Genomic DNA, 72,089 nt, shown 5'->3' on the forward strand with positions numbered 1-72,089 from the left:
AAAGTGAAGAACGTCACAGTCCCTTGTGCAATGTGAAGAATGTGAACACAGAAGGCGTGTGCTTAGTACAGGAAAGAGACATGAAGACAGTGATCTGCTCTTGGTCTTTTGCCGTTCCCCAGAATGGATGTAACTAAGCCGGTGACGGGGGCTGGTGGTGCAATTCAATTGCCAGCCACTTGTCTAGGCTGCAGGAAGACCTGGACTCAGCACTGTAGAGACCCTAGTGGTATATTACTGCAATTATGGCACTAAGATGAAGTGTCGGGGAGGCAGTAGAATCAGGAGCTCAAGGTCTTCTTTGACTATGTAACAAGTTCAAGGACAGGCTAGGTTTCAGGAGACTTTTCCTTGAGGAAAAAACACAACATTTCAAAACCCAAACAGTTAACAGATTAACTCATGCCTTAACATGAACAATTGCAGACAGAAGTGCCTAAAACTGTGAAGGGAAAGAAGTGTCTGCTTTAGAAGTGTCTGTTTTCTCTATTTTCTCCCTACAGTTGGTAGTTGGGCATTTTCCTTAGGCATGCATTGCAAGGCTAAAGTCTACCTTAAAGAATGTGGCCTTCTTCTGTAGACAAGCACTCTTGTAGTTCCTCAGTCCCAGACTGCAGTGGGCTGGCCCACCCAGAAAAGCCTGCCCCTGGGTAGACTGACAGGAGAGAGGAAGACGCTGAGTCGACAGCTCCTTTGACTTCCCTGAGGAACTTTCAGTGACTTGCCCAGCAGTCAGGTGGGTGCTCACTCAGTCCTTCCTTGTCTTCTGTCTGTTGCCAGGATGACTTTCCTGCAGGCTCGTTCTCTTTAAGCACCAGGGCCCCAGTCCAACGTTACTAAAAGTGAGGGGCCTCTTTTCTCATTCCAAACAGGCACAACTCTGGCAATCCCCAGGGTCTTACAACTTCTGTTTATCTATAGTAGCTAAGTGGGATTTTTTGAGGGGAATATCAACTCAATTCTTTACTCATTCTCAATTTGAAGGTAGATTGTGTGTGGGGTGTCCATCGTGTAACTCTTTTGTGTGAATAAAGCTCTGGAATAATTTTCCCTCATATAATGAGGATGCTGGGATTTTCTTTCTTTTCCTCTCACAGGGGCCTGGTCTTTTTAGGGCAGGCAGTGTGTGTGTATATGTATTTATATGTATGTGTGTATATGGTGTATATTTATGTTTGTGTATGTGTTTATATGAGTGCATGTGTATATATGTATTTATGTATATGTATATGTGTATTTATGTGTGTGTGTGTTTATGTATGTGTATATGTGTATATGTAGGTTTATGTGTATGTGTATATGTGTGTAGGTTTATATGTGTATATGTATGTGTAGATGCATGTATAAATGTGTGAATTTATGCTTGTATATATACATGTGTATTTGTGTGCATGTGTGCTTATGTGTGTAGGTGTATGTATGTATGTGTGTGTGTGCACATGAGAAAGGGTGTCTTGCCTAAAGTTGTAGAGCTAATAAGCATTAGAGGCAGGACATGGATCTAGGAGACTCCAGGGCGTGTATGTGTAAATACTATTTTCTTCTCTCATCTTTCAGCCTTATAATTTAATTTAGCCAACATTTATCTAGACCATTCTAGGTGTTACATGTGGCAGCTAGTGATGACAGCAAGGTGGTGAATACATGCTGCTCTAGTTGAATTAACCAGCAGTGATGACCAGCCGGTTCCCTTTTGATACTGGGAAAGCAGTCACAGAGATGCCATCTATGGCAGATGTATCACCAGTTATCAAGTTATCTACCTGGATAACCACCACTCAAGCATCTTAGTCATCAGGTCTCTGGCTTTCTTACTATGGGTTGTCTGTTGAACCCATAATTAAATCTTCCCCATCAGAGGAGGTGACCCTCCTCTGTGAATTGTGAATCTGCCAAAGAAACAGTCTTAGGAGGCTGAGCGGGTCCATCGTTGGAGCTGGCTGGCAGCATTACTGCCTGTCACTACACTGTTACCTCCCTATGTGAGGCTGCCATGACTTTGCAGAGAATATAGAAGTAGAGTCTCCAGGTACATAGTCTTTCCAATATTCTCCATCAAGAGGTGTGGCGTCTATGATAACTTATGCAAGTTTGACCCCTGAGTAAGCTTTCTCTAAGAATTAACACTGTGGAAACATGGGAGTTCACAGAGAACGAGGAAACGGGCTTAATCCTGGTGTGGTTATAGGGATTTTAGTTTTTACTTTTTGGCATGGGCATCCCCACGAAAAACAGAGCTCTTATTGTTCACATGTCATGGTTCTGTGCAGGACATGCTGGTGAGGTACTCAGTGCTCTGAGCAGGGGTGTGGTTGGGCAGTCCTCATGAGGAAGGAGGGTGCTGCCTTCCAGAAGGGGAAAGGGCCGTGTTGTGTGGGGGCATGCCCGAAGCTTAAAATGAGCAAAATTATGAAATTGAGCCAGAGACCCAAGTGTCCCAGTACCCTCAGAACTTCACATTGATTTTTTTCTTTTTAGTTAAATGTCATTTGTGGTTATGTGTGTATGCATGTATTTGCAAGGAGGTTTGAACACATTAGTACAGGTGCTTGTGGAGGCCAGAAGCGTGTGTCAGATCCCCTGGAGCTGTGAGTTGTGAGCCACTTGATGTGGATGCTGGGAACTGAACTGAGCCGTCTGAAAGAACCCTATGCTCCTACCGCTGTGCTCCAGCCCCTGATGTTGTTGATAGTACTGTGACGAGACAGGATGGAGCTGCCTACAGAACAGATCCACTCATCTTGCCACCGCCGGCATTCACCTTCTTTAGACTGTTTTGTATGAACAACTGAAGGAAGTTAGATCGTAAAACAGTGTGCATCCAAATAGGCATTTTCTCAAGTGCAGTTGTTTTTTTTGTTGTTGTTGTTTCTAAATAAGTGAGTATCTAGTAGATTGTTTTTACATAGGACCTGAGTTCGTTTTTCTGTGCCCGTATCAGGAAGTCCACAAACAGCCTGTAACTCTGGCTCTCAGGGATCTGGCATCCTCTTATGGGCTCTGTCAGGCACCTGCACTCAAACGTGAAACCCACCCCCTCCCCACAAATGCAGAGATGCTACACATATTTTTAAAGTAACTAATATGTTGAAGCACATTATTAGACTAAAGAGAGGACTGTCTGCTGAGTGTTGGGCCTAACAACGGGAGTGCTTTGTAAGCCTTACAGCACTCATCTCTGACCCTCATCCCAGTTCACACAAGTGGGTGGGGATCAGCCATTTTACAGAGAATTATGATGAGGCTCAGAATATCGGCTCACACTTCCTTCCTGTGTTGCTGAGAGCTGCCTGGAGGACACTCTGGCTGATATGCTTGCACTGGAGGACACTCTGGCTGATATGTTTGCATTAGAGGACACTCTGGCTAATATACTTGCATTGGAAGACACTCTGGCTGATATACTTGCATTAGAGGACACTCTGGCTGATAGATACTCTTGCATTGGAGGACAATCTGGTTGATACTCTTGCATTGGAGGGTACTCTGGCTGATATGTTTGCATTAGAGGATACCCTGGCTGATATACTTGCATTGGAGAATATTCTGGCTGATATGCTTGCATTGGAGGACACTCTGGTTGATATATTTGCATTGGAGGGCACTCTGGCTCATATGCTTGCATTGGAGGACAATCTGGCTGATACTCTTGCATTGGAGGGTACTCTGGCTGATATGCTTGCATTGGAGGACACTCTGGCTGATATGCTCTTGCATTGGAGGATACTCTTGCTGATATGCTTGCATTGAAGGATATTCTGGCTGATATGCTTGGATTCAGATGGGTGGACTTTACAATTAAGGCTGGAAACTTCTTGAGACCATGCCCATGTGTATGTGAATGTGTATGTGAAGTATGTATGTATGTATATATGTTTGAATGTTTGTGTATAAAAAGACAAAGAAGGAGTATTGAGCATTTGAGCATAGTCCTAAATCTTAAAAAAATTTAATCCCCAGATTGATATACAGAAACTTTCACATGGATAACAGGCAGGGCTGAGGTCTGTCATCTCTGCGTTCATCCCTCTGTCCATCTGTGAATGCATCTTTTTAGTTCTCCCTCTCCCTCTTCCTCTCTCCCTCCCCCTCCCTCCCTCTCTTCTTGTCCCTTTGCCCCTCACTCCCCCTCTCCCCTCTGAGTATGTGAATGTGTGTTGAGGGTTGAACTGGGAGCATTATGCAGGGTAGGCAGAACTCTACCATTGATGCATACCCCCAGCCCAAGACCATCTTTTTGGGGATACTTTGAAAGTAGGTTGAAAACACCATATTCTTGCCCTCAAACTATTTTGTAGTGTTTAGTTCTAAATAAACTTCTTCTTCTTCTTCTTCTTCTTCTTCTTCTTCTTCTTCTTCTTCTTCTTCTTCTTCTTCTTCTTTTTTTTTTTTTTTTTTTTGAGACAGGGCTTCTCTGTGTAGCCCTGGCTGTCCTGGAACTCACTCTGTAGACCATGCTGGCCTCGAACTCAGAAATCCACCTGCCTCTGCCTCCCAAGTGCTGGGATTAAAGGCATGTGCCACCACTGCCCGAAACTTCAGCATTTCTTTTTTGAACATTTCATCTGGTGCATGATTTACATGCAATGCATTGTGTAGTTCTGGAGGCACCTGAGTTTTTGATACATCTAGGGACCTGGGTAACTTGGTCCTAAGATAAAAAGTATTATGTTACACACAACATTTATTATAATATAACAAGGTCAGAATGGTGATTGATACTTGTAAGTTAAGCACCAGGTAACGGAAGTAGGAGGAACCAGAGTTTAAAGATGTATGAGGCACTATCACGCACACACACACACACACACACACACACACACACACACACACACAGATATGTATGCACACACACAGAGACTTCTCCCGCAATGAGCTATGATCATTGCTTTAATAGCCAGCATTTGTTTTCGTTTGATTGTTTGGGGAACATAGTTTGTAGCCCGGGCTGCCCAGAAACTCTCTACAGACTCATGGTTGGCCTCAAACTGTTGGCCCTAGAACTTCTGGTAATCCTCCTGCAACTGGTAGAGTTATAGGTGTAAGCCCCCACTTCAGTCACTCAGCCCCACTGATAATACCTGTTACATATTGTCTGTTTAAATTCAGCCCTTCCGGTAAGTTGTGGAAGTTTTGAGGGTGGGATAGACATCTCGCTAGCACAGATGACAACCCGTAGTTCTTAGGTCTCACTGGGAAATGTGTTGTGTTGGCTATGGGTCAGGCCTCTGCTGTCTGAGTACTGCTCTGACGTTCCCTCCCTGACAGATGGAGGTGCTTGGGGCAGTGCTGATGCTCAGGCAAACGCTCCTACAGCAGAGTGAGCGCACAGGTCCTCCTGTGCCTGGATCCTTGGTCCAAGTCTCCTCACGCGGCTCAACTTTACGTCTGTGTCAGAAGAACGTCAAGACCAATTGCCACTTCTTTTTTTTCTCAGAGTCCTCACCCAACATAAGGTCAGTACCTCAAATGTCCAAAGAGGCAAATTTCAAGGACAATGCAGGATAAACAAGCTTGAGGACAAAGACCTTTCTTTTCTACCAGCACTGCTTGTGTGGCTCCTTCTGATCCCCGCAGAACTGCATGAGAATGGGAGCCAGGGATGCAAGGGCTGTGTGCAGGCTGGCGGAGAGTCACCTCTGTCTCTTTGACTATTGGCCTTGGGTATGAGAGGCTCGGTTTCCTCACTTGGAGAATAAGGTATTGAGTGTATGAATACATGCATTGCTATAGATTTTTGAAATTTCACACGTGACTGTCTATATTTTTAGGATTTAAGAAATATTTCTGAAATTTAAAGGTAGAGATTCTTAATTCATTTTCCTTTAAAGATGTGATATTTTAATACGTCTTGAATCCCTGCTTGTAGTTTCATGCTATTCTGATGTGTTCATGGAAACAGCTCTTTCCCTTCCCCTCCCTCCCTCCCTTCCTTCCTCCCTCTCTCCCCCTCCCTCTTGTCTTCCTTACCTTCCTCTCTCTCCTCTTCTTTCTTGCGTTGCTGAGATAGAGCTTCATGAAGCCCATGCTGGCCCCACACTTGCTGTCTAGCTGCTGAAGATGACCTCAAACTTGTGGTAGTCTTTACCCCTGCCTCCCCAGTGTAAGATTACAGACATACAGCCCCCTGTCCCAGGATGTATAATGTGAAGGATCTCTATGCATGCTAGCCAAGCACTCTGCCAACTGAGTCATGCCCCAGCCCCAGATCTTTCATATTTTCAGTTATGCCCTTGACTGTATCAGATGTTCTAGCAGCTCATGGGTAAGCCTCAGCTAACCTTGCATTTGCTTTTGGGTCCTTTTGGCCGGGCTGCCTGCACTGCAGCTGACAGTGCTAGGCTTTCACTGTCCTTCTATGCTGGTCGCTTGTGTTTTATAATTGACAGGCTGCAGTAGAGAAAGGAGTGAGAGAAAGAATGTTTAAGTCATGTGCTTTGCCTGCAGGCCATAATTTTGGAACAGGAAGGAAGGGACCGGGATGGCTGAGAAGACTTGCTTTAGGGCAAATAGCCCAAATCTCAGTTCAAACAAGATAAGGGCTGCAGAGATAGAATCCGAAGATAAAGGTGTTTTCCCCTGGACTGCTGTTAATGCCTTAAATGTGTGGGAGATTTCCCTGGGCTTTTATTCCCCCAAGGTCCTTGCAAGACAAAGTCTCTTAGTTACAGGGAAAACCTTCGACTATAGACAGCCCTTGGTCCCCAAATTCTCAGGAGTCAAACGTTTTCAAGCACAGAATTCTTGGGCAAACACATCCTGTGCCTCCCGAGTGGAAGTGATGCTCAGTGCTAAGCAGAAAGCTTTACAGATGCTGCTGAAGGTCAAATGAAGGTAGAGAAACCTCAACACAGCACGAGGCATCACCCAACTGCAAACTAATTGGGAAGGAAATGGTTTCAAACTGACAGACTGTGGCCTGTAACTGAAACCTCACAGGGACAAAAGGTTCCTGCCATTTAAAGGGGTAGCGGTGCCTATTTCAACTGTGCAAACAAAAGAAATGAAACCCCCTCGCGAGCTGGGAGGTTCTATTAGCAGATATTACATCCTTGCTTTTATGCCCTCCTGTGTCACAAACCCTGAACATGTGCCATGTGTCCTGAGGCACTCATTGGTTAATTTACTTATTCCGAGTACAGCAACAGCAACAGCAAAGGCAACAGCAAAGGCAACAGAGAAGCCCCCAAACGACATGAACGTGGTGGCCCAGGCAGCATTAAGATGCGGCACACAGTTTGGATAGGTGGGGTTTGATCTGAAACTGTACACATGTTAAACTCCAGAGAAAGTGAGATGCTTATAATGGTCCTTCAGGGAATTAAAAAATAAAAACATTGTTGGAAATTTCACCATATTGAGAAGCAAAGACGAGTTGTGCAAAGTCATGTACTTTTCTGGGCCAAGGGCAGCCATTTGGGGCTGGCTTTAATCAATGTTCTAAGGAAGGCCACTGGAAGAGGCCAATTTTTCTATCATACAGATGTGGTGAGAATTATGGACTTAATTATATCCTCCGAAGTTCCTCTGACGGTCTACAAAAGCAGTTGTGTATGTGACCCTATATTTTAGAACTGAACTGTAGTGAGTAGAGTAAGATTCAAGCTGAATAAAATTGAAATATAATGAGTGAATTAATTCTTTAAACTTTGTATTTAGTTGGGTTTTCAATAAAATAAAAATAAAATAAAATAAAATAAAGAGACCCTTCAACAAGCTTTGCTGACACCACGTACTGGTTGCTAAGACAACAAATACAGTTCACAAACAAGAATGTTATGATCTGGAAAGCTTAGAAAATTTGTTGATATCACAGATGAACTTGGCTTCCTTAAACAGTCTGTGTGTGTGTGTGTGTGTGTGTGTGTGTGTGTGTGTGCATGGGTGTATGTGGGTGTGTGTGGGTGTGTGTGTGGTTCACGTGTGTGTGCCTGTATGAGTGGAAAGCACAGAAGGAGGCTTGGGTATCCTGCTCTATCGTTCTACCTTAATGTCTTGAGACAGGGCCTCCAATATGAACTGAAAACTGGCAGCATTCTAGGACCCTCCTGGGACTCCAGGAACAGGTTGGAATTGCTGAGACATCCAGCCTCATAAAATGAACAAGTCAGGGTTCCTTGACAACAGACATTGTTAGACTACTCTGACAATAGCCTAGAAGCCACTCTAATAAATTATGTGGTGTGTGTGTTTATTCTATTAGTTCTGTTCCTTTAGAGAGAACCCTGACTGATACACACCCCTTTACTGGAGTTAGAGGAATGTGTAGCCTTTGATACATTGGATTTACACATTACACATGGATGCTGGGGATTTGAACTCTAGCCCTCATTCTTGCACAGCAGACACTTTTACCCACTAAGTCACCTTTGTAGGCCTTACCTTGGACTTCTGATCCTCATGTCTCTATCCCGTAAGTGCTGGGCTTACAGGAATCTGCCTATCTGATGAATTGTGATGATCCAGACAAGGGCTTTGTGCATGCTATCCAAATACTCCATCAACAGACTTACATCCCCAGCTCTTGGGGTAGTTTCAAACTAACCCTTCTGTCTTCTTAAAAATGTATATTTAGGGATTGTTCTGCTTTAGATTCTGATAATGCTATGGGAGACCCTCACCCCCAGCTTCATCTGTAACACGAACAATATTCTAACTTTTATGAACCTTGATAGTCGTCTCAGGGTTTTACTGCTGTGAACAGACACCATGACCAAGGCAACTCTGATAAGAATAACATTTACAGGTTCTGAAGTTCAGTACATTATCATCAAGGTGGGAGCATGGCAGTGTCCAGGTAAGCATAGTACAAGAGGAGCTGAGAGTTCTACATCTTGTTCCGATGGTAAACAGGAGAGGACTATCTCATGGCAGCTAGGAGAGGGGTCTCAAAGCCTTCCTCCAACAATGCCACATCTACTCAACCAAGGCCACACCTCTTAATTCCCTGGGCCAAGCATATTCAAACAACCACAATCATTTTATTACAAAATTGATTTTTTTTGAGACAGGGTTTTATATGGTAGCCCAGGCTAGCCTGGAATTCACTATGGCATCCAGCCTCGCTTGTTAACAGTCTTCCCACCTAAGCTTCTTCAGTGTTGCAGTCTTCCTTCCCTTATGCTCTTACTATTATTATTGGTCCATATTTTTGCTATTCATCAACTTCATTTTTGCTCTGTCTTCCAGGTGTAGCAAATGGTGGCAGTGTAAGACAGTATGCTTGGAATGTTACAGGAATCATGTGTGCTTGTGCTATGGACTGTACCAGTTACTTACTATCATGGCATTAGAGAAGGTTATAATTTTATCAGCAGTACAGTGTGATTAGTCTTTCCAAGTATTCATTGTAGGGGTTCAGAAGACACTGCTGGTGGCCCAGCCTGGATTCTGGAGCTTTGTACAGAAACTAGAGTCAACAGGAAGTTCTCAGAAAGCCAGTAACTAGACCCTTCATTACCCCAGAGATCTCCCTACTTTTCTTCCTGGTTTTCTAACCACTATAGACAATTTCTCACCTGCCTGTGCCATGAACATGCCTCACCATACATGATCATTAAAGTGTTTTTTCTTGAAGGCTAACTTTACCAACAACAACAGAGACTGTTCTCAAACATGCAGCTTAGCTTGCCTGCCAGCCTCTTCTATCATACCACAGAAATCTTTGGGGCTAGAGAAAGTACCCTCGACATTCCAGACATTAATTGTCAGGAATCTCCATTTGGTTCCAAACATAGGTGAGGAAGGACACAGGGCCGATGCCAGAGGCTGGGGTGAGGTACGGTGTAATAACTGGGAAGTGGGGCAGAGATGAGAACAGTGGTTACCTAGGAAGATGGTGCTGACTAGCCTAGGAGAGGGGCTGGGGGAAACAAATTCCCAGCTGCTGGGAAGGTAGGACCTCTTGAAAACTGTGTGCCTCTTCCAAGATTTGGTGCTATTTTTCACACTGGGTCAGCCACTGAGGTCTATTGGGACCCAGGGAAGCTAAAGTGCCTAGGCTGCCTTGGCCAGGATTGGAATTATGTGGAATGGATGGGTTGGCTGTGCAGACTGGACCAATTGCCTCACACACCTAATGTAGAATCTGGGAGAACTTCCATGATGTAGACAGTGCAAAGTGATGGATATTAGCGCTTGTTTCTCAGTGGTCCCAAGCATGCATTCTAGAGCTGTCTTAGAAATCAGCTGGATTCTAGGAACACACTGTTCAGAGCCCCTGCAAGCCCCATCCATGGCCACCATATCTGAGTATGAGAAGTCAGCGTTTCCAGCCAATCTCCACAGCACACAAGCTGGAGAGCAAAGAGAAAAGAAAAAAGGGAACTCAGTAAGCAAGACAAACATCTCAAATCTCTTAGGGATGGTTGGTGGAGGATAACAAAAGACACAAGAGGAAGAGTAAAGAAAAAAGGCTTTCTCCATTATCAGAGCCAAAGACTCAAGCCCTGCAAAAAGAAACAGGAGAAGCCAGGAAGGAACTTTTGAGGATGTGTGGAACAAAGAGAGAATGCAGGCCTGCAGGCCTCTGAAGCAAGCTGCTGACCTTCCAGAATACCTCTTGTAGGCCTTAAATATCTAGCTCAACTTGAAGCAATGATTGCTGCAGGTCATGAGACCCAATCCTAAACTAAAGCTGAGACCTGATGTGAAACTACCAATGTTACAGGAGAAATACAAGCTGAGACAACACTCAGAAACCAGGATGCGCACTTTGCTTCACAAAGCAGAGGGCATCTCTAGAGAAAAGTCTAGATGAGCCAGACCTGATACAGGTGAGAGAGGTTCAAGCAAGGCTGCTTAAAAAACGTCCAGAATGTCATGGGTCAATGAGGGAGGCAATTCTCAATTCTGTTATTGTCTTGGTAGGGAGATCAAGTGGCCATGGAGAAAATTACAGGGTTTTGTGTATGCTAGGCAAACATTCTACCAGTGAAGCTACATCCCCAGCTATCAACACATATGTAACCTCAAGGGTACCTCTTGTAACTATAACTGTATTACAGCTCTGAGGCTGGATGTGACTAAAGGGAAATTTAATAGGACCTGAAATCATCTATTAGGGTCTTCTTTTGGGACAGTTGTGTGCTGTCCAGTTATGACAGACAAGTCACTTACATGACTGGGAACTTCTCTAGGAGTTCATGTTTTCACAGGGCTCCCCCATGGGAAAATGAAAGTGAATCCCAGTAGAATTGTATTACAAGAAGTTGGTCTACGTCTCTTCAACCCGACACCCTGTGGTGCCCATCACCAGGGTCCTCCGAATCAGGACTGTTTGCCCCTCCGAATTGCAGTCACCACTGTTAGCACCCCCAGTGCACCCCTGCTTTCACTGTGCTGTAGCAGCCTGGTTGCTGAGGTTCCTTTACGTGTTCAGAAGAAAATGGAGACCAGACTGGCTATTCCGAATGCAAAGCCTGCTTTGAAAATGGAGAGTGAATAAAAATTTGTCTTGGAACATTGATAAATCTTTTTTCTTTTTAGGCTTCCAAGATGACAGAGAACAGGAGGTTGCGATGACTACTGTTGAGACCATTGTCAAGGGAAAGTCCTTTTCTTTTGAAGACCACTTGGATGCTGACATTTGCTGGAAGTGCCTAGATTACTGCGAAGGCTTGGCTGGGTTTATGGTTGACAAAACATCTTTTGGTGACATCAGAAGGGACCTACTGGTGTCCGCGTGGGCAGAAGAGAGTAGTACTACTGCTTTGAGATAGCCAGTTGAAAGCCAGCACCTGCTTCGGTCCACAGGAAGGCAAACTAGCTCCCATCACACAGGCTAATGCTTTGTTCTTAGTTGAAATCTATACCAAGACTGCTGAGCATCCTGGATTCTCCAACTGGGCTGCCACAGGCAGATTCTGGCTCAGCATCTCAATATGGCAGAGATCTTCTTCACTGCACATGTACCCACTGGGAGGACTCAAACCTGGTATTTCAGAACTCAGGAGAAAAATTCACACTTTGCATTTCTCACTGTCACATGGAGGAGACTGTGACAAGGCCAGCTCTAGTGGCACAGGATCATATGTACAAATGGATATTCTTGATAAACTTATAGAAGTGATGGCACAGACCCAAAGTTCCAAGCACTCCTCACTCTACCCTCAGAAGATGCAAAGATGAGTCCATGCTCCAACTGATCGCATCTGGATTCTAGAGTGTTCTTGAGTGTGTGAAGCTTCAAAGGAAGGATGTTAATGTGCTTCGAGGCAGAGGTCAGGATGTACCTGAAGAAAGGCCTCATACCAAAAGGTGGATGTGATAAGAGACCCATTAACCAGTAGCAGAGGTCACGTGGCTTGTGTAAAGAGGAGACATCTGGACCACGCATGCCCATTTTATCACTGGACACCTTTGCAGAGATTATGGGGATGATCCAGTAACACTGCTTTTGGGTGAGTAGCCGATGTCTTCACTGGGATCAGGCAGTCTCCTCACAAAACACTCCAAGAGCTGACAGTATCTCATTAGTGGGTACAGTGTCATTGCAGTGGAGTGTCCCATTTGTGGACAGTGGAAGTCAAAGTGATTTATAGAGAGCAGTTGTCAAGTCATGGCTGAGTGAGGAACCTGCATAGGAAAACCCCTTGAGAAGCCTCTCCACAAAGCCAGCCGGTGGGTGACAGTGGCTGGCTCCTTGATTAGAGGCCATACAGAGTTGTTTCTGAATCTAGACTTTGGGTCATTGGGGGCAGGAGGTAGTTCCTTATTCATCGTTCTGTTTTGTTCGAGTTGAGAAACGTGTGTAAGTACACTTTAGACTCAACGAGGAACGTGGGCTTCTTTCACTTCCAGTGCCTGTAGAACCTTCGTCAGCAGCACGCTTGTGGGGAACAGGAAGAGTAGGGCTTTCTTTCTTTCATACTTTAGCCAATAATGTTAGATTTCTAGTTATTTTAAAGAACGTCTTTTGTATGCTTGTGATAGAATCAATAAAGTTTTAAAATTTAAATTTACTTTTTAAAATTAAGTGTGTGTGTGTGTGTACACTCACTCACATATTTGGGCTGAGCATGGGCATGTCACTACATGTGTGAGGGCCAGAAGACAACCTCTGGGGACTGATGTAGCATACCCTGGCCTTGAGAGAACTGTAATGTAGTTGAGGCGTGGCCTCCAACTTCAGATCTTCCTTCTGCCTTCTGAGTGCTAGGATCATATGTGTACGGCCACACTTGCTTATGTTCTTTTTTCTGAAGTTAACCTGCTTCGTAAGCACTTGGACTCCTGGCCTACCATAAGGGGACCTTAGCCCAGCCCTGGAATGTCAAGTGAGCCTCCTGGGACAGAAAAGAAGCTGGTTTTCCCCCCTCAGACCTTTTCTTCTTTCTTTTTTCTTCCTTTCTTCTTCCCCCTTTCCTTCCCTCCCTCCCTCCCTCCTTTCTTTTTTATTGGATTTTTAAATTTACATTTCAAATGTTTTCCCCTTTCCAGGTCTTCCCTTCTGAACCCCCTATCCCATCCACCCTCCTCCTGCCTCTTTGAGGGTGCTCCCCCACCCACTCCTGCTTCCCTGCCCTGGCATTCCCTACACTGGGGCATAAAACACCCTCAGGCCCAAGGGCCACTTCTCCCACTGATGTCCAACAAGGCCACCCTCTGCCAGTCTCTGGGAGCTTTGGGGGTCTGACCTGTTGACATTGTTGCTTCACCTATGGGGCTGCAACCCACCCCCCCTCAGGAAAAGGAGCCTTTTAAATACATGAATGATTTGCTTGTGAAATTAAAACGAATCACATGGATAATCTTTTATGAAATCTACTACATGCCTTTCACTTATAGCTTTAATATTTTTGTGTGAAATACGTACTTTGTTAAACAATGTGGTTGATATAAAAGAAGTGGGGGAGGGGAGCAACCCTATCTCCAGGGAATGTTGGTGTGCTTTCTAACATTTCTGAGACTTCTGCATCTGCCCAGCAGGAAGGGCAGGTCCGCATACTGTGGGATCACTCTATTTCACAAGGCCCACAGTGTGCTCAGACCCTGGCTCTGGCTTTTCCACATTCACATACTGAGAGGCCAGTATGTGAATGTGCTCCACAGCCTCTCTAGGAAAACTGTGTTTTATTAAACCCTGAACTGTGAATGAGGGCCAGCTCTGCATGTGGCAGAGAGAGAGATTTAACCACTCTATAATTTCTCCCCTCCTGATTTATCACCCTACTGAGAATGACCAGTTTTCTTACTAGGGTTAACCTGGCATTCACCACCATTTCTCTGGTTTAAGGCATGTCCAGAAGGACCCTATTAAAATGCAAATATGTTAGTCAGAAGGAGCTATTCATCAATCCATTCGCACCTCAGCAAGGATTAGTTTATCAGATCAGGGGAAAGAGAATAAGGCCTCAAGAAATGGGAGATAGGAGGTGTATTTTGATTGGAAAGGAGGCCCAGAGAAGTCTTTTCAATAGGCCCCTGGCAGGGGTGCCTGCCGGGGTGAGAGCCTGCTTGCCTCTGCTGTTGCTTTAAATGCTTTAAGCCTTTGAAATTCAACTCTACTTCAGCTGCACACTTTACCTCTTATCTTTTCCTGGCTGTGTTTTCTCACTTTCCTAGAGAGCCAACTCCTCCCGAGGGATTCCTTTCATTAGCTACCTTCCACTCATTAGTGAAATCTTATCTGTGTTCTTGATAGTCTTCTTTGCATTTTTATTTTTATTAATTTTTAAATTAAAATATAACTACAGCACTTTCCCCTTCCTGCCTCCATCCAACCCTTCCCACGTGCCATGGCTTCAACCCTCCCACGTCTCCCTCCCCATTACATTTCAAATTGACGGCTTCTATTATTATTATTATTATTATTATTATTATTACTATTATTATTATAGCTATTGTATTATTACTACATATAAATACATAAATACAACCTGCTGAGTTTGTTTGGTTATTACTTGGATGTGCCTGATTCCAGGGCTGACCACTTTGTATTGGATAGCTAATTATGGGACTCATCCCTGGGCGAGGCAGGGATAAACTGGTAGGAGAGCAATTGTAAGGTAAGTAAATCTCTCTCTCTGCCACATGCAGAGCTGGTCCTCATTCACGGTTCAGGTTGTGGGAGCACATTCACATACTGGCCTCCCAGAGCATGGCTTCCCAGTCAGGGCTCTCTGGGAAAGCCTGAGCAAGGATCTGAGCACTCTGTGGGCCCAGTGATAACTGAGCCCCTCTTTCAGCGGTCACCAGTTGCCTGGAGTTTTTTTTTCTAGGGTTGGAACCAATGAGATTCTCCCTTCCACTTGATCTTGTCTACTGGCATTCTCATTGCTCAGGTCTTGTTTAGGTAGCTGGGATGCCCAGTTATCATGAATGTAGCTTCCCCGTCATTTCTAGGAGACACATCTCACAGCAGAATTCTTGGTCTTGCAGGAAGTGTATTGTAGGCGTGCTGTTGCTATTGGGCTCCACACTGTTTATCTCTGCATTATGGCCTGCCATGGTTTCTGTGATGGCCTCCATTTGCTCTAGAGATGCTTCTTTGTGAGGGGTGAGAGCTATGCTTACCTGTGGGTGAGAGCTATGCTTGCTTACCTGTGGGTCTAGGGATAAGTTTTGCAACACACTTTAGAATTATCCTGATCTATTAAAGTGACAGTAGTTAAGTTCTTTTCTGAGATTCCCGATGTCACTATCTGTACTGGCTAGTTTTGTGTCAACTTGATACAGCTGGAGTTACCACAGAGAAAGGAGCTTCAGTTGAGGAAATGCCTCCATGAGATCCAACTGTAAGGCATTTTCTCAATTAGTGATCAAGGGGGAAAGGTCCCTTGTGGGTGGGACCATCTCTGGGCTGGCTGTCTTGGATTCTATAAGAGAGCAGGCTGAGCAAGCCAGAGGAGGCAAGCTAGTAAGGAACATCCCTCCATTGCCTCTGCATCAGCTCCTGCTTCCTGACCTGCCTGAGTTCCAGTCCTGACTTCCTTTGGTGATGAACAGCAGCATGGAAGTGTAAGCCGAATAAACCCTTTCCTCCCCAGCTTGCTTCTTGGTCATGATGTTTGTGCAGGAATAGAGACCCTGACTAAGACACTATCCCTGAGTAGCTGGTTAGGTTTCTAGTACCAGGTAAGATTTCCCTCCTCCTGAATGTACCTTAAGTCCAATTAGACAGCCATTGGTTACCACCACCAGTCACTATTATACTAGGGATATTCTGCCATGCCAACCATTGTCTATAATTCATTGTCATCATAGCTAGATAAAACTATTGATTATGTCCCTTTGCAGGTTACATAGTACTTCCTGTTACCACAGAAGCTAGATCACAGGAAGCTTTCAGATCAGAACCAGCTCCAATCTTACCAATTCCTGTGTCCAAAGTGTATGAGTGTGCAGTGTCTTTAGCATCGACAATTATTATTGTATATTTATCAAAAATTATACTATATATGTATATATGCTCATATGTGTCACACTCATGAATGTGCATATATGTATATATGTATACACACACACACACACACACACACCACACATATTATCTTTAATGAAGTTATGCTATTGGGCTGCAGTGCTCCCCACATGACAAACCTCCATTGGAGTTCATGGTAGTACAAATGATTCCCCAGACAACATAGGCTATAGCTGCTGCCTTCAGCTGCCTCTCAGAGGCTGAAGGTAAGTCCGTGTTGCTGATGCTAGTCTTCCATTCATGTGCATCTTATTGGTCAAGCTCTGGAAGAGTTCGGGAACTAGGTTAGGGACCTTCAGAGAACAGGGTTTAACTTGGTGGGATTATAGGGCAGTGGCTGCTGTGTGTACCCCAGCATCTTGGGGTCTTCAGTGAAGCCTTTACCTGGATTCTTCTCTTTGCCTCTTGGCTTCTCTCCCATGAGCCCTCAATTTGAGTTTCACTTTTTAATTTTTTAAATTTTCTGCTCTTTCTTTGAAACAAGATTTCAAGTTGTCCAGGCTGCCTTTGAATTAGGAATGTAGCTGTAATTGACTTTGAATTTTTGAGTTTCCTCCATCCACGTAGGATTACAGACACATATCACCACAGCCAGCTTATGCTGTTCTGGGGACTGAGCCTGGTGCTTCCTGCTGCCAAGTGAGAGAGTACTCTACCAGCTGAACCACATTCCTAGTCTTGGTGTGCTGTATTCCAGGTAGTCCTTAACCTCTGATTAGAGGGCACACAAGTGGTTGCTTCTGAAGCTCTGAGTGAATCCTGGTGCAACCAACCTGCAAAATGGTATCTCTGTTCCATTCAGATGATGAGCATGCCGAAGCATCATTCTCCCGACCACTACAGCTCTGGCTCTTTGCTCATAGAGTGTTCTGAGCTGGGTGTGGTGATACACACCTTTAGTCCCAACACTCAGGAGACAGGGGTGGGCAGATCTCTGAATTTGAGGCCAGCCTGGTTAAACAGAGTGAGTTCCAGGACAACCAGAGCTATACAAAGAAACTCTGTCTCAAAAACCCAAAGCAAACCAACCAACCAACCAACCAACCAACCAAGACTCTTCTGGACCAAGGAGTCTCTGGCAAAAATTACATCATTGGAGAATGATTTTTGTCTAGGCATCAGGTCTACCTACATAATCAGTCCAAAGCCCAAGTAGGGAAAAAATATGGAGGCTAAAGACAATGTGGCCCGGGTATCAAGCAGCCCTTTAGTAAACCTTGAGGTGTAAGAAGCCCTATAGGGAAACCTGTGTGGTAGATGGTCATCTCTTCAATTATCTGCCTGGTTCATAAAGCCACAGTTCTCTCCAGCTGACTATACAACAGGACACTGATCTGATACCTGATACTTCTTCATAGGCTGTTACATCATTTAAGTCTTGGTTACAAATGAAGGTGAACTAGCCCAACTAAACAGATCATTTAGTGGCTTGTTAAATGAAGACTTCAGGGATAAAATGTTACATTAAAAATGAAAGATTTATTTTATTTTTAAGAGGGAGAGAGAGAGAGAGAGAGAGAGAGAGAGAGAGAGAGAGAGAAGAGCACACGCATGTGAGTACAAGCACAGCTGTACCCAGATGAGTCTGGTTCTCTAGAGTTGGAGTTACGGGCTGTTGTGAGTCACTTGATATCAATGCTGAGAACTGAACTTTGGTCTTCCGAAAAAGCAGTACACACTAACTGCTGATCCATCTTCTTCAGCCACAGGAATAGTCTTTTAGATGGTACTTAATCAAATACTTAATGGTGACATACGACTGTATATATCCCATTTCTGTGTTGGCTTCATGTTTAGGCCCAGTGATTAGCACTGTCAGTTCATAGGTTGGTCCTGAGAGCAAATGATATTTAGCAGAAGAAAGCTCTGATCTTCCCTCCCTCCCTCCCTGCTCCCCTCCTTCCCTTCCTTTGTTTCCCACCTTCCTTCTTGTTGCAAAGGACTCAGATATTCTTCTCTTCCTGGCACAGTCATCTGAGCTCATCAGCTCTCCTGGGTTTCAGGTCCACTATTGTTGGGAGAAATGTCCCTTGATTGACATCCCCACCAGAACTGTGTGGAATGGGAAAGTGGTAGATCTTTGAGGAAATCAAACAGTAGCAGATGCCCAACCCATTCTGTAAATGTCTTCACACTTATCTACGCAATTGAAATTTGTTAGAAATGATGATGAAGTGTTTCTAGGAGAGAGGCTTGGCTCTAGAGAAGGGGCCTCTGACTGCGACAAGAGGGCACTAATGGGTCATGGCAGTGCCCGGAATTCTGAGAGGCTGAAATGAAAGGTGTTGCTAACAGCGGGCATCCAACTTTTCCTATTCTGGGTGTCCATGTTCGACACTGACGGGCACACGACTATTTGTAGAACCAAATGACTCTATAAAAAACAGCACATGTTCCAACATTTCCTTTTTGTTGGGGGAGTGACAGGCCACATTTTCTGGTTTTGATGAACCATCAACAGACAGCAGGAGGAGGTTTTCTTGCTACATCAGTTTCACAGCCTCAAACTGTGTATTATAATTAACAGTGCAGACGTCTAGCGTGCAATCTCTTGGTCTGGAGGAAATACTGTATAGACCCAGTAAAGGACTCTCATATACTTGGTTGTTTCCCCATGTGCTGTGTTTTGGTGTCTGAGCTGGGTAGGGGTTGTTCTTTGGAAGGCTGAGTCTGTGTTGGGGGTCTCTTTGTTAATAAGTTTAGGTCAGAGGGTAGATGGATTACCTTTCAGGCTTAGTGATGCAATGCTGTTTAGTCTAGCACCCCAGAACACCAAGTGCAATTATATATCTATGGTGAGAGAAAGAGTTCATTTGATCCAGTGTGAGGCATTAAACACAGTTCTACTTTGTTGAACTTTGGAAGAGAGCAGACATTTTCTCTTTTCCAGTGCCTTGAAGGTAAGTGGAGGTAGGTTCTGTGGTAAACAAATGGCCTTCGGCAGTGAACTTGTACAAAGGAAAGCAGAGTCAGTGGCCAGGGAAAACCAGGGAACCTTTGGTGGTATTTCTGAAGCCCTGATCAAGACTGCCTAAGGGCCATTTCTTTGAGTTAATCTCCCTGACACCAGTTCTGTGCGTGTGTCTCGTGTGATATAAGTGTATGATGTGCATTTGTGTATGTGAGTGTGGGTTCATGTGAGCTAAGTATGCATGTGGAGGCCAGAGGACAACCTCAGGAGTCAGAGCTCCCTTCTCTATCTTGCTTAAGGTGGGATCTCCTGCTGTTCACTGCTGCGTATGCCAGGCTAGCTGTCCCATACCTTCCCATACCGTCCCATATTCTCCTGTCTCCCATCTTCCTGAAAAGGCATAAGAATTACAAATCGGTGTCCAACTGTGTCTGACTTTATGCGGTTTCTGATGATCTGAATTAATGCTTGAATGGCAAGTACTTTTTTCCATTAGGCAACTCCCCCTCTATCTTTTTCCTCCCTCCCTCCCTCCCTCCCTCCCTCCCTCCCTCCCTCCCTCCCTCCCTCCCATCCTCCCATCCTTCCTTCCTTCCTTCCTGTTTTCTTTCTTTCTTTCTTTCTTTCTTTCTTTCTTTCTTTCTTTCTTTCTTTCTTTCTTTCTTTCTTTCTTTCCTCCTTCCTTCCTTCCTTCCTTCCTTCCTTCCTTCCTTCCTTCCTTCCTTCCTTCCTTCCTTCCTTCCTTTCTTTCTTTCTCTCTCTCTCTCTCTCTCTCTTTCTTTCTTTCTTTCTTTCTTTCTTTCTTTCTTTCTTTCTTTCTTTCCTGAGATAGGGTTTCTCTGTAACCCTGGCTATTCTGGACCCACTTTATAGATCAGGCTGGCCTTGACCTTACAGAGATCTGCCTGTGTCTTCTTCTGAGTGCTTGGATTAAAGGCATATACCACCACACACAGTCATTAAAAAAAAAAAAGATATCCACCCCTTTCTAAGATGGGGTCTCTGTCTGGTCTCCACCTTGCTCTGTATCTCAGGCTGACCTTGGCCTTTCAGTGAGCTGCCTCTGCACTCCCAGGTGCTGAGATTACAGTGTGCCCCTTAGCACTCTAGTGTCTTCTCTCATTTTTTTAGTCAAGGATCCTAATAGTCAACATCTAAGGACAGCTTTGCCCCATGAGGTGGATGCTGTGATCATGTGTACCATTTCCACGGGCAGAAGATGAAAATGAGTACTTGTGGTACGGAGCCTGTTTTCTTCTAAGGGATGCCCCAGTTCTCTTATAGTCAAAGCCTTGCTCTGATGGAATTCACAAACAAGCCTAAATGTGAGACATTACCAGTTCACGCTCCAGTGGGGGCCAGAGAGAATGGGCAAAAGCAGGTTTTGTACAGATGTATTTGAGACATGTTGAAGGGGTGATTGTGTGTGTGTATGTATACACAAGTACACATGTATGTGTGTGTTCCTACATGGATATATGTGGAGACCAGAAAATAGCTTTGGGTATTGTTCTTCAGGGGTCACCAATCTAGTTTTTTTGAGACACTGTCTTTCATTGGGCAGAAACTCACCAAAGTAAGCTGGACTGGCTGCTTTATTGACTAAACATCTCCATAGATCTATGTATATAGTCCTTGTAGAAAGCTCTGCAGTGGATACTAGCCAAAAAGAAGCTTGGAATACCCATGATCCAACTCGCAGACTATGAAAGCCAAGAAGAAAGATCATACAGCAAAGTGTGGGTGCTGCAGGCCTACTCAGTGTGGATGCTGCAGTCCTACTCCATGTGGATGCTGCAGTCCTACTCAGAAGTGTGGATGCTGCAGTCCTACTCAGAAGTGTGGATGCTGCAGGCCTACTCAGAAGTGTGGATGCTGCAGTCCTACTCAGAAGTGTGGATGCTGCAGGCCTACTCAGAAGTGTGGGTGCTGCAGGCCTACTCAGTGTGGATGCTGCAGTCCTACTCCGTGTGGATGCTGCAGTCCTACTCAGAAGTGTGGATGCTGCAGGTCTACTCAGAAGTGTGGATGCTGCAGGTCTACTCAGAAGTGTGGATGCTGCAGGCCTACTCAGAAGTGGGAAGAAATAATCTCTGCAAAGTAGATGGGGAGAGGGGTCTGGGAGGAAGAGAGAAAGGGGAGGAAAAAAGGGGAGCCAGTCAGATATGGGAGGAGATGGGGGAGAAGTACAGAGGCTCAGAAATTTGAAAATAGGTGTGTAGCAGTGGGGGAGGGGGCACTGGGGATAGCCATTAGAAAGTCCCAGATGCCAGGGACCAAAGAGGTTCCCAGGACCCAACAGGGAGGACATTAGCTGAAATACCCAACAAAGGAGAGTTAGAACCTGTAGAGACCATATCCAGTGGATAGGCATGGCCCCTGGTTGAGGGATGGGACCATCCACCCACCTCAAAAATATTAATCTTGAATTCCTCCTGTCAAAAGGAAGTGCAGGGACAAAGAGTGGAGCAGAAACTTAAGGAAAGGCCACCCAGATACTGCTCCACCTAGGGATCCATCCCATCTGCAGACACCAAACCCAGACACTATTGCTGATGCCAAGAAGTGCTTATTGACAGGAGCCAGGCATAGCTGTCTCCTGAGAGGATCTGCCATAGCCAGACCAATATAGATGCAGATGTACACAGCCAAACATCAGAATGAGTGCAGGGACCTCAATGGAGAAGTTAGGGCAAGGACTAAAGGAGCTGAAGGGGTTTGCAACCCCATAGGAAGAACAACAATATTAACCAACCAGACCCCCCCAAACTTCCAAGGACCAAAGCATCAACCAAAGGGTACACAGGGGAGGGGTGGACCCATGGCTCCAGCTGGTTATACAGCAGAGGATTGCCTTTTCAGGTATCACTGGGAGGGGAGCCCCTTGGTCCTGTGGATGCTCAATGACCCAGGGTATAAAAATGCTAGGGTGCTGAGGCAGGAGTGGGTGGGTGGGTGGAGGAGAGCCCTCATAGAAGCAGGGGGAGGGGGAAGGGAGGGGGCTTGTGGAGGGGAAACTGGGAAGGGGGGATAACATTTGAAATGTAAATAAATAAAATAACCAATAAAAATGAAACAAATAAAATAAAAGAAAGAGAGAGAGAGAGAAGGGGCCTCTATTGATTTGTGACTGGGGATCAGGTTCTAGGCTCATCTTATTGCTTATTAATAAATGGCCCTACAGGAAATGACTGGAGGATTTACAGCTTTATGCACGGAAGCCGCAGATCCCCTCTGGGCCCGGATGTGCCAGGGGATGCTGGAGGGAGGGAGTTCATGCCTCTGCAAGCATGACAGATACTGACAGCTAAGTGGCAGAACTTGGGACTCTGGCAGGAGGCTTCCAGGTCTGGGGTGGTCTACCTTGGAGGGGATGGTCACATGGTGCCAGTTTGGTGGTCACATTAGTGTCTGTTAGCTCAAGTTTTTACTGTTACTGAAGATTAAGTAGGCAGCCATCATTTTTTTTTTTTTTTTTTGAGAGGGAAAATATTGCACTGAACTCTTTCCCTTTTTAATTTGAGGCAGAAAGTTTGGAGAACTAAACTATTTAAAAGGATGTCAAAGCTGGGCAGTGGTGGCACATGCCTTTAATCCCAGCACTTGGGAGGCAGAGGCAGGTGGATTTCTGAGTTTGAGGCCAGCCTGGTCTACAGAGTAAGTTCCAGGACAGCCAGGGCTACACAGAGAAACAAAACAAAACAACAACAACAACAACAACAAAAAACAAAACAAAAAGGATGTCAAGAATTGCAAGGAAGTGGTTATCCTAAACTGTATGATGCTGTATACCCCCAATCCAGCTAGCAGGAGTCTGAGCCTAGCCTGGGCTGTGAGAGATTCTGTTTTAAAAATAAGCAAACAAGGTTGTGGGAATCGGCAAATGCCATTACAAGATGGCGCTGGCTACCACGGGCCACTGCCCATGATTATGGGTAAACAACCAATGTGCGCATGTGCATAAGAGTTTTTTTGCCAAGTCACTGCCTGGCCCGACGCATATTAATGAGGTACTGGTAGCATAACCAATCAGGTATGGACACGTCACTCCTAGGCCTATATAAGCAGCACCATTTCTGGGCTCTGGGTCTTTCGCCTATGCAGTCAATGCTCTCTCAATAAACGTGTGCAGAAGGATCCTATTGTGGTGTCATTCTTGCTGGTGAGTTGGGCACTTACACAAGGTAGATGGGAAAGTGCCGGAAAAGGAGAGGTGGAGCTGAAGGAAACAACCTCCCTTGTGTCCACATTCTCTACAGGGCTGACTTCTTCACCCTTGCCTTATAGATAGATGCTGGGTCTTTCAAAGCAGCTGCTGTGATTTGATAGTGTCTGAAACAGCAGTTGTGGAGAGGACCCCTAAGTGAGTCTAGTGAGCTGTTATCTTGTATGTCTGGCTTTCTTAACTTAGGTCCATCCAGATTGTAGATTATGCCAGAGTTTCCCTCTTTCTTGGCAGAACAGTTCTTTGTTGGGAGCCGCGCCCACATTCGCCGTTACAAGATGGCGCTGACAGCTGTGTTCTAAGTGGTAAACAAATAATCTGCGCATATGCCGAGGGTGGTTCTCTACTCCATGTGCTCTGCCTTCCCCGTGACGTCAACTCGGCCGATGGGCTGCAGCCAATCAGGGAGTGACACGTCCTAGGCGAAGGAGAATTCTCTTTAATAGGGACGGGGTTTCGTTTTCTCTCTCTCTTGCTTCTCGCTCTCTCTTGCTTCTTGCACTCTGGCTCCTGAAGATGTAAGCAATAAAGCTTTGCCGCAGAAGATTCTGGTCTGTGGTGTTCTTCCTGGCCGGTCGTGAGAACGCGTCTAATAACAATTGGTGCCGAATTCCGGGACGAGGAAAAAACTCGGGACTGGCGCAAGGAAGATCCCTCATTCCAGAACCAGAACTGCGGGTCGCGGTAATAAAGGTTCCCGTAAAGCAGACTGTTAAGAAGGATTCAACTGTATGAATTCAGAACTTTTCAGCTGGGGAACGAGAGTACCAGTGAGTACAGCTTTACGAGGTAAGTCTGATCTTGAACTTTCTAAGGAAATTCAAGACAGTCTATCAGAAGTAAAGTGGAATATGTTTGGCCTTGAATTTTTTCTGGTGTTAGGAGCCCTTTTGTTCCTTTTCACATGTTATCAAGTGATTAAGATAGGGCTGAAAATTCTAGAGGAAATTCAGGACAAGCTATCAGAAGTAAAGCGGGGAGAGAGAGTAGGAGCAAAGAGAAAATATGGTACACAAAATAAGTATACAGGCCTTTCCAAGGGTCTTGAACCCGAGGAAAAGTTAAGGTTAGGTAGGAATACCTGGAGAGAGATTAGAAGAAAAAGAGGAAAAAGGGAAAAGAAGAAAGATCAATTAGCGGAGGTCTCTAGGAGATACTCGTCACTAGATGAGCTCAGGAAGCCAGCTCTTAGTAGTTCTGAAGCAGATGAAGAATTCTCCTCTGAGGAAACAGACTGGGAGGAAGAAGCAGCCCATTACCAGCCAGCTAATTGGTCAAGAAAAAAGCCAAAAGCGGCTGGCGAAGGCCAGTTTGCTGATTGGCCTCAGGGCAGTCGGCTTCAAGGTCCGCCCTATGCGGAGTCCCCGCCCTGCGTAGTGCGTCAGCAATGCGCAGAGAGGCAGTGCGCAGAGAGGCAGTGCGCAGACTCATTCATTCCCAGAGAGGAACAAAGGAAAATACAACAGGCATTTCCGGTCTTTGAAGGAGCCGAGGGTGGGCGTGTCCACGCTCCGGTAGAATACTTACAAATTAAAGAAATTGCCGAGTCGGTCCGTAAATATGGAACCAATGCTAATTTTACCTTGGTGCAGTTAGACAGGCTCGCCGGCATGGCACTAACTCCTGCTGACTGGCAAACGGTTGTAAAAGCCGCTCTCCCTAGTATGGGCAAATATATGGAATGGAGAGCGCTTTGGCACGAAGCTGCACAAGCGCAGGCCCGAGCAAACGCAGCTGCTTTGACTCCAGAGCAGAGAGATTGGACTTTTGACTTGTTAACGGGTCAGGGAGCTTATTCTGCTGATCAGACAAACTACCATTGGGGAGCTTATGCCCAGATTTCTTCCACGGCTATTAGGGCCTGGAAGGCGCTCTCTCGAGCAGGTGAAACCACTGGTCAGTTAACAAAGATAATCCAGGGACCTCAGGAATCCTTCTCAGATTTTGTGGCCAGAATGACAGAGGCAGCAGAGCGTATTTTTGGAGAGTCAGAGCAAGCTGCGCCTCTGATAGAACAGCTAATCTATGAGCAAGCCACAAAGGAGTGCCGAGCGGCCATAGCCCCAAGAAAGAACAAAGGCTTACAAGACTGGCTCAGGGTCTGTCGAGAGCTTGGGGGACCTCTCAGCAATGCAGGTTTAGCGGCTGCCATCCTTCAATCCCAAAACCGCTCCATGGGCAGAAATAATCAGAGGACATGTTTTAACTGCGGAAAGCCTGGGCATTTTAAGAAAGATTGCAGAGCTCCAGATAAACAGGGAGGGACTCTCACTCTTTGCTCTAAGTGTGGCAAGGGTTATCATAGAGCTGACCAGTGTCGCTCTGTGAGGGATATAAAGGGCAGAGTCCTTCCCCCACCTGATAGTCAATCAGCTTATGTGCCAAAAAACGGGTCATCGGGCCCTCGGTCCCAGGGCCCTCAAAGATATGGGAACCGGTTTGTCAGGACCCAGGAAGCAGTCAGAGAGGCGACCCAGGAAGACCCACAAGGGTGGACCTGCGTGCCGCCTCCGACTTCCTACTAATGCCTCAAATGAGTATTCAGCCGGTGCCGGTGGAGCCTATACCATCCTTGCCCCCGGGAACCATGGGCCTTATTCTCGGCCGGGGTTCACTCACCTTACAGGGCTTAGTAGTCCACCCTGGAGTTATGGATTGTCAACATTCCCCTGAAATACAGGTCCTGTGCTCAAGCCCTAAAGGCGTTTTTTCTATTAGTAAAGGAGATAGGATAGCTCAGCTGCTGCTCCTCCCTGATAATACCAGAGAAAAATCTGCAGGACCTGAGATAAAGAAAATGGGCTCCTCAGGAAATGATTCTGCCTATTTGGTTGTATCTTTAAATGATAGACCTAAGCTCTGCCTTAAGATCAACGGAAAAGAGTTTGAAGGCATCCTTGATACCGGAGCAGATAAAAGTATAATTTCTACACATTGGTGGCCCAAAGCATGGCCCACCACAGAGTCATCTCATTCATTACAGGGCCTAGGATATCAATCATGTCCCACTATAAGCTCCGTTGCCTTGACGTGGGAATCCTCTGAAGGACAGCAAGGGAAATTCATACCTTATGTGCTCCCACTCCCGGTTAACCTCTGGGGAAGGGATATTATGCAGCATTTGGGCCTTATTTTGTCCAATGAAAACGCCCCATCAGGAGGGTATTCAGCTAAAGCAAAAAATATCATGGCAAAGATGGGTTATAAAGAAGGAAAAGGGTTAGGACATCAAGAACAGGGAAGGATAGAGCCCATCTCACCTAATGGAAACCAAGACAGACAGGGTCTGGGTTTTCCTTAGCGGCCATTGGGGCAGCACGACCCATACCATGGAAAACAGGGGACCCAGTGTGGGTTCCTCAATGGCACCTATCCTCTGAAAAACTGGAAGCTGTGATTCAACTGGTAGAGGAACAATTAAAACTAGGCCATATTGAGCCATCTACCTCACCTTGGAATACTCCAATTTTTGTAATTAAGAAAAAGTCAGGAAAGTGGAGACTGCTCCATGACCTCAGAGCCATTAATGAGCAAATGAACTTATTTGGCCCAGTACAGAGGGGTCTCCCTGTACTTTCCGCCTTACCACGTGGCTGGAATTTAATTATTATAGATATTAAAGATTGTTTCTTTTCTATACCTTTGTGTCCAAGAGATAGGCCCAGATTTGCCTTTACCATCCCCTCTATTAATCACATGGAACCTGATAAGAGGTATCAATGGAAGGTCTTACCACAGGGAATGTCCAATAGTCCTACAATGTGCCAACTTTATGTGCAAGAAGCTCTTTTGCCAGTGAGGAAACAATTCCCCTCTTTAATTTTGCTCCTTTACATGGATGACATCCTCCTGTGCCATAAAGACCTTACCATGCTACAAAAGGCATATCCTTTTCTACTTAAAACTTTAAGTCAGTGGGGTTTACAGATAGCCACAGAAAAGGTCCAAATTTCTGATACAGGACAATTCTTGGGCTCTGTGGTGTCCCCAGATAAGATTGTGCCCCAAAAGGTAGAGATAAGAAGAGATCACCTCCATACCTTAAATGATTTTCAAAAGCTGTTGGGAGATATTAATTGGCTCAGACCTTTTTTAAAGATTCCTTCCGCTGAGTTAAGGCCTTTGTTTGGTATTTTAGAAGGAGATCCTCATATCTCCTCCCCTAGGACTCTTACTCTAGCTGCTAACCAGGCCTTACAAAAGGTGGAAAAAGCCTTACAGAATGCACAATTACAACGTATTGAGGATTCGCAGCCTTTCAGTTTGTGTGTCTGTAAGACAGCACAATTGCCAACTGCAGTTTTGTGGCAGAATGGGCCATTGTTGTGGATCCATCCAAACGTATCCCCAGCTAAAATAATAGATTGGTATCCTGATGCAATTGCACAGCTTGCCCTTAAAGGTCTAAAAGCAGCAATCACCCACTTTGGGCAAAGTCCATATCTTTTAATTGTACCTTATACCGCTGCACAGGTTCAAACCTTGGCAGCCACATCTAATGATTGGGCAGTTTTAGTTACCTCCTTTTCAGGAAAAATAGATAACCATTATCCAAAACATCCAATCTTACAGTTTGCCCAAAATCAATCTGTTGTGTTTCCACAAATAACAGTAAGAAACCCACTTAAAAATGGGATTGTGGTATATACTGATGGATCAAAAACTGGCATAGGTGCCTATGTGGCTAATGGTAAAGTGGTATCCAAACAGTATAATGAAAATTCACCTCAAGTGGTAGAATGTTTAGTGGTCTTAGAAGTTTTAAAAACCTTTTTAGAACCCCTTAATATTGTGTCAGATTCCTGTTATGTGGTTAATGCAGTAAATCTTTTAGAAGTGGCTGGAGTGATTAAGCCTTCCAGTAGAGTTGCCAATATTTTTCAGCAGATACAATTAGTTTTGTTATCTAGAAGGTTTCCTGTTTATATTACTCATGTTAGAGCCCATTCAGGCCTACCTGGCCCCATGGCTCTGGGAAATGATTTGGCAGATAAGGCCACTAAAGTGATGGCTGCTGCCCTATCATCCCCGGTAGAGGCTGCAAGAAATTTTCATAACAATTTTCATGTGACGGCTGAAACATTACGCAGTCGTTTCTCCTTGACAAGAAAAGAAGCCCGTGACATTGTTACTCAATGTCAAAGCTGCTGTGAGTTCTTGCCAGTTCCTCATGTGGGAATTAACCCACGCGGTATTCGACCTCTACAGGTCTGGCAAATGGATGTTACACATGTTTCTTCCTTTGGAAAACTTCAATATCTCCATGTGTCCATTGACACATGTTCTGGCATCATGTTTGCTTCTCCGTTAACCGGAGAAAAAGCCTCACATGTGATTCAACATTGCCTTGAGGCATGGAGTGCTTGGGAGAAACCCAGACTCCTTAAGACTGATAATGGACCAGCTTATACGTCTCAAAAATTCCAGCAGTTCTGCCGTCAGATGGACGTAACCCACCTGACTGGACTTCCATACAACCCTCAAGGACAGGGTATTGTTGAGCGTGCGCATCGCACCCTCAAAACCTATCTTATAAAACAGAAGAGGGGAACTTTTGAGGAGACTGTACCCCGAGCACCAAGAGTGTCTGTGTCTTTGGCACTCTTTACACTCAATTTTTTAAATATTGATGCTCATGGCCATACTGCGGCTGAACGTCATTGTACAGAGCCAGATAGGCCCAATGAGATGGTTAAATGGAAAAATGTCCTTGATAATAAATGGTATGGCCCGGATCCTATTTTGATAAGATCCAGGGGAGCTATCTGTGTTTTCCCACAGAATGAAGACAACCCATTTTGGTTACCAGAAAGACTCACCCGAAAAATCCAGACTGACCAAGGGAATACTAATGTCCCTCGTCTTGGTGATGTCCAGGGCGTCAATAATAAAGAGAGAGCAGCGTTGGGGGATAATGTCGACATTTCCACTCCCAATGACGGTGATGTATAATGCTCAAGTATTCTCCTGCTTTTTTACCACTAACTAGGAACTGGGTTTAGCCTTGATTCAGACAGCCTTGGCTCTGTCTGGACAGGTCCAGACGACTGACACCATTAACGCTTTGTCAGCCTCAGTGACTACAGTCATAGATAAACAGGCCTCAGCTAATGTCAAGATACAGAGAGGTCTCATGCTGGTTAATCAACTCATAGATCTTGTCCAGATACAACTAGATGTATTATGACAAATAACTCAGCTGGGATGTGAACAAAAGTTTCCGGGATTGTGTGTTATTTCCATTCAGTATGTTAAATTTACTAGGGCAGCTAATTTGTCAAAAAGTCTTTTTCAGTATATGTTACAGAATTGGATGGCTGAATTTGAACAGATCCTTCGGGAATTGAGACTTCAGGTCAACTCCACGCGCTTGGACCTGTCCCTGACCAAAGGATTACCCAATTGGATCTCCTCAGCATTTTCTTTCTTTAAAAAATGGGTGGGATTAATATTATTTGGAGATACACTTTGCTGTGGATTAGTGTTGCTTCTTTGATTGGTCTGTAAGCTTAAGGCCTAAACTAGGAGAGACAAGGTGGTTATTGCCCAGGCGCTTGCAGCTCTAGAACATGGTGCTCCCCCTGATATATGGTTATCTATGCTTAGGCAATAGGTCGCTGGCCACTCAGCTCTTATATCCCACGAGGCTAGTCTCATTGCACGGGATAGAGTGAGTGTGCTTCAGCAGCCCGAGAGAGTTGCACGGCTAAGCACTGCAATGGTAAGGCTCTGCGGCATATATGAGCCTATTCTAGGGAGACATGTCATCTTTCATGAAGGTTCAGTGTCCTAGTTCCCTTCCCCCAGGCAAAACGACACGGGAGCAGGTCAGGGTTGCTCTGGGTAAAAGCCTGTGAGCCTAAGAGCTAATCCTGTACATGGCTCCTTTACCTACACACTGGGGATTTGACCTCTATCTCCACTCTCATTAATATGGGTGGCCTATTTGCTCTTATTAAAAGGAAAGGGGGAGATGTTGGGAGCCGCGCCCACATTCGCCGTTACAAGATGGCGCTGACAGCTGTGTTCTAAGTGGTAAACAAATAATCTGCGCATATGCCGAGGGTGGTTCTCTACTCCATGTGCTCTGCCTTCCCCGTGACGTCAACTCGGCCGATGGGCTGCAGCCAATCAGGGAGTGACACGTCCTAGGCGAAGGAGAATTCTCTTTAATATGGACGGGGTTTCGTTTTCTCTCTCTCTTGCTTCTCGCTCTCTCTTGCTTCTTGCACTCTGGCTCCTGAAGATGTAAGCAATAAAGCTTTGCCGCAGAAGATTCTGGTCTGTGGTGTTCTTCCTGGCCGGTCGTGAGAACGCGTCTAATAACAGTTCTTGGTGGTCATCTCATGGTACTGGCATCTCCAAAACACTGCTGATACCAATTTGTTCTAGTCAGGGTTTCTATTCCTGCACAAACGTCATGGCCAAGAAGTAAGTTGGGGAGGAAAGTATCTATTCAGCTTACATTTCCACATTGCTGTTCATCACCAAAGGAAGTTAGGACTGGAACTAAAGAAGGTCAGGAAGCAGGAGCTGATGTAGAGGCCATGGAAGGATGTTATTTACTGGCTTGCTTCCCCTGGCTTGTTCAGCTTGCTCTCTTACAGAACCCAAGACTACCAGCCCAGGGATGGCACCATCCACAATGGACCCTCCCACCCTTGATCACTAATTGAGAAAATACCTTATGGTTAGATTTCATGGAGGCATTTCCTCAAGGGAGTTTCCTTTCTCTGTGATAACTGCTGTGGGGCAATGGGCTATGCAGAGACAGCCTGGTCTCCAGTCAAGCTGAGGTCTAGAACCCCGGTGGGATCCGATGGGTGGTAATTTCCACCTACATGAGACAGAAGGTGTTCGATCATGTCTCTTGGATCCCTGGCTCCTGTCAAAGTTACCGCTCCCACAGCCCCCACAGGAGAAACACGTGGCTAGCAGTCACATAGACAATGTCCCAAGCTTCTGGCATTCTGGCTAGACTCCTCCCCACAGTTACCTAGCAAAAACAAGATAGCAGCCCAATATAAGAGGGGCTGCTTGGCCCCACCTCGCTCTCTTAAGCTTTCATTTACTCTTTCAAAGCTTTTACCTCTCTTACTCTCTAGCCTTCCCATCTTCCCCCCACCCCCTCTCTCTTTTTCTTCCCCTTCTCTCCTCATGGCCATTGACAGCCTCTCCCTCTCTCTTTCTACCTTCTCTTTTTCCCCCTGCCTTTCTATAATAGAGCTCTAAAACCATAGACTGTCTCTGCTCATCAAGGCCTGCCATGCTTGAACGATGGGATAGGCTTTCTCTTAACAAGTCGTGTCAACCTCCCACCAGCAGGCCTTCCTACGTTGCAGCCACAGACCAGACTAAGGACTCTTGCCTGCTTGGGAACCACCCAGAGGCACCTCTCTCTCTGCCCTCTTCCTTTATCTCCGGGGCCGAGTGCCACCCTGGGGCCCCTATTCTGTTCTCAGCTTCTTCGCCGTATCCAGTGTGGGATGCTGGAGATTGAGAACCTGGTACCTGGGGCTGCCCCTCGTCCACCACCCGTTGTGTGGGGTCAGTGGCCTAATACAGCCAGATGCCCAGCCGGGGCCACATGTCTCCCTGCCCAGAGCACAGGAACTCTGGAGGGATGTGGGCACTCTCCCACTCTCCTCGTTCCACACACCCACGGCCCAGCAAACTGCAGCTTGTGTCAAGTGTACACACAAAACCAGCCAGTACAACAGTATTTCTCAATACTCAGTGCCAGAGTACATATGTCCACAAAACAAGACACTTGTTTTGTTTCTTCTTTGGTAACAAAACTATTATACTTAGTGCTACTATGGATATTAGTATATACCTTTCTGTATAAACATTTTTTCCTTCTTTGAACACTGTCCCAGGAGTGGGATTCTGGCTCATATGGCAATGATGTCTAACCTTTTGTAGAATGGCCCAACTCTTTTCTTCATTATTTGTCCTTTTTAATCTGAAGGAGCATTTAAAAGATGGAAAGTAGTGACTTGTGCACAAACGAAGGGTAGATTTCCTGTGCACGACTTTCACAGCACATTCCTTGTTCTCTTTCATTGTTGTCAACCTGGAAATCTGATGCTGAAACCAGAAAGAGCAGGATCTTATTGTTTCCTGTGCAGGACTGCTGAGTGATCATGAGTGGAACACTGGTCAAAGAGATCCGAGGGAGAGCCCAGCAATGAGCCAGCACTCTCCCAAAGAAAATAATCCTTGACCTCCAAGCAGATTACATCCTTTTTCTAAAGAATCCATTTTAAATTATGTGTATATGGGGGGATGGGAGGAATATACACACGTGAACACAGGTACCCACACAATCCAGAAGAAGGTACCAGGTCCTTTGGAGCCAGAGTTACAGGCTGTTGTGGTCCATCTGGTATGGGTACTGGTAATCAAACCGAGATCAGTATATGCTTTTAACAGCTGGGCCATCTCTTCTGCCTTAAGGACTACATCTTAGACATGTCTGTTCTCTGTATTCCTGGTATCTGTTCACAGGGTCCTAACAGTAACCTTTTAGGACTTGATTGATGAGTGAATTGATAAAGGAATGAGAGTAAAAATTCATGTACAAGGAAATGTGCTAAGGGGTGTTCAATAATCGATGGAGGATGGGAGAAATGAAGGAGGAGGAGGAGGAGCCAGGCAGGTAGGCAGGCATAGGGCATGCCTCTAATCCCAGAACCCAGGAGACTGAGGCAGGTTTCTGGGAAGAACCACTTTCAAAAAAAACCACACGCAAAAAAAAAAAAAAAAAAAAAAAACAAAACAAAAAAAAAACTGCAGAAAAACACCCTTCTTCTAAAATGTTCCTAGCAGGAATATTTTCCTTGGCATCTGCAAGCTGATGGGTAAGATCATACGCAGGGGACATGTGTGCTGCTCTTTCTTCTGTTTTGGAATGAATCAGTCTGTGCTCAGGGTGCTGTCTGTTTCTGTGGAAGAGGACCAGCCTTCCCTTTCCATTTCTTGTGCAATAATCACTTGGTGTTTTCCTGTCTGTCATCCCTGGTAGCCTAGTGGTGGGATAGCCCAAGCCTGTCTGTCCTGTCCAAAGGTTTTGCCTGCTGCCTTCTGCTCTGGCATCCTGGCCCATGCTGAGGTGCCATTCTGGAGACTCCAGGGACAGCCTGGCCCACAAGGAGATAAGACAGTTCGCTAACACAAATTGAATGATCCAAGCCTCCAGTCCCAATCAAAGAGATTTACTGTGGTTTTAAAAAGACATGAATGTTGACTAGTGAAAAGACACATGGAGGCTGCATGGCGCAGAGAGCCTAGATGAAACGTTAAATGAATGTGGCACAAGCGTCTCTCGCCCTAATCAGCCGTGAACAATGAGATGGGCCCATGCTGTCTAGCTCCATGGCCCCCTTTAAGAATAATCCAAGTTTTCATTAAAAAAAAAATAAGGTGCATGAAAGTGCTATTAAGAATGTTGGCAAATTTTCCTTTGTCGAATGTTGATCCCTTTCCATAGAGATCAAACAAAGTGTGCTTACTCACTGAGTCAGGCAGGAAACCTCTGTGGAGGTGGGGGTGTGTGGAATAGAGGGCCCTGTATTGTTGCAGATGGTCTCTCTGCATGGATGAACCTCAAGATCTTGTCTCAGTTCTTTCCTGCAAAGAGGGGGCTTGCTCACCCTGAGACACACAGCATGGTATTGTGTGGCCATGGACCCTGGTGCTAGTGGTCTGGAACGCTGGGCTGATGTTATGTTTGGGGCTCTTCTTGGGAAGCTGTAGGGGTTGTCATGTAGTCCCTCCAGGGTGATTGTATTTTGTGGAGGAGAGAACGTGCGGCTGACAGTGAAACAAATCTTTTCTGCTCAAGAAGATGGGCATTCACTTGCCAATGCAGAGTGTGGGATCAGTGAAGTGGCAGCTCAGCAGGGACGGTGACAAATGTCTTTTTGCTTGTTTCTATACGATATGAGGATGTGTGTGTCCCTGTATGTGAATGTGTTTGGTGATCAGAGGTCAACCTTGGATGTCATTCCTCAAGAGCCATATTTTTTTTAGAGTAGGAACTTGAGGTTGGTCAGGCAGGAAAAGCGAGGATACTTGTCTCCCCTTCTGCAGTGCTACAAGTAATAACACTGCATCAACAGGCACCAACGCTTTAAAAACGTTTTACTTAGGTTTTTACATGGGGACTGAGGATCAAATTCAGGCTCTTGTGTTTGTACAGCAAATATTTTATTGACTGAGTCATTTGTCCAACTTTCCCTTCTGGCCCTCTTGAGACAGGTTCTGACATAGCCCAGGTTGGCCTCCAACTCCTTTAAGCTAAGGATAACCTTGAACTCCTGACTCTCATGGTTCTACCTCTATAGTGTTGCTCCCACAATTGGTTTATGCAATACCTGGGATAAAACTCAGGACTTTCAGAACACTGGTTTAGCATTTTTACAACTCAGCCAGGTATTCAGCCTCCGGGAAACTCTATTGTGACTTTGTAGAAATTCTTGCTGACCTTGGAGAAGGTCATTTCATCTTGATGTTTGTACTGTCCTGCTTTCTGCTTTTCACAGTGTGAGCCTCAAATTAATCAGTCTCCCACATTGTCTCCCAGGAAAACTTAGGTATTGTTTGTCAATCAGCTCTCCAGTGGCATCATGGGACAAGGGGGAGGAGCTAGGCACAGGGATTTCTAAATTTCCTTTGTAACAGTTTTGCTCTATATATTGTCATTTAGTCAAAGATGTGATTTCCCTAAAGTGAAGTCTTCCTAGGTTTTGTTTTTACATTAATAGTTAATGAATTTCTGGTATTCGAGGTTGAACACAGGATCTTGTGCATGATGGGCAAGCACTTGGCCACTGCATCATTTCTCTAGCATTTAAAAAATATTTTCTTTTGAGACAAGGCTTTGCCAAGTGGTAGAGACAGGATTTGAATTTGTTTTCTTTCTACCTCAGCTCCCCAAGTGGATGGGCCTGTAGCGTCAGTCCCACTGATAGATGGGTGGATGGATGGATGGATGGGTGGGTTCATTAAGACAAAGTCTCATATGTTCATGTGCAATCATACTGGGTTTATACAACAGATGCTAGGCAGGCATTATGCCTACTAGTCTACATTGCACGAATCTGTCTGTGTGACACAGGCTGGTCTTGAACCCCCAGGCTGGCCTTGAACCTCAGATCCTTCTGCTTCTGTTCCTTGGGATTGTAGACATGTACTTCCCTCTAAATTGCCTTCTCATGTTCAGAATTATGATCCCAAAGCCTCTTGCAGTCCTCTACTCTGCCTTCTTCTCTTTATTCCAAGAAAAGTGAGACTCTTGCCTGACTCTAAAACCCGAAAAGGGGAGATTCAAAGCCGCCAACTTTGTTAGGAGTTCCACATACTCTGATGGTCTCATTTAAAAGCGGGGGCATCTTTGTGTCTAGCCCCATGGCTCCCACCCGAAGTCATCATTGGTTCCCTAAAAGAAGAGATTTTCTCCTAAACAGTCCTCTGCTTGTGTAGGGTGTGTTGCATTCCCAAAGTCTTGCTTAGGAAGGTGTGTGTGTGTGTGTGTGTGAGAGAGAGAGAGAGAGAGAGAGAGAGAGAGAGAGAGAGAGAGAGAGAGAGAGAGAGAGAGATCTCCACAGCCTGGAAACTGGTTGTTTGGAAGCTATGCTACTGAAGTGACCATCTGCATAGATAATTATAAGTGGTCTCTCCTGACTGATCTCCCTGTGCTAACACAGACTGAGAGGAGGTACCCCTTTGCGACTGCTGCAGCCTGGGGTGGAGAGGCCGGAGAGGAGATCATGTGTCCTCCTTCACTCCGAGGCACACAACCTGCTGTGTGGACAGGTGCTGGCAGCGTGGTGTCCATGGGCAATGAAGCCTGCCTGCCCTGCAAGCTGACATCTATATCTCTGTCTATCTAGATCTTAAAACTGACACGACATAAGGAATGTCACTTTCTATTACTCCATGGTCTCATGTGTCCCTGTTGCAGTGAAAGTCCGGTCAACAAATGTCATGGTCACAGCTGTCCTCTTACCCCAGCTTGATGGGACAAACCACTGCAGTGGGGTTGAAGAGACAGCTACCCACACTGGCTTCATCTTTTAATTGTGGTTAACATCCAGTATTTTCTGGAATGGTGGAATGATTGTTCTTAGTGTTTGATACTTTTGGCCAAGTTCAACCTTATCTTTGCTGAATATAGTTGTTACCTTTGTTAAATACAATTGGCATTTAAATATGATATTCATAGACCTTGGTGCATGACAAATTTTATACTCTGATTTTCAAAATAGATAGTGTTGCTTCAGAAGCCATATGTTAGATCAGTGTGGGTGTAACTTGGGTCTGTATATGCCCCTTAATCTTGACTCTGGGACTTTCCTGGTTTTGACTCTGACTTCTTGCCAATTCTTTATCCTCTGGCACTCTTTCCTGTTCTGAGGGAATCTCTGGCCAGGCAGTTTTTGGTCCCACTGGGCAGGTATAGAAAATCCCTGGCTGGGGAGACAAGCACTTCTGGTGTAATTCTCTGTAATTAGGAGTAGAGAACCTCCTTAGGTTTGCTGAGAGAAGCTAAAATCTTCTGAGGGGGAGCCAGTGTTTTACAACTGAGAGATGATGACAAATATGTTCCCAATTATGTTTTAAAGCAGACTTTAGGCCACTGCAGGGAAGGGTATCGGTATGTAATAGACCCCAGTTTACTTGTCTTTAAGATAAAGGATATTCAATGTTTAGAAGGAGTTTCAAGTAAACATAAGAGTCTACTTATTATTTTTAGACATTTTATAATTCATCAGTGAATTTAAATAAATTTTCTTTGGCTCTGTTTGATATTCTCTTAAAATTAAAAAATATTATTTTATGTGTATGTATGATTGCCTGCATGTATGTGTGTGTGTATGTATGATTGCCTGCATGTATGTGTGTGCATGTCATATGCATGCAGTGCCTGCAGAGACCAGAAAAAGATGATGGATGCTAGCAGTCTTTTGGGTGCTGGGAACTGAACCCAGGTTCTTCGGAAGAGCAGGCGCTACTCTTATATGGGACCGAGAAAGGCAGTCTGTATTCTGGTAGAGTGAGATCCAGTAGAAAACTCTACAAGGGATGGAACAGTGAGCCACTTTCCCAGACACAGGAGCCTGACACCATGACTCAATTCCATAATCCTGTGATTATCAGTCACGTAGACAATGTCCCAAGCTCCTGGTATTCTGGCTAGACTCCAACCCCACAGTTAATCTGGCAATAGCCAGGTATGTGCTTCCTCAGTTACCTAGCAACAGCAAGATAGCCCAGCTTACTATAAAAGGGGCTACTTGGCCCCTCCGCTCTCTCTTAAGCTCTTGTCTCTTCTCTCTCTAGCCTTCTTGTTCCCTTTCTCCCCCTCCTTTCTCCCCTCTCTCCACGTGGCCATGGTCAGCTTCTACTTTCTTCTCTTCTCTTCTCTTCTCTTCTCTTCTCTTCTCTTCTCTTCTCTTCTCTTCTCTTCTCTTCTCTTCTCTTCTCTTCTCTTCTCTTCTCTTCTCTTCTCTTTTCTCTCTCTCTCTCTCTCTCTCTCTCTCTCTCTCTCTCTCTCTCTCTCTCTCTCTCTCTCTCTCTCTCTCTCTCTGCTTTTCCACAATAAAGCTCTAAAACCATGGATCATCTAGTCTCTGCTCATCAAGCCCCACTGTGCTAGAACAATGGAATAGGCTTTTCCCTAAAGAGCCACATCTAATCTCCCGCAGGAAGGCCTCTCAGTGTTTCCAGCTACCAGGCTGGACCAAAGACTCTCACCCACATGGGAACCACCCAGGGCCTTCTCCCTCTGCCCCCTTCTCCCTTCTGCCCACTTTGTTTTCAGCTCTTCTGCCACATACAGTGTCGTCTGGGATGTCTGAGACTGAGAATCTGTTGTCTCTGGCATCCGTGAGGCCCAGAGACCCCAGACTGCTCCCTCTCTATCCCAGTAGACTGGGGTTCTGTGGCTTCCCACAATGAGACACCCACATGGGCTGTGGGGAGAGTGCATCTGCCCTCCCAGAGCCCTGAAGCTCTGGCAGGTCACGGGTCATCTCTCCCACCCCCTTTATTTCCTCATGCCAGGCGCCCCACACTCTTAACCATAGAGCCCTAGCTCCTTGTTATCCTTTCTAAAAAAACAAAACAAAACCAGAAAATAGCGAAGAAAGCTATTGTCTATTACTCAGGTGCCATCTCTTGACCTCTGACCTCTTTAGCACTTATCATTCATTCTCCAAAGTGCATCATTAGTGTAAGTTTTCTCTCTGGGGAAATCCATATCACTTTCTGGGAGATAAGGTGCCTATGCAGAGAAGAATAATTTATTAAAGTATTAAATTCTTAATGAGATGACTTGTGTTTGCTTTGAACTCAGTCTAACCAGCACATTGTGTGTGTGTGTGTGTGTGTGTGTGTGTGTGTGTGTGTGTGTGTGCTTTCCTGTAGACACCTAGACAAGTTCACTGACACTGAACTGTGCACTATGCCCTTCAAGGTGGTTTTTGTTTGCTTTCTATTTACATGGCTCTTTTGCACTATTATCTTATTGATTCTTCCAAAACTGGAGAATAACTTTATTGTATGTTTTAGATTAGGAATGTAGCTCTGGAAGATATAAGAAGGTAGATTAAATGAAACAGTGTTTTTGCTATTTCAGGCGTTTAGAAAATATAGAAAATTAGTGTAGACATTATATTATTTGCTTCTTAAATATTTTGGAAGAAGTTATATTGGATTCTTTTTGTAATGTTTTCAAGTTCCCTATTTTTTTTTTAAAAAAAACTCTTTTAAAAATATTTCTTTAGGTTTTTGATGTCATAATTGAACTACATAATTTCCCTTTTCATTTTCCTTCTTCCAAACCCTCCCTTATAAATTTCCTTGCTTTCTTTCAAATTCATTTTTTTTATTAACTGTTTTTATAGATGTATATCTGTATATATGTGAATATATATCCATATATCTCTATCTTTCTATCTATATCCCTAAATATATAAATATAGCCTGCTCAGTCTGTCTAATGTTATTTGTATATAAATATAATCCATATATCTCTATCTTTCTATTTATATCCCTAAATACATAAATACAGCCTGCTCAGTCTGTCTAATGTTATTTGTATGTGTATTTTTCGGGGCTGACCATTTGTTATGGGATAACCAGTAGGGTGCTCTTCTCTCGGGGAGACAATTTCTCTACTCTCAGTACTCCTTAGTTGTTTGTGTGGTATGGAGGCTTCATGGTCTGTCTCCTACCAGTTTTAGCATGTCCATTGCTGTTGTCCTTGCTCAGCTCATGTTTAGGCAATCGTTTTAGTGAGACTTTATGGGTTTGGCTTCTGACATTACTAGAAGTCACAACAACCTCCCTGACCCTCTGGCTCCCACCATCCTCCCGCCCCTCTTCCACCACCATCCTCCAGCCTGAGATGTGTCGCTTGGCATTAAGCTTCTTGTGCTTGCTTGTGTCTTCCCTAATGGTCTCCGTCTTCAAAACAAAAGCTCCTTAAGGAGTTTTGTACATGTGAAAATTTTATACCATAGACCAAGTTTATTTATTGTATATAGGGTGGTTTAGGCTATACATTTCTCTTGAATGAGTTTTAGTAGTTTAATATTTTAAGAATCTCCTCAATGTTAGTACTTTTCTGTTCTACCTAAGTTACAAATTTATTAGCATCAACTTCATAATATTTATACTCTTTGTGGTAGCTCTAAGAACGGCAGCGATGTCCTATAGTAAAAATATTAAAGTCCAGTCATGGTGCTTCTTCCCCCTTTAGACCTTTTATGTTCCTGGATGAAAGACACACACAGCCTTTATATTTTAAGATAGCGTTAGGCAGCACGAGAGTTGGGCATCTACTGACCCTCCAGGCTGTTAGAATCTATTTTCCTATCAATAACCCCATCATCACTTACTATGTTTCATCTGGGCTGCTCTTGACTCCAATTAGGCAGCCCTCCCTGCCATGTTGTCTTGGCCCCTAGCCCATGGCAGTCTCCTCCTCTCTCCTCCCCCTCCTCATGGTACTCTCTCCCAAAGCCCCCCAAACCTCAACCTCATCTTTGTCTCTTCTGCCCAACTATCAGCTGTTAGCATCTTTATTCACCAATTAGCATTAACTTGGGGCCAGGGTGCCAGGGGCTACATGTGGACTCCAGGTCTTAGAGACCCCTCACTTAGTCTTACAATAGACAGTAAAAGACAAAACCTCAACACTGTCCTATTTCCTATCATGATGATGGTAACTTGTGTTTTCTTCCCTTTATTTTTCATCTGTCTTTTAGAGGTTTGCCAGTTTAATTTATAGTTACTTTTGCTTCTTGTTTTTAATTTCATTAATTTCTATATTTACACATAGACACAGAGCTGTATTATGGCTAAACATCCAATCTAACACCATGATTGTTCTACGTGCACACAAAAAGAATGTAAGTTCTGCTACCGTGGAGGGCAATATTTCAAGACTGCCAATCAAATTTAGTAGTAACTGCTGCTCAAACATTCTGTAACTGCATTTTCTGTCCATCAATTACTGAGAAGAGCGTTGAACTGCCCTGCTGTCCTGTGGATTTGTCCATTTTTCCTTTAATTTCATCAATCTCATGTATATTTTGAAGCTTTATTTTCAGTGTATAAATTTGAAATTGTTATATCCTCTTTGTGTGTTGACTCCTTTATTATAAAATGATATATTTTACAATAATCAGGTGATAGTCTATGTTCTAAAACCTATCTTGTCTGATCCAGAAATTCTTTCTTTTAGTATTTTTATGAGCGTAATTTTCCAGCTTTTTACTTTTAACTTATCAATATATATATATATATACTACTTTTCCAATCTAGTCTGAGACTCTGCATTCTAACTGAGGTGTTTTAAATACTTATTAATATATTCTATGTAATTATCTGTCTGATGAAGTTTAAAACTGAGATTGAAACTGTTGTTTGATTCTTTGTTACTCTTGGGTTCTGTTCTGTCTACTTTTAGATTTGTTTATTTTTCTGGTTCTTCTTTATCTTTCCTTTTGCTCATTAGTTTCACCTTCTTGTTTTATTGCTATTCTTCATTGCTTTAAACACTCTTTTTGCCAGTCTTGGAATCTCTGTTACTTCTATGTTTCTATTGATTGATTTTCCAACCATTCTTATAGAACACATTTCTTACAGCACACAACGTTCCTTTGAGACCTTATTTGTTCAAATCGAACATTTTAAAAGGAATATTACATTGCTGCCTGCTGTATTCTTTTGTTAGAAAAAAACAAAACTACAGAGATTTATTTTTGCTAAGAGTGCTGATGAGTTTCATGACAGCCAGAGTATATAGTAAATCTTTTACTCAAACAAACAAAATGTATTTTTATTTTTAATTATGTATCTTGTGAGGGTTTGTGAAAATGAATAAGATTGCTCTTGGAGATCAGAGACATTAGGCTCATGGAGCCACATGATGTGGGTGCCAGGAACTGAATTTGGGTTCCCTAAAGGAAACTTAGCTCTTGACTGCTGAGACATCTTTCTTAGTCCCTGGATTTGTTGTGTTTTTCACAATGTTATCCAATTTTTATTCTAGTGCATTCATTTGAATCAGCAGGATTTTGTTTTTATTGTTGTTTGTTTGTTTTGTTAGTGGACTTGCTGTTGATTTCAATGCTAAACATTGAACCAGAACCATTCTTCTATTAGGCAGGCTCTCTACCACTTAGCTGTGTCTCCATCCTGTAGTGGCTCATTTTGATTTGCTTTTAAGGAATGTTAGGAATGATCAAAATCAACCTTTAGTGAATCTCTAGCTTAATCTCATGTTTATGACAGTAACTATATACATCCCATCCACCATCTTTGTCTAGTAGCACAGATGTCCCGTGTACTATGTGAACTTTTAAAATCAAAAAGAAACTTCTTTGGTTGCACGTGTAGGTCAGGACTCATCCAAAGTCCTGAGGAGACTTTCCTACAAAGACCTGGAATTACCCCCATGGCACAGGTCGTCTGCTGTTCCTGTGTCAGCCTTCTTGACTTCTCGGAATTCTGATTGCTTGCACTGACATCTCTTGTGTGGATTCTCCTTTCCTGCACAGAAATCTAAAAACCACCCCATCCATTTTTAGTTCCATACTCTGTGTAATCACCGCCAATGAGACCTTCAGTTCAGAGCCTGAAGACAATTCATACTTTGTTTTGGTTGCTTTTGAGTATAGGAAGATAGACCAAGTCTCTGCTAGTCCACAGTGAGTAGAAAGCCTGTCTCGTATGTTATTCTATCTTAAAAAGCAGCATTTTAGTGGGAAAATAGCAAGTCCAAAGGAAACTTTTTTTTTCTTCCCTTGACCATATGGGTTTTTGATAAGAAATCAAGGACTTTGCTTTTATTATTATTTTTCTTATTCTTTAATCTTTTTTTTTTTTTTTTTTTTACAGTTCAGTTATTATTTCTTTCCCGGTCTGCTCTCTGACTGGGCCTCATCTCATAACCCCCACCCCCGTCCCCCTGTCTCCAAGAAGATAAGTCTCTCAAGGGTTAGTTGCATCTTCTCTGACTGATTCCAGATTTGCAGTCCTCTGTTGCATATGTGTCATAGGCCTTATGTCAGCTGGTGTATGCTGCCTGGATGGTGGCTCAGTGTCTGAGAGATCCCTGGGGTCCAGGTGCTGGCCTTCCTTCTCCTTCTCCTTCTCCTTCTCCTTCTCCTTCTCCTTCTCCTTCTCCTTCTCCTTCTCCTTCTCCTTCTCCTTCTCCTTCTCCTTCTCCTTCTCCTTCCTTCTCCTTCTCCTTCTCCTTCTCCTTCTCCTCCTCCTCCTCCTCCTTTTACTTCTCCTTCTCCTCCTCCTCCTTCTCTCCTTCTCCTCCTCCTCCTTCTCCTCCTCCTTCTCTCCTCCTCCTCCTCCAAAATTTATTTATTTTCTATGAATACACTGTAGCTGTCTTCAGACAAATCTAGAAGAGGGCATCAGACTCATTACAGATGGTTGTGAGCCACCATGTGAGTGCTGGGAATTGAACTCAGGACCTTTGGAAGAGCAGTCAGTGCTCTTAACCTTTGAGCGATCTCTCCAGCTCCCAACTGCTGGTCTACTTATGAGATCGCTCTCCTCCTCAGCTTCTTCCAGCTTTTCCCTAGTTCAACCACAAGGGTCATCAACTCCTGACCAATGGTTGGGTGTAAGTATCTGCATCTGACTCTTTCAGCTGCTTGTTGGGCCTCTTGGAGGACAGCCATGCTAGGCTCCTGTCTGTAAGCATATCATAGTGTCAGGCCTTAGAGCCTCTCCTTGGGCTGGATCCCAATTTGGGCCTGTCCCTGGATCTCCTTTCCCTCAGGCTCTTCTCCACTTTTGTCCCTGCAGTTCTTTCTGACAGGAATCTAGAAAGCCCAAAGGAAACAAAAGATTTTTTTGTGTGTCTGTGGGCACCTGTGTGGAGGAAAAATGAAGGTGAAGAGACCTTTGCCTCAGCTGGTTCATTCTTAGGGCTCTGTCCATCTCTGCTTTCTCTCCTCTCCTCTCCTCTCCTCTCCTCTCCTCTCCTCTCCTCTCCCCTCCCCTCTCCTCCCCTCCCCTCCCCTCCCCTCCCCTCTCCTCTCCTCTGTTACTCACTGGCCTGGAATCTGTCAAATAGGATTGGCTAGTCATTGAGCCTCGGGAATTTACCAGTCTCTGCCTCCCTACCCTAGGGGTGGGATCACAATAGCTTAGATACTGTTTCCTCTATGGATTCTGGGATTGAACCCAGTTAAGGGAAGCACTTTCCTGATTGAGTTACCTACTTATTTTCAAAAGGTAATTTAAATAATAGTTTTTTAAAATGTAATAGTTGGTTTTTGTTTGTTTTCTTTTTAAATCTTTCTCTGCTTCTAAGCAGAGCCTTCATTGTAAGGCATTTGTCTTCTAGAACTTCAGGACATTTTGAACCTGGTTATATTGAAAAGCCGAGTGCAATTAAGAAAGCTGGGTTGGGTTTATTTGCACACTGACCTACCTCTTCCTGGGCCATATGTTGTTTGCCTTGATGATCACAGTGTAGGCAGACACTCCTGGGAGCTTCCAAGATGGCCAGGTTCTTCAGTTTGAGCAGACATTTGGCTAGGTACCACTTAGTTCTTAGAAGAACAAGGCTGAGCTGTCTTCACTGTGCCTTCACAAGGACCCTCTCTGAGGACCCATCTGTTGAGACACTTGAGTGACAAGCAACACTGTTAGTATCAAAGAAGTCCAGGAAATGAACTTCTCCTAGGCAGACATCAAAGAGCCCCTGAAGGCGAAGGGAAGTGCACATGTCCCCGTGAGCAGGACAAGTCGAAGCATCAAGCTGCAAACATCTGATGAGAATCTCATGTTTTCTATTAAAAAGGCAAGAGGAAACTCACTAATTTAACCCTGTATGCTGCATATGTTGAAATATTGTACATTTTGTATTCAGTGGTCCACTGTATCACAATACTCAGCTTATTTCTCTACCACTAAACAATTAATTTTGAGAGTGAGGACTGGGGTCGTACTAAACTGCCTAGATGCCTGGACTGACTCTGTCTCCTGAATGTTTGGGACCCTAACTATGTATCACCAGATCCAGTCTTGGTATAATTTTAAAACATTATGTGTGTGTGTCTGAATGCATGTATAGGCACCGTGTACTCATATCAGGAGCCAGTAGAGACTAGAAGAGGGTGTCAGCAACTGTGGGACTGCAGTTGAGCTTGTCTGACTGTCTGCTTCCATCCTTACATCAGCAGAACAATAAGAGTCAGAGCGTACAGCTTGAGGAAATGAAGAGTTTCTAAAGGAGACTTGTGTGCCCTCAGCTCCCAGACTACTGAACTAGAACAATAGATCCATGGAGTTGGAATTTTTCTGGGAATCTCATGCTGGGGAAAGAAAAGGTGGAAGCTTTGGGTCCAGCCAAAAGAGAAATGTGCCTCCCAGGAAGACACTGCACATAGTTCTGACAGTTTATCAGATTGCCTTTTCCGATTGACTGAAGCTGATGATGGGCGGATGGTGGGCAAGGCCGCTTTCTGACTGGGACTTGGTTACTCAAACTTTGTGACCTCTGTTTAAATCTAAATAAACACTTCACTAAATACTAACTCTTCTTGTTAGTGTCCCAAATTTGGTCTCGGTGGGAGGAGTGGTTGTTATCAGACCACTGTGTTCTTCTTCCTAATCTGTCCACATTAATAATCTCCTTTCTCTGCTTTTTTGGCTATTACTTGTCCCTTTAATTCCTCTTGAAGATGGGTGATGAAGCCTAGCCTGTTAGGGCTGCCAGGAGCCAGACTCTGACCCTAACAGCTTTACTAACAGTATTTCATCCTTTTTCCAGTGTGGTTTGAAGTTCCCTAGGACAGGGTTGGAGACAGAAGAAGCACTATGCTTTCAGTAACTTATGATGGTGAGTCAAGCTCGCTAAGATTGGCTTCAGTTAATAACAGCTTTCTCTCATTGAGCTCTGTTTTATGCCCCACTACCTCTCAGTCTCTCCTTAGTGCACAGGGTGGTTGACTGTGGAGGAAGAGGGTTGGGGGATGGGGTAATAGGGCTGTAGCTCTTACATGCCTCAGGCAGGGGAAACAGGCAAACTTATTTCTGCTGGCTTTGACAATGTTTGTGTGGGAGAGCGGAGCTGGAGTCATTGCTTTCAATTTACTAATGGCAAACAGACTTGGAGGGGTTAAGTAATTAGCCCATGGTGACTTGGGGAGAGCGGAGGGAGGGAGCGCAGCTAATTCCACTGCTCTTACCATTGTGCTTCCTGTGTGGCCCAACATCTCAAGAAAGTGACATTTGTCCCCTAAGAATGTATAGTTCTGTCTTTCTAAAGGCACACATTTCATGAAATGGATAAAGCAACCCAAGATATTGGGTCAAATCTAAGAGAGAGGAGAAATGAAGTTGATGCCTAAGACACAGCTCCGGTTAACAGAAGCCCTTCACTGTTGAGGAGTGCTAGCTCTGCTCGAACTTCTTTCCTCTGTAGGGAAATCTTAAAAGGCAGGTATCCCAGAAAAACAAACAACTAATGCCTGCACAACAAAACAGTTTGCTGTCAGTGAAAAGCCCAGGATTGGGGGTGGGGGGTGGGGGGGTGGCAACCGCAATGGAGATCTGTGTTTACTCAGCTCCCCCCCCTCTCTCTCTCTCTCACACACACACACACACACACACACACACACACACACAATCACTCCTGCCTTTTAATATTTACTTTTAAAAATTGTCTGTATGTTGGGAAGCACATGATTGTGAGTGCCTGAGGGCACCAGAGGGGGTACTTGATCTGCTGCAGAGAAGGCAGCTGTGAACCCTCTGACAGGGTAGCTGCCAGGAACTCCAGTATTCTGAGAGAACGTTGTGAGTTCTTAACCACTGAGCCATCTCGGCAGCCATTTTATTTGTTTACATACTTACTCACTTATAGATAGGTCTCGTGTAGCCCAGAGTGACCTTGAACTCACTATATAGCCAAGGATATCTGTTCTTCCTGTTTCTATTGCCAGAGCGCTAGGATCACAGGTCTGACCTACCACATCTGGTTTATTTGGTGCTTGGGATAGGACCCAGGGCTATGTGTGGTGGGCAAGCCCTCTGTGTCTTCAGGCTGGCTCAGCATTTTAAAGCTGTCATTTTAAAACTCATTGGCCCTGTCTGTAAAAGATGTCACTGTGCTTGTCTTGCATCGAGCTGCCCGCTAACTGAGGCTTAGAAACCTCTTGGGTGGTATTTTGCAACTTAAACAACAATAACAAAAAACCTCTGTTATTCATAGAAAGTCATGATCTGAGATAAATCCAAAAGAAGCGTCTTTGGTTTAGGTTCTGCAGTGCAACTGCTCCCCATACCTATTCTATAGTTAGTCAAGGTGTATTTTTCTGCATTCTTCAAGGGTCAAAATATAAACCCTGGAAAATAGTAGCATGCAAGAAATTTGGTCGCTTTGTTTAGACTATAAGCCTCGTTTCTCATTTGTAAGCCTCCTGTAAGACAAAGACTTTTTATTGCTAAGCCAGCCCCAGACTAGCAAATAAAGATTAAATACCGTTAACGATGCAATCTTAGTACCCAAGGACGCAGACCTCAGTTCAGACCAGAGAGCTTGGCTTGAGCTGGTTCTTTTTTAAGGTGGAAGCTATGGTTTGGTTGTTTTGAAAACTCACCCTAATTTTATCAGGGGTGCCTATCTTTTCTTCCAGTGGTTTATTTTGGTTATTTTAAAATTGTGTGTGCATGCATATGAGGAGAGATGCCTTCTGAGGTCAGCAGAGGGCGTCAGATTCCCCTGGACCAGAAATTACAGGTCATTATGTGCCACATGGCATAGGTGCTAAGAACTGAACACCTACTTTTAAGCTCTGCATCATCTCTCCAGCCCCAAATAACTCTCTTCTTGTATAAAAGACTACAAGGGATTATGTTCTAGAGCTGAGCTGTCCAGTGCAAGAGTCACTTGCTACCTTGCCTCTGCGAGCTTCTAAATGTGACTCATCCAGGTTGGTGGCAGAGCTGTAGATATTTCTGTGTGTTTGTTTCTGCAGAAGAGCATGTCTATAGTCCCAGGTAGGAAGACTGCAAGTTCCAAATCAGTCTCAGAGAGAGAGGGGGTTGGGGGGAGGGAAGGGGGGAGAGGAACAGCAGAGAAGGGAATGGAGGGGAAGGGAAGAAACAAAGGGCAGCAATTAAAGGGACAGGACTTGTGTCAGGCAGTGCTATTTGAGGACTAAGACAAAAGGGTGTGAACTGAATTCTTTTAAGTCTAGCCTCAGGATGGGAGGTTAGTGAGTGTGATAAACACCTCATTTCTGTGATTCCTTCGCTATATTTCTGGGTCTTCATCCTCTGAGCTAATATTGTTTAATAGAAATATGATATGGGGTACAGATATTTAAATTTTCCCTGTAATCATAAGTAGGTTAAAAGAAAAAGATAAAAAGAAACAGGTGAAGTTAATATTAATAAGACACTTGATTTATTCCACTATTTGTAAAGTAATATTTAAAATTGTAATCAGTGTAAAAGTGCCTGCAACTTTTTTGTACTAAATTTTTGAAACTTGGTGCCTACTTTTGGCTGTCAGCACATCTCAAGTGGCACCAATCAGTTTTCAAATGTTCCAAGTGTCATGTAGCTAACACCACAGTACAGAATAGAATAGAGACAGTCTTGGCTTTAAATTGGAATCTGGGACTGGCAAGGTGGCTCAGTGGGTAAGAGCACTGACTGCTCTTCTGAAGGTTCTGAGTTCAAATCCCAGCGACCTCATGGTGGCTCACAACGATCTGTAGTGAGACTGGACACCCTCTTCTGGTGCCTCTGAAGACAGCTACAGTGTACTTATGTATAATAATAAATAAATCTGAAAAAAATCAGAATCTGGAATAAAGTGAGACTAGCTTATAATTATGCTCATGCTTATTACAGATTATCTGAGAATGTAAATATGGAGTTCTAAAAATGTTATAAACCTAGATGCATGTGTCTCGGTATCTGACAAGGAGTCAATTCTGACAAGAGAAAAGTCCTGGTGATGTACTGACCCCCTATCCACCAGGACCTGGGCTAGTTTCTTTTTATTATGTATGTTATTCCATTAAAGCCTCAAAGATACTAACAGACATGCCAACACAGAAGGGGAATCTCACAGGGTCCCACCCCAGTCAAAGAACACAGACAACTAACAACGAGAGAGGGAGAATCAGCGCCTCCCATGGAGGAGTGCTCAGTCAGTACAGGTGGGCACCCCCAAAACTGTGCACAGACAAGCAACACTGAAGGGATTCTGCAGGTGGTTTATATACATTTACCCATGTGTGCTTGCGCATGTGTGTGTGTGTGTGAGAGAGAGAGAGAGAGAGAGAGAGAGAGTTATTGTCCTTTCACTATGATGAAGCATCATTACAGAACTAAGAGCTTTTATCCTGATCCACAGGCAAAGGCAGCAAGAGTGAGACTAGGCTTTGTGTGAGCTTTTGAAATCTCACAGCCCATCCCCAGTGACAATATCCTCCATCAAGGTCACACCTCCTAATTCTTCCTGAACAGTTACCAACTGGGAAATAAACATTTAAATACGTACGCATGCATACACACATATGTATATGTATATAACATATACATATATGGAGATCGTTTTCATTGAACATACACACACATACACATACCAATAATAATCAAAAGAGAAGGCCATTAATTTGAGAGGGAGTGAGGTGAGAAGAGAGCATGGAGGTAAAAGAAGGAAGAGAAAATTGATATAATAGATTTAATTGAAAAAGTAAACCTCTTGGAAGTTTCTCGGTGCTACTCAGGGTTAACTGTGCCCCAGATGGAGCAGGAGGCCCAATCAGAGAAGCACAGTAATCCAGCCACAGTGGAACTGCGTCCTAGCCAAGCTGCCCAGCTCAGTGGGAAGCTTCAGCACCCCTGCTCCTCTTTTACCCTGGACCCAAGTAGGCTAAACCACGGGTTTGAGCATAAATCACCGTTAAAAAATGAGAACAACTAAGTATATTATTTCCCTGTATAAATTTTATCTTATTAGTTTCCCGATACAAGATGTAAAGAAGCACAAAGATACTCACCTAGCAAGTTAGTCTAAAATTACACGGGACTTGAAGGTGGTAAATACAGTAGCTCATAGGAAGCTGCCACTGTCAGAGAGCATCGGGCAAGTTTGCTGCTCGTTTGTCTCATCCTCTTTCTCTTCAGTCAGCTTACTTTCTTGCTGGGCACTTTGAGAGTTTCTTAGTTGCTGACTCTCTTAACTGTAAAATGACACAGAAAACAGGAAACATAGTTCTGGAATTTGACCCTGGCTCATTTGCCAGAGCTCTGGCTTTCTTTTCCAAATAGTTTGGTTTCTTGCACACTCATTAGGGCCATTTTCCTATTTGGAAAAACCCAGGCAGGGGTTTGTGGAGGGAAGTGGTGAGGTGGGTGGCGCTGTGGAAACATGGTGGATGAGGACTGCTGGCCTTTGAAGGCATGTGAGAGAATAGAGCTGCAAGGGAGAAAGCTGCACACAGAGCATGCTTGCAATAACCCTTGAGTGGGTATAAAGGTCAGCTGCAGAAGGCAGGGTCCACCAACTGATGAGCAAACACACCACAATAACTTCACCATCTTCAAAAGAGATGCATGCACTGGCGACCGACAACCTCATAATATAAGGAATTTAGAAATTCAAGGAGTAACTTCACTCACATTAATTTCTTTGATATTTTAAAGATTCAATGAGTGCAAAGATTTAAAGTCCCCCTTGTTGCATGGGAAGAAAAACAATCCTTTTTTTTTTTCCTAATTCCAGAGTCTCTTTTAGTGTAGCACATTGGTGAGTTTGGATTCTTTACTTCCAGACAGATGAATGAAGCCATTCTAGAGGCTCTCCATTCTGAACAGCTAAAGCAGCAAGGGTGGTGTGCTTTCTGAAGGTTTGTGTTGAACTAAGACAGCAGGTAGAAGAGGGTCTTGCTGTGACCCAGCATCACTGTGTTTGAATATATCTCTAATTTCATATGTTGGAAATTGAATAGTGAACTCATGTCTGATGGTATTTATAGGACAGGTCTTTCAGAAGTATTCAATGAGGTCATCAGGGTGGGAACCCCATGACAAGGCTGTTGGCTTTCTTAGAAGAATAAGACAGACTTGCATTGACACAGCCTTTGTTCTGCCTCAGCAAATGATGCCTCCCTCCTCACTGTTGCATTATGTGGCAAGAAGGATCCTATCAGAGGTCAACTACATGTGGGTTTCATGACTTAAGAACAGAGAACTAAATACAATTCTTTACAAAGGACCTCAGAATATGATATTCAATTTCTGCAATGGAAAAAAGACTAAAACATACACATTTGGGGGAATGTTTTAAATCCTGGAACTAGCGAGGAAAGCCCAGGGAAATCTTACAATGTCCTGAGGATTAGACAGGAAGAGGGGCCAGGACATTTCTTGATCTGGGCACGACAGTTGTGTCTCCATTGTGTAAACTCTCACTGGCATTTACAGTGGCTTTCAGAAGAAAAGAGAAAAACCAAGACAAGAATAACCCCGATTCAAACCAAATCTCTATGGTGTTTGGTGTGTAAGTGGAGTTTTCTGTTCTTTACAGTGGTGATTGTTAGTCACGTGTGCTGGGCTAGATTGATTGTCAAATTTGGGGAAGAGAAAGAATTTTCCTCTGGGGTATACTGGCAATTATTTTTCAGTTGTTTTTGCCCTACCCTGGAGCATGAAGCCAATATCATTTTTAGGATCAGGTGAGTTTATCCAACATGATCAATTTCCTGTGATTGTCTGCAGTTGTCACTGGGGGGGGGGGACAGCAACTCTCCTTGATCACTTAGACACTAAAAGCTGTCACCTGGAAATTGACCAGGACATAAAACTCTGAGCCCCAACGACAGCCACAGGAAGATCAAGAGGCTAATAAGTAGTGGAGAGAGTGGGGGAGCACAAGGCAGGTTACCCTCACCCCTGCCCTTGCAGCGCCCACTAATGAGGTACAGGGCTGGGTAAGTGGTGTCAGGTCATAACACATCAGCCTCTCGAGGGCTCTGGCAGGGCCTGAAGAGTAATGCGACATGACAGGCAGTAAAGAGTAATGAGTCACATTCCCCTGCTGCTGAGTGTTGCCTGAGAGGAACCACAGGTGATAGAGAAGGCCTTTGTCACCACTGAGAGGAGAAAGGGGCTTCTTGGTCACCTGTACAGGGAGTGTTATTTGACAGGTTCTTAACTTTGCTGAGTACTTGGCATCGTGGGTGAAATAATCCCTCACTAGTCTGCGGTGGGGGGAGGGGTGGAAGTGTGCATGTGTGCTCATGTATGAAGTAAGTATCAGAAAGTGTGCATGTGTGCTCATGTGTGAAGTAAGTATCAAAAAGTATACTTGGGTGCTGTTGCTCAAGATGGTCATCTACTATTTTTTTTTAAAACTGTTTGAGAAGGATTGGGAGGTGTGGCCTTGTTGGAGGAAGTGTGTCATTGGGAGTGAGCTTTGAGTTTTCAAAAGTTGACCCTGTTGCCTGCCTCTCTCTTTATGTGTGTGGCAGTCAGAGGACACCTGTGGGACTAGAGGGTCCATGTTGTCCTCCCACCACATCTGTCTCTGGGTTCAAACTCAGGTCTTTAGGTTTCAGAGGCAAATGCTATCAACTGAGCTTTCTCCCAGCCCCTCGACTCTCTAGTTTTAAGAGCATTTGTTTTATCTACTGTCTTGAGTCTCCTTTGTTTTTGCTTTTTGTTTTGTTTTGTTTGTTTCTTTCTATCTATCTTCTGGATATTTCTGCTTTCCTTCTTCTTCCCAATTTAATGTAAGTCAATAAACACACTTTAGAATTACTTACAAGCCTTGCGGGTTCTTTGCTCCTTCACAATTACCCTTGCAGTCCCTCTTCTACACAAATGGGCCAGGGTGGTTATAGTTTTAAAGACCTTTTGTATTTTCAAGTTTTGTGTGTGTGTGTGTGTGTGTGTGTGTGTGTGTGTGTGAGAGAGAGAGAGAGAGAGAGAGAGAGAGAGAGAGAGAGAGAGAGAGAGAGAGAGAGAGAGAACAGGTTATTTGTGGTAACCAGAAGAGGGCATCAGATCTCCTGGAGCTGGAGTTACAGGGGACTACAAGCTAACTAATGTGGGTGCTGGCAATTACACTTGGGTTCTCTGCAAGAACAGTGCATTCTTTTAACCCCTGAGTCATCTCTGCAACTCAAGGGTGGTCTTCTAAAATGCAAGCCAAGAGCTCCTTGTTCACCTGTTTACAATTCCTGACAGTATCCCAAACTTCTTGCCTGTGTCTGTAAGGTGTTGTATGTCCTTACTCTATGAAATTCGTGTAGGTGATTTCACAGTCTGATGACCATTAGACTATGTTTCAGGACAAACTGGAGCTAAAGCTATGATGATGGTGGATCGGAGTCATGTCGTCACTGGGACTACTTAGCTGTTTATATGCCCTTTGCCATTTTTTTAAACCTAAGTCCCACCACTAGGACTCTGGAGATGGACTTGGTAGTGGGGGTGTGGTCACTGGGCATCTTTAGTGGCTCTTCTTTTTAAAGTGACCAGGATGAATGCATCTCCTTTCTCTGCCTTTCACTATTGCTTGGTTCTTGAGCAAACCTATAGGATGCTGTGGGTGAGCTGCTTGTTAGAACTGCCAAAGACCTAAGCATCCTGGTGACAGTGCCATTCCATCCCTGCCTGCCAGTCACACTGGTTTTCCTTTTATTCTCTATTTTTTTTTCTTTTTACCACAGTACACGAGGGTAAAGTATGATGGAGGATAAGAGGCAGACTTGTGACAATGTTGGGAGTTATTGGGCAGTTGCAGTTGCTAATAGCATCACAAACTGGCTTTCAGAAAATAGAGGCCCTTAGAGTCCTGACATTTGTTCTCCAGTGGACATGGGTGCCTCATGGTAGTGGGGAGGGAGAGAAAGAAAAGGAGGAGAGAGGAGAGAGAGGAATATTATTGCAGATTGTTCTTTTCTTTTCTTTTCTTTTCTTTTCTTTTCTTTTCTTTTCTTTTCTTAAATGTATCTTCTTCGATTCTTTAGATTTAATTTTTTAATTAAAAAAATTAAATGTGCATCTAATAGTATGTGCATATAATATCAGAATTCATAAGTCTGAAGCAGGAGGATTGTGAATTTATACGGTGAGACCATGTCTCAAATAACCAAGCAACAGTGATAACAAACGCATGATAAAATAAAATATTAAAAATTGTGTATTAAGTGGATAAATGTAATGTTTTGATTTATGTATATAGTATAGAAAAATTGAATCAAGAAAACTGACATATTAATCATATCCCCTACATGCTTTTGCATTGAGAACATTAAAAATTGATTTTTAGTAATTTGGAAGTGTGGTGATTTGAATGAAAAGGTCCCCAAGGCTCACAGGGAATGGCACTATTAGAAAGTGTGGCCTTGTTGGAGTAGGTATCACCTTACTAGAGAAACTGTGTTACTGGGCATGGGCTTTGAGGTTTCAAAAGCTCAGGCCAGGCACTGTTACTCTCTCTCCCTGCTGCCTGCCGACCTCGATAGAGAACTCTTTACTGTATCTCCAGCCCCATGTCTGCCTGTGTGTTACTCTTCTTTCCTCCATGACAATATGGACTAAATCTCTGAATGTAAGAGTTGCAGTGGTCATGATGTCTTCTCTTTACTGCAACAAAAATCCTAACCAAGAGAGGAATTATATATATATTTGCTATTGTTATTATCATCATCATTGTTACTTTTATTATTATTATTTCATATGAGATCTTACTATATATTCCACACTCACCTGGAACTCACCATGTAGCCCATATGGGAATTCTTTTGTTTCAGTCTCTTAAATTCTGGGATTACAGGGGAAAGTTACTGAGCTCATCAATGATACATTGTTTCTATTGATGGTTAACACTCTATAAAATAGAGCTTCAAAACTTATTCTGAAGACAGCTCTGTTATGAGGTTTCACTATTGATAACAGTGATGAAGAAGGAGAGTGGATAATTGGTGGGGCCATGGGATTGTACATAAGACAGCATGCATCCAGGCTGGTGGTTTAGAGACAGTGTGATGACCAAAGTCTTCCTGCAGGAGAGCAGAGTGAAGGGATCTCAGACATCAACAGAAGTGTGGGTGGCTAACAAGTTTGGGGCTGACAATGAAATGGCCTTCTGATAGGCTTTATTGTCTCAAAAAGTAGGAGACAAAGTTACTAATTATAAGAGAGGAGACGGGGTGGGATTGTCTTTCTGGAAAGTGGGGGAGTGTATGAGACAGGCAAGTGGAGCCAGATCTCCTGGCTGGGTTCAATAGCCACTGAGTTTGGGTAATTATGAATCTAATGTGAGCATATGAGCATGCTCTTCTCTGAGCTGGAGGGTCTGCAGCACTCCTCTAGGCTATTGTAAATACCACAGCATAGCATGGTAGACCCCTGGGCTTTGGTCTGTATCTCACTAGTACTTGAATTTAGGGGATTTTTTTCATCTTTCTCAGTATTAGTTTCCTTATGTGTAAAATAGACATGCTCCCTACTGCTATTGGTATTATGGTACGATTTGCTTGGCACTGATGCTTGAGTGGGCTCACAGGAGTGGCTCCAGGCACCGGCTTCTCTCACTGTGAGTGAACTGCTGGCATCTTAAAGGGATGGGGAATGTGGGGAAATCTAGAAGTGTGTCAAATACTATGGTGCTGTTCTTTGACTTTTGTAAAACTTGCTTTTTCCTGATGCATAGAAGAAGCGGGACTAGCTCACACTGTGTGATGGTCAAAGGTTGTCTGCTATTGTAGACTGTACATATGAAGCGTTTTAGAAAATAAAATAGCCAGTGTTTTATCACTCCTGAGATTTCCAAAGAAATATTTTGTTCCTCCTTCCTTCCCTCCCTCCCTCCCTCCCTCCCTCCCTCCCTCCCTCCCTCCCTCCCTCCCTCCCTCTCTCCCTCCCCTTCTTTTCATTCCCCTCACCCTCTCTCCCCTTTCCCTCCCTTCTTCCCAGCTTCTCTCCCTCCCTCCCTCCTCTCCCTCCCTCCTTTCCATCCCTATATATGCCCCTCCCTCCAACACTCCCTCCCTCCCTCCCTCCTTTCCTTCCTCCCTCTCTCCCTTCTTCCTTTCCCTTCCCCTTCCCCTTCCCTCACATTTTCCCTTCCTCTCATCTTCTTTTGCCTCCTCTCCCTCCCTTTCTCTCTCCCTCCCTGTCTTTTGGACACAGTCTCCAGAAGGATGGCTTTGGCCTCTGAATCTTCTTTCTCCTGCCTTAGCCTTCTGAATGCTGAGATTGCAGGTGTTCATGATCCTGTATGATTTGTATCATTGCTCTTTATGTTGAGACAGATTTTGCTGAGTACACCAATATGCCCAAGATTTTCATTTCATTTTGAATCGCTGTCTAATTTGTTTCTTTATATTCATTTTAAAATCTCTTTTATAAAGTCATTTTATTGTAATGAATTTACCACTCATAGAAACACTTTTTCTTTTATTTATGTAATATTATTTAATCTGAGTCCCATATATGGGAAGGAGGATAAGTTAACTATGTAGAAGGGGGACTCTTATAACATTTGCAAGCAAGAGAACTATGTAGCTTAATTAAAAAAATAATGCAAAACAAGTCTCAGATCCAGGCTTGGTGGTACAGACCTTTAATCTGGGCCACAACTTCTGCTGGAGACCTACATAAGGACATTGGCAGAAGGAAGATTCACTCTTCTTCACCCGCTTGCATTTACTGACCATCACATCTGTTGGCACCTACTTCTACAGAAGACCAGCTGAAACAACTAGTCTCACAGAACCAAGCAACTAGATTCTTGGACTTCCAATTCACAGCTGCCCATTCTTGGGGAGTTGGACTACAGACTGTAAGTCATCATAACAAATTCCCTTACTGTATAGAGACTATCAATAAGCTCTGTGACTCTAGGGAACCCTGACTAATACAGAGGGTAAAGGCACTTGTCACCAAGCCTGATGATCCAAGTTCAAGAAGAGCGCTCACTCCTTCAGGATGTCCTCTGGCTTCCAGGTGGCACTGTTGCATATCCATACACACACATACATATATGTATGTGTACATATATGCATATAATATATACATATACGTGTGTGCACATATACATATAGAGCACACACACATATATGTATATGTATATATCTATATATATCTATATCTCTATATATATCTATATATATAAGAGTAACATTTTAAGCAGCTGGAAATCACTATATAAAGGATATTTATAAAGAAGAAGAAAACGCTGGAGAGATGGCTCAGTGGTTAAGAGCACTGACTGCTCTTCCAGAGGTCCTGAGTTTGATTCCCAGCAACCACATGGTGGCTCACAACCATCCATAATAAGATCTGATGCCCTCTTCTGGTGTGTCTGAAGACAGCTACAGTGTACTTATATACAACAAATAAATCTTAAAAAAAAAAAAAAGACTAGACTAGACTCACTCTTGAATTTTTTTTTTTAAAGGAGAAGGAAAAGAATTCAGGGACACTCTACTTCTGATAGAGCTCTGTTGTAGTTCTGTTGCTAAGGTTTATTTAAAAATATCAGAGTATCCCATCCATTTTTATCAGATCTTGAGAGTGCTCAGTGATGCAGACAGCTTTGGCTAGCACTGTGGCTAGACTGAACAACTCTACAGAAATCTGGAAATATGAAGGACCTTTTGGGAAGAAAGGCAAAGCAATTGCCTGCCTGCTTGCTTAGTTGTGGAGGCTACATTCATTTCCTATTCACCATAAGACCCCAAAATGCATTCACATTTCACCATAATGTGTACTTTTCATATGTTCCTAAATGTATTCCAGCCTTAGCCCTGTGCATAGACCCAGTGTGAAGGAGCCTGGCATGGCTCCTCTTGCAAAGCTTGTGCTAGGAGCTTCTGACTATGACTTGAGCACATGGTAACAGCTCTTGAGGCTGGTCAACTAGGACTCCTCAAACAGTGTGGAGTGTATGCTAGGGAGTGATGTAGCCTGGACCAGTTTCCTGCCCGCCTGGAGTTAAGTTGCTCATTGTCATGGATGCTCCATTTTAACTATCTGTAGAAGAATTCTTCAGAGGCTGTGGAGCTCGCTCAGTGGTAAAGTGTTTGACACACAAGCACAAGCAATGTGTGCTCTGATTCTCAGAACCCACATAAAGCTGGATGCCACAGTGCAGGCCTATAATCCACGTGCCCTTTTAGAAGGATGAAAGGCAGACAGGAGATTCTCCAGGGTCAGATAGCCTGGCTTGTGCATCAGCAAACATCCACTTACCCTGCCTCAAGGTGCAACGTGAAGACTGACCCTCGAGGTTGTCCTCTAAACTCTGAATGTGTGTATGCATGTATGTATGTGTATATTATATCCAAACATGCATGCACACAGAGAAATTTTTTGAAATCCTTCTTTTTAGGGCTATCTTATTAGTAGTATCTGAATTTTTAAGAATTAATTACACAATTTCTTCCTTCTCTTTCTCCCCTCTAAGCTGCCCCATCTACCCCTCTGTCAGACCATACCATGAGAAAGCGAGCCCTTCACAATCTCCCACGCTGACAAGCCAAATGGTTTCGTGCTAGGAGCTGGTTGTCACTCCCTTCTCCCTGTTCCCTTCCTGGCACCTGAGGCTGTAAAAGCTGAATTATAGTCCCCTCTTCCTTATCTCTTCCTGACTCCTATGACATCCAAGGACATGAGTTATGCACTGAGCCTGGCCTGACACCCAAGGCCTAACACCCAAGGCTGTCAAGGAGGATCTATTTTCCGGAGATAAGACGCAGAGTGCCCGCCGTCTGGAACCTGACTTCGGTCCTCATGTCAGCAGATGCCCACTTCTTTGTTCTCTGTTAAATTCCCCCTCGACCCCTCCCTATTCCCCTCGATGTATGCTTTATAAACTGGCGTCTCAGCCTAATAAAGGGAGACCTTGATAGGAAAAGATCTACTTGGTCTTTGGCTCTTCTTTCTCTCCCATCCCATTTTCTCCCAGGTTTGCGGTCTCCCTCGCACTCACGAATAATCGAGTCCCGCAGGACGGGATACCCCTCCTAGCCAGTTCTCTTTCAAATTCATGGCTTCTTTTTTTTTGGTTGTTGTTGCACACAGTAAGTGCACATGCGTGTGTCCCATGTGTGTACATGCATATTTCTAAATATGTAACTACAGCTTGCTCAGTTTGAGTAATGTTATTTGTATGAACACGTTTTCAGAGCTGATCAGTTGCTGTTGGATACCCAGGTACCGTGCTCTTCCCCATTCCTCCAGCTCTCAGCGTTTCTTGGTTGGTTGTAGCTCCTTGTCTACAGTTGAAGGCTCATGAGCTTTACCCTGTCTACCATGTTGCTCTTGTCCAGGTCATGCTTAGGTAGCCATGGTGGTGGGAGATTTCATGAGTATACCTCCTGACACTTCTAATAGACATAATGCCACAGAAATTCTGTTCCTCTGGCTCTTACAATTTTTTTGCCCCTCTTTTGAAAGGTCAGAACCTTTGGAAAATTCCACCAGACCCCACCCTTCCCAGAAGAGAAAGGTCATGGAACACTTAGGCACCCTCCCTCCCCTCTAGAAGGGAGAGGCTAATTTCATTCCTCCGACCACGGTTTGGGGGAGGGACATGAACCATCGGCCACCTGAGGGTGGGAGAGTGCCAGAACACATAGACACATTCCGCAGGGTGGACTGACCGTTGGTCACCTGCAGACAAGGAAAGTCCATGCCACCTCACTCCCTAAAGACCAATCAGTTTAAAATTCACATTGTTCTGCAAATCACATTGTGCCTAATGGCTGCTGCTCTGAAAACTGTATAAAACTCACTGAACGGGCTGCATGTGGTCGTTCTCTCTCCTTTCTGTGCAGGGTGACTCCAGCATGCTGGAACAATAAAATTCCTCTCGCTTTTGCAAAATCGATAGCCAACTCTGCATTGTTCACTCAGGGGGTCTCCGGTAAGTTAAGGCTCACCACAGTCTTACACCTTATATATAGGGGTTGTGGATATAATTGTTAGAATTGTCTACAACTCTGCTTTTTGCTTGTTTGCATATCATTATTATTTTTGAGCATACTTGGCATTGAACCTGGGCCTTTGCACATACTACTCAGATGTTCTAACCATTGAGCTATGTTCCCAGCCTGCCCTTTCTAATTCTAGTATAGAGACTCAATCTGGTATCTGGGTCTCTGGGGCAGATTTCTCCACTGATCTCTGACCAAGGTTTCCTTTAGCTCTGTTCTATGAGCCCTGGATTGATGTCTGAAAGTTGACAGCTGTCTACAGACTTCCTGACTACTAGACTGATGTCCTTCTTGGCTCCTGTGATGGGTGTCTTGACCCTGTGGCTTCAGGTCAATACACCATGGGCAGCCAAGGCCTGGCACAGAAAGCAGAAGAGATTCATGAGCCTCATCTTCATGAACTCAGCACCTCTTCCTTCACATATGAATCCTGCCAAACACATCTGGATACCAATTTGATAGTACCTACTTGGATTTGCTTGCTGCCAAATAAGAAAATTTTCGGCTGCACAGCTCCAGCCCTTACAAGCTGATTGACCTTTGTTAAGTTATTAACCTTTTTGTGTTTGAGAGTCCTTGCCTGGATAATAAAAAATAACCGTGATATTCATGTCTGAGGATTGCAGCGAGGAGATTATGAGCTAATCCCTAATGTGCTCAGAGGAGATTCTGGTGCAAGGTAAATGTTCACTAATGTCAGCCATTACTGCTGTCATCGTTCTTGTTAGTTGGACAGATTAGACGGTGGATTAGTTTTCCTTTGCCTGTTTGGTATCTGTTTAGAGCGGCGGGCTGTCTAACACGGGAACTTTTGAAGAAGAGTCAGTCATGTGAGACCTGCCAGGTGAGCGGTGGGTGTGGCATCATCTAGAGTTCAAGAGACCTTCATAGGAACATTGGTGGAAAGATGGTGCCGGAAGCCCAGTCTTAGTGAGAACCAAGAAGGAAGTTCTGGGCTTGCTGAGTTCTACAGAATCAGAGAGTGCTCCAGTCACTGGTCTTCTAGTTCAGGTAGCATTATTCAGCTCCTGAAGCCATTTTGCACCCGGATCCCTATGGGTACAAACCTTCCTCCCCCACACAGGTTGTATCACCAAGATCCTGGCTGACGATGCCTTCCCTCTCCCTTCCTTTCTCTTGTTGCTCATACAGAAGACATGTCCTAGGTTGTTCCTTGCATTCAGCACTGACCCATCCACATGGTGGATGGAGATGTGCTTCCTGGTGACACATATTCTTACAGAAGTTGTTCCTGATTTGCTGATCAGCGTAGAGATCACAGGGAGGGATCAGGCCTAGTGAGGATTCACTCCCTGCTTTTTCCAGTGGCAACAGGGTCTTTGATTAGCTTTTCATACCATATAGTTAGGATCCTTAATGGAAAAGCCCAAGGGGCTAGGGGTTCTGGAACCTTAGCTGAGGAACTATTGACAGTTGATGATTTCTGGAGGATGGCGGGTGGCTCCGTTTTCTTTTGGTCTCTGGGAGGTCGTTTGTTTCCAGCTGAGGGCCCCATGAGTATGTGGGCAGCATAAATGGAAATCAATGGGTTATTAAAAAGAAGAACAGGAAGGTAAGAGATGAAGGGGAGATCTGGGAGGAGTTAGCAGGAGAGTTAGGAGGTGAATACTAAAATACAGTGTATGAAATTCTCAAAGATTAATAAAAATATAGACGAAATGCCTCCTTGTGTCAGAGTGGAGTTAATACAGGAGATTGGTTACCAAGAAGGTCAGGGAAGGAAAACAAGGCTCAACAAAGACAAGACAGGTCATCCATGCCTGAGAGCGGTGACCTCACCAGAGACTAGGGGACAAAAATGAGTTGCCAGAGTCTAAGAAATCAGAGCCCTAAAGGAGACTCAAAGAACATTAAAATGTAAGCAGCTTCTAGAGTCTCCATGAGGAACAGAAAGTCTTGAGCAGGTTTAGTGAATCCGAAATGTTTGTCACATACTGTTGTGTTTTTAAAAATATTTTGAAAATACTTTATTTTGTAATTATGTGCATGTATCTGAGTAGGGGTTTGTGCACATGAGTACAGTACCCAGAGCGGTCAGAAGAGGGTGATGGACCTCCTGGGCTGCAGTCACAGGCAGTTGTCAGCGGCCTGATGTGGGTGTTGAAACCAACCTGCATCCCCTTGAGGCACAGTACTATGATTTCAATGCTGAGCCATCACTCCAGCCCCTGGTCATATTTAATAAATACTAGATATAAACATGACATAACTTTCTAAAATATTTAAAACAATATCTTGATTGATCTAAATTCTGGTCTTCTAACTTGGAATTTAATTTCCATTCAGATTTGAAGACAAAAAGTTAGCTTGGAAATTAATGTAATAGTGGTTGAACCAAGTGAAATCACTCTTGAGGTTTGGTCAGTAACTGGGATTTCTTTTCAGAGGGACTATTTCTAAAATCACCTAACAGCTCCATAATAAAACATCTGACTCAGTGTCCATTACATATTAATTTTTCTTTTCCTTCTGCATATGTCTTTGAGTTTAGAAAAATCTCTAGAGGGTTGGGACTACGACCAATTTTGGAGGGAAAAACTATGCCATGAATTTCATTTTGTTTTTAAATTTATTTACTCAAATATTTATTTAAATATTTATTTTTGTTTTGTGTGTAATTTGCCTGCATATATGTATTGCAGCACATGTGAGTAGTGCCCATGAAAGCGAGAGTTGGGCATTGAGTCCCCTGATGCGGGAGTTACATATAGTGGTAAGCCACTGTGTGGGTACTGGGATTCAGTTCAGGTCCCCTGGAAGAGTGTAGCAAGAGCTCTTAACCACTGAACCAGCTCTTAGATCCTCATATTCCATTGCTTTTAAACCTTTTTTCCCCACTGAAGTGGCATTATTCCTAAATTTTGAGAGATCTTAATCTAGGGAGCTACTGTAAGAGGGAAGAAAACATTTTGGTTAGAAAAAAAACTTAGAATCTGTTAGTTTATTAAGAAATATAATCATACCTGAGGGTCTCAGGTTATCCATACAAAATATTCCAATGAGAGTCAGTCCAGCTAAGAAACTGAGGTCCCTAAAACAGGACAAAGCAGAACAACAACATAAAGAAATCCCTAAAATTTAGCTCCCAAGACCACCTAAGATGAAACGCAGCCCACATAGACAGGTAGCCTGGTTCTGTGTCTTCAAGGTCAGCATGCTGGCAGGCTGGTGAGCCATGAATGGAGCTGCCAGACAGGACTGGCTCCCTGTGAGCCAAAGGGTTTGTTCCAGGACTTCCTGTATTTTAAAGGGCAGTGGCCACCTTGTTCTTTTCATGACCTCCGAAACAAAACCAACAAAACAAAGTACCCATACCCTTCTCAAACAGAGTTCTTTAGGGGATGGGGTCAGGTAAAAAAACACCTTTAAAAATTTTGTACAATCTGGTCAGTTAAAGAGGGTAGGTCACTGAAACTGAAATTAATCAGAAATAGTGTATTGGATAGTTTTCTGTTATTAAAATTAAATTTCTAAGTTTAGACCTTATTAAACAAAGAGGTTTACTAACTCACATTATGAAAGCTGAGTTATAAGGCACATAGTTTATATGGGTTCTGGTGAGGAATTTCTTACCTGGATTCCATCGCGGTGGTGGGATTCACCACATGAACGTGGGCAGAAGGAAGAGATCAAATAGAATGTCAGGAAGCCAGAGCTTGGGGATGGGCTGACAAGACAATGGCCTCTCTTTGGCTATACTGCAGACCAGGCTCATCATGCAACATGTCCCCGGTGGGGGGGAGGGGGGCACAGTTAAACTAAACCCAAGCCAAAAAATAGTGTTCTACAAAGACTCAGACTAGAGCCTAGGCTTCTTGGTGACTGATCATCTTACGAAAGGGGAAGTTAGAAGCATTGGCTCTTGCGATATCATGGTTAGGGAAAGACAGGGTGAGGCTGTGAATGAGACATTGTAAAGTATGGGCACATGGGCCCTGCAACGCTTTTGAGGAAGAGAGAGAAGCCGTGAGCAGAGGAGGACATCTACACTTCAGTTTACCTGACAGTTTGGTTAATTACAGAATTGAAGGCCTTTCCCAAGAAACCCTTTGAGCCTTCTCATGATTAAGTGTGATGGGGCAATATTACGGAAGCTGCAGCTTAGCTTTAGAGTTAACATCTGATGATCCTCAGTACTTGGAATAAATAAATAAAATAAAACTTACAAGCAGACAGAGACTGACTGAAAGGAAGAAGAGCATAGGCATTTTAACAGCTTTCTTGTTGATGCTGGTGCTCATGTTGAAGTTTATCCTCATGCCGTCTTAATGAGTGTTCTATTGCTGTGAAGAGGTGCCACGACCATTGCAACGATTATAAAGGAAAATGTTTAAATGGGGCTGGCTTGCAGTTTCAGAGGTTTAGTCTATTAGTGTCATAGAGGGAAGCACAGTAGTGCACAGGCAGACATGGTGGAGGTAGCTGGGAGTTCTACATCTGGATCGGAGGGTAGCAGGGAAAGAGTGAGCTGGGCCTGACTTGAGCACTGGAAATCTCAAAGCTCATTCCCAGTGACACACTTCTTTCAACAAGGCCACACCTCTTAATAGGGCCACTCCCTATGAGCCTATGGGGACCGTTTTCTTTCAACCCCCACACTGGCACAGATGCCTGCTGATGTGGCCAATCCCATCATTTAACTTTGGTGTCACCAACTGAGGGAAATTCACTTGCAGGTTGTTGTAAGCAGGGAAAATTGCCAAGAGAGGCAAAGCATGGGTTTCCTTTCGAGGAAGACAGTGATAAAGGTTAAGGAGATAATTCTGTTGGTTGCCATGCTTGCTGCACAAGCAAGACAACCTAAGTTTGAAGCCAGAGCCTGTGTAAAAAAACGTAGGCATGGTGGCATGTGCCAAGAAAGGCAGAAACGGGCAGATCCCTGGGGCTCCCTGGGCAGCCAGTCTAATTTAAACAACAAGCCTCAGGTTCAGTGAAAGACCTTGTCTCAAAAAAAAAAAAAAAAAAAAAAATCAGATGAGTGCTAGTGGGCAGGGCCGTTGGGTAAAGGCAGGTGCCTTCAAACTTGATGTTCTGAGTTTAATCTCTGAATGTACATAGCAGAAGAAGAACCAACTCCTGCAAGTTGTCTTCTGACCTCCACATAAGTGTTGTGGCATGCATAGCCCCCTAAATAAATATAACAAAAACGGAGTAAGGGAAGCTAGAGAGATGGCTCGGCTGTTAAGAGCACATACTGGACTGCAGGAGACGAGTTCGGTTCCCAGGACCCATACGAGATTGCTCACAGCTGCAGATAACTCCAGTGTGGTGGAACCCCATGGTTCTGGCATCCACAGACCCCTGAAATCAAATGCAATATCCACCCCTTTCTCTTAACAAATTAAATCTGAAACAAAGGGGCCAAAACACCAAAACCAAGACCAGAACAGAGCCCAAAGTGAATGCCGTCTGTTGGTGCTTCCATGTTTAAAAATAACATACCAGGTTGTATACACATTTGGTAGTATACAGAGTAAATTAACTAGAAACATCACTGAACCAAGTTTTGTGAACGGTAAAAGAAACATAGAAAAATGCACTCTAATTTAAGGAATGCAGCCAGCGTTCTCAAAGGCCAAACTCTGCTTTAGTGCTGTTTGAAGTGGCCCATTACTACTTTATATGTCACATTCGACCATTGTGAACATTTGTATTATGAGGCTGATTGCTTCCTTTTGTCACTGTTCGTCTGCATTCATGTGTAAACAGTGAGCTGCTTTTCAATCCTAGTTTATGTGCCCAGGTCCTGGCCCATTGTGGACGCTCAATTTGGCTAACAGAAGCCACGGACAGATAAATCACCAGCAGCCTGGTGCTTTGGCAGACATATTTTGGCGTCTCTGGTCAACCTTGTGGAAAAGGGAGTTCGTGCGTGGAGAGAACTTTGGATGCTGTCAGAAGCAGCCCTCTACGGATGTCCAGCCATTCTGAGGTACCATGATTTGGTCACTTTCCTTTCTATCTACTCCTCAATATACTCATGTTTGTTTTGATACAGTTTCTGGGGTGACTCGGGTTGTTAACTTAGTTCCTCTTCATGCTGCCCATCCACTCTCTGAGAAACAGTATTCCCCTTTAGAGAAGAACTTAAATCATGTTTGTCTTGTGGACAAACTGAGCCAGGGAACTGTGCTGAGAGAAGGTCGGAGGAACACGGAAGTGTGTGGATGAGCAGCGAGAGCTCTCAGGTTGCTTACGAAGCTGCCAGCAAGGATAGGAAGGGTCAGGTACTGTGTACCTTGGAATCTGGGCAGGCTGGTGTACAGGGTTAGCGTGACTTAAGCATGATGGATGAAGACTGCTTGCCTTTCCTCCTTCCTTCTTTCTTGGTGTTGAAGGGAGGACTGGCAGTGATAGAGATTAAACAAAGGAAGGTTAAGACACAGGGCAGGGGGAGCAGTTAGGAGAGAACACTCGCAAGTCTTTGAAGTTAGGGTCTTTCTGTTGTAGCCTTTGAAGAATGTTAGGGCTAAATCATTGGAAGAAGAGACTAAGTCTGGATGCTGAGGACAGTTCTAACTCAATGTAGGGCTGCAGAGAAATGGGGACAGTTAAAGGTAACCAGAGAAAGACAGCCTTTGACTGGGACACTGGGAATCACTGGAGAAGAAGGTTGTAAAGGTGTGTAGGTGTAGAAGGCAGGGGTATATGCCAACCAGCTTCTCTTCTCTTCTCTGGAGCTCAGAAGGACGTAGCTGTAACCCCAGTCACTCACTAACAGACATGGTAGTCCATTAAAGAAGAACGGAGCTACATCACATGCAGGAAAATGGGTAAACATCATGTTAAGTGGGGAGTTTGCCGGGAATATGTTCAATACACATCACAACAACAAAGAAGGGAAATAGTTTCGAATAAACATGAATGTGGCAGTTTAAGTAAGGGAGAACTCCCAGCGTCTTGTCTTTCATGTCTCAGAGTAGCCAAGGCTTCGTGTGAGCTGAGCATGCAGTTTGACATTGAGGTACCATCCCAGCCTTCCCATGTTTCCCCTGAAGTAGCTGGATGATGGTGTTCACCTCCCGAAAGGAGTGTGACTCTGGATACCCATGTATAGGCTGCAACTAATTAAGACTTTAGTTCTCACTTGGGTTTCAGAAAGTAAAGAAGTAGCTATTATGCATCAACTTTTAATCAGCGATTTGGTTATGATCTTGGATAGTATCTTTAAAATGTGAAAAGTAGGTATACATCAGCTTAGAAGGGCACTTGCTGCCAAGTTTAATGATCTTAGTTCTTTCCCTAAGATTCACATGGTAGAAGGAGAGAACTGAGTCTTGAAAGTTGTCCTCTGCCCACACATATATGAACATGCACATATGCACATGCACATGTATACACACACTAAAAGAGTTGCGTTCAGAAAGGTCAACTGCTCTGAGAGCCTGGGATCAGGAATTTGATGATCCCTGATATCTGAGGAGTGGCTCTCCGAGAGTATTACTTTATTCCTTTAAGGGTCAAAACTTCAAAAGAAGTCAACCTTGTTTAGAAAGAAGCCACAATACCAGGAATAATGAGAACTAGACAGAAATTTGGCAGCAGTTATGTGAGATCTGCTGGCAGACAGAGGCAGCTCTGCTGTGTGATGAGGTTTCAACCTGCTCTGCAGGTAGAGTTTGCGAGAATTCTTTAGTGTTTTATGGTTATGAGACTGTTTGACTGTATCTGCAGATCTGCCCTAAAGAGTTTTCAGTTTGCATCTTCACTGAAGTGTCCCTTATAAACCTTACTCTGCACCACAAGTGGTCACTAGAGAGGTCTTTGTTCAGGAGCATGACATAATTCCTAGAGGAGTCGCCTCCAAGAGGTACTGTTCCTGAGACCAAAACCCTGGCGACTGACCTTTCTTTAGATAGTCTAGCATACATTCTTGGGCAAACTTCCCTCCTTCCAGACCAGATTCAATTATAAGGGAGTTCTTTCTGTGCTGGGGTCAGGAGACAGTGGGTTGTAGAAGTAGAGAGAGCCCTCTCTTATGTGATCTTTGTATAGCAGGAAGTGTACACACATTGCACAATTAAAAAGAATTGTACTAACCAAGCAAGCAAGCAACCAATCAAACAAACAAACAAAGCAAGAACCCTGTTCTTTCCCTGGTAAGTAACATGTAAATTATGTAATTCAAGGAGAAGGCAGAAGGTGGACTACAACCCGAATATCCCCCAGTACAATGACAGCTGTCCTTTGTTGCTATGGCAGCTAGAAGGCCTTTTTTTTTCTGAAAATTACCTGGACTCTTTTGCCTTTTCTTTGTATTCAGTGAATGTTAAAATGATATTTGGTGAGAGGCATGTAAAATGTATGCGACTCAAGCCAAAGTTAACTTTCTATGTGTTTGCTTATGAAGCCTCAGGTTGATCACCAATACCAGGAGAAACAACCACAATGACAAACAAAACAAACTAAAAACAAAAACCTCTTCTTGCTTCTGGGGGCTGTAACTTTAAGAGTAATTATCCTGGTAGCAATAATGACTGGGACAGTAACCTAAGCAATTGTTTAGAAACAAAAATAGAATTGTGTCAGTGAAAATCTGAATTCTGTAAGAGCTTTTCATAGTGGTTAAAACAGAGAGCCTGGGTTTGCTTGTTTGCTTGTGGCTAATTAGCAAGCTGCATTCTTTTCTAAGTACAGGACAACAAGCTGTCTCTTCTACAAGGAAGGGCTGAGGACTCCCAAGACAATTTTTCTCACACTTGGACGATGTACCTGCTTATTTAGGGGATAAAAATGACTCCAACTCTGCAGCATTGACTGGAATTATTTTCAGCTATGGTATTATTCAACCTTATATAGACAAGCTGTGTATGGAGAAAAGGAACGTGTTTTAAAATAATTGAGAGTGGGTTTGAGAACATACCCATTAGATTAAAAATGCTAATTATGTTGTTGAAATCTTTTCTTTGTTGTTGTTGGCTTGTTTTACCATATATATATATAAAATTTCCTGGGGCTCTCATAACTGGAGTAGCTTAAAACAACAGAAAGTTGTTGTGTTGCGGATCTGGAGCCCAAAAGTGTGACATAAAGGTGGTGGTAGGATTACACTTGTCCTGCTGGGCTAGGGGAGTTATCTTTCTTGCCTCTGCTGATTTTTGATAGCTCAGGGTATGATGGGGATAACGAACTCCTACTGAGCCTCCTCTTCTTATGGCTTTCTGCATATCCATCTTCATGCTTATGAAAACACTAGTTAGGTCTAGAGCGGTAGCTCAGTGAGTGAAGTGCCACTTTGCAAGTTGGAGGACTGGGCTTTGATTCTAAAAACCCAATAAAAAGAAACTGTGTTCGGTCCTTTATGTTTATGTTTCCTGTGGTGGTAAGTAGAAAAAGAGGGATCTCTGGCCAGCCAGCCTAGCCTAGCTGGAACTTGAGACCAGTGAGAGAGTCTGCCTTAAAAAATAGTTGGGTCACATCTTAGAAACAATACCCTAGGAACAACACAACACCTGGTGTCCTCTGGCTTGCACACAATCAGCCAGATTCACATTCACATTCTCACTCCCACACACAGACACAAACACTTGTTCATTGAATGAGGTGGTCTTCAGCTGTAATCTCAGTACTTAGGAAGCTGAGATAAGGGGGTCCAGAGTTGGACATCAACCTTGCCTACCTAAAACAAGCATGCAATCAGGCAAATGAACAAATGAACACACACACACACACACACACACACACACACACACACACACTTGGGAGGCAAAGGCAGCTAACTCTCTTGGAACTCACTCTATAGACTAGGCTGGATTCAAACTCAGAGATCTCCCTGCCTCTACCTCCTTAGTGCTGGGATTAAAGGTGTGAACCACCACTGCCCAGCAACTTTTCACTTGTTTTAAGATCTAGCTGTTTATATAGATATGTGCTAGCTTTTTGTTTTAGGTTCATACTGATGTGGCTATTATTTTTCTATTGTTTACTTAAAAAATACTGTGAGACCTTATCGTTCAGAGCTTTTTTTTCCTTGAGAAAAAATTTTAAGTTGACTAAAACCTTTCAAAAATGTATTCAACAGAAACAGTCTATCCATAAGTTAAGAATATATACAATATACCTCATAAATATTCATCAACAAGATTAATCAATTATGACGATTTTAGATAATTTGCTTCCCTTAATCCTTTAAAAAGGTTCCTTTTCCTTTTGTTTGGTTTTTCTTGTAGATTTAGCTTACCTTAAAATAAATTCCTAATACCATCTCACTTCACCTTATAAGTTATATGTATCTATCAATAATCATTTTATTTCTTTATTTAAAGACTAATTATTTTGTTATTTATACACACACTCTGTGTGTGTGTGTGTGTTTGTTTGCTGAGGCAGGGGTGGGTATGTCTCTGAATATGTGTTTCGTATGGAGGCCAGAAAAGGGTGACCAATCCTGTGAAGTTAGTTATAGGAGATTGTGAGCCACTCAGTCCACATGGCTGTAATGAATCAAATTCCTGGCATCTGGAAGAACAGCCAGAGATATTAACTGGTGAGCCAGCTCTCCAGCCTCACGTTTTATGTAATAGAATGCCATTCTTAGACTTGAGAAGCAATTGTCCTTTGGTCTCATACAATATCTAGGATGTAACTCATTCCTGTGGACTTTCTTGTGCTTTTTTCCTGTTGGTAATTCAACTCTGGCTCTAAGCAAGGGCCATGCTTGTGGTTGCTTTCATGCTTCTTGCGTCTGTTTTAATGTCGAATGTGTACCCTTTCTCTTTTCCTGTCCTTACCGATTTTTCTATAAAACATGTTATGTTCCTATTAATTGTCCCAGATTTTGCATTTGAAAGCCCATGCTTTTCTTTGGATAGCATTTATCTCATTACCATGAATGGAACTTGTCTGTTCTGAGAATTTCTGTTTTCCCTGCTGAGTGTGATCCATATATATCGGCTGAAATTACTATTGCATAAAGCTTATTCCCTATCACTTCATTTTGTGTAAACTGCCTTTTCCTTGTTTCTTGAAATGACTTTCCCCACTTAAAAGAATTCCTCCTTTAACAGAGGAATGATTTTGTGAAAATAGTGACTCTGATGGTTACTATCAACTTTACCCAGGAGGAGGTTGCTGGGCACACCTGTGAGGGGCTGTCTAGATTAAGGTTAGCCTCTGAGACTGTCGTGATTTAGTGTCTTGATTTAGTTAATCGATGTAGGAAGACTGGCTTTAGTTGTGTGTGTGATCATCTCCTGAGTTCGTGATTCCAGGCTGTCTAAAGCGGGGAGGGAATGCTAGTGTTCAGTAGCATTCGTGAAGCCACTGCTCCCTGCTGTGTAGCCTGTGGCTATCATGAAACAAGTTCTATTAAAATTCTGCTGTTGCGACTTCCCTGACACTATGGTCTGATGTTGGATCCCTTGGAACTGAAGAGCTACAGATCGTGAGCTGCCATATGGGTGCTGGGAACCAAACCCAGGTCCTCCTTAAATGCAGAGGATTGGGGTGTGTGTGGCAGGACAGTAACTGCTCATTTTATGATGTACACCAGGACAGATGGTCTGGAACCAGGGTAGGAATATAAGGTTCTATCATTCTTATGGTCCTATGATTGTCAGTGAGGTCTAACCTAGGTCCACAAGGCTCCATCATTTCCCACAACAATGCCATCAGTGAGTAACCTAGTTTCTAGTTCAAGCACATGATCCTGGGGGACATTTCACATTTAAAACATGTCATTCTGCCCTGGGCCCTCATAAGCTTAAAGCTACTTTGTAATGCAGAATGCATTCAGTTGAACTTCAAAAGTCTCCATAGTCTTACCATTCCAAGGATATTTAAAAGTCCAAAGTTCAAAGTCTCCCTTTAGACTTGAGGCAATTCCTAAACTGTGAGCTGACCAAAATAAAAGATGGGAGTTGTATGCTTTAAAATACAATAACATAGAATAAACATTCCTATTTTGAAAGAGGAAAATGGGGGTGTATCAAGAAAAGAGCACACCAGAACACTACAGAAAACAACAAGGCAAGTACCAAATCCAGAAGCAGCTGT

General features: G+C 43.9%; 1 long non-coding RNA gene and 1 pseudogene across 1 annotated transcript; one reads left to right on the forward strand and one right to left on the reverse strand.

The window, feature by feature from the left end:
• On the forward strand, positions 11,365–12,529 carry Gm2629 (predicted gene 2629; annotated as a pseudogene).
• Positions 31,314–50,273, reverse strand: Gm41672. Its single transcript, XR_877198.1, has 3 exons — positions 50,124–50,273; positions 44,531–44,726; positions 31,314–31,396 (listed from the first exon to the last, which is right to left on the reverse strand). It is a non-coding gene; the product is annotated as a predicted gene, 41672 (long non-coding RNA).
• Between the last annotated feature and the right edge of the window lie 21,816 nt (positions 50,274–72,089).

Source organism: Mus musculus, chromosome 18 (genome assembly GCF_000001635.26).
Source record: "Mus musculus strain C57BL/6J chromosome 18, GRCm38.p6 C57BL/6J".
Taxonomy (NCBI): domain Eukaryota; kingdom Metazoa; phylum Chordata; class Mammalia; order Rodentia; family Muridae; genus Mus; species Mus musculus.